The following is a 72,089-nucleotide window of genomic DNA, read 5'->3' as shown; positions in this document are numbered from 1 at the left end:
GTTGTATGTAGATAGTCTTATAGCCTTTTCCTTTAATGCACAAATCAATGGTTAGTCTCATGAGCTAGGAATAATAACCATGGTACTGTGCAGCGCCCCAGAGTCCTGGTCGTTGCAGTACTGATGCTCCGCCGCTAAGGGGGGCTATGGTACGTCTGATGGCACTGAAGGAGTTCACCTGACCAGGTATCACAGACACCAATACACTTCACAGTCTGGCCTCCAGGGGGAGCTAAGGGTGCTATGTATTAGGCCACTCCTCACAATCTGGTAAAACTGGGGGTTGGATAGGAAGTTAGTGAGAAAGCTGACTGGGTTGGAACCAGGCAACATCCTGTGGCAGAGGGTGTTGCAGGGGAAGATTCAGGGGGGTCCCTGTCAGGGGTGGGATCCTGACAGAGGCCTAGCGAACTGAGAGAACGTTATGGGACCGCGCCTGCACCTGATCGCGGCGGTACCCTAAGAAAGGACAAGAAGCGAGGTTTATTGTGCTGAGTGAGAAACGAGAGCAACGCAACAAGGAGAAACACCAGTAGGAGTCGTGCTGTAAGACGAGGCAACATCCTACTGAGGCGCGCAGCCGGTGGCCGGAACGCCGAGGAAGTATAGAGCTCCAGGCCTAACTTCAAACCTACGGCAGGACAGTCAGTTATAGGCGGGCTGTCTCACCCAAATCACCTAAGAAGACATAGGGGGCAACAACAGGAGAGGGGCGACACTAGCGTCCAGGAAGAGCTCCGAGCCTACCCGTCATACGGGTGCGTCCTAGCCATATCATCTGGGGGACGAAGAAGAACATCATAATCGAGTTGTGAGGGAACTTCAGAAACAGACACAATAGTTGTGGGGACTATCCCGTAAGCACAGCAGGGGAGGACCACAACACACAAGCGCTAGAAGGTAGGCACAGATTTCCACCTGCAAAGGGAACTCTGGAAGTGCCATCGGACTGGCCGGACTCCCACAGCCCGGTTAACCGTATTCTGGACCGAGGATCCTGAAGCCTTCAGTAAAGAGGTAAAGAGACTGCAACCTGGTGTCCTCGTTATTTACTGCGACCTGCACCACACCACTACAGCATCACCACCCACACCTTTCATTGGGCGCCCCTCAGCAGGGTCACGGACCGGGTCTAGCCACCGTGACAACCCCAGAGCAGAGAGTCAGAGGCCCGGTACCGGGTACCCCTCGGCCCTGCGGCAGTGGGGGCGCTACAACTGCATCACCAAAATGATAAAAAATTTGAACATCATACAATAAGGCGCCCTGATCATTTCAACTACCATTCACTGTGGCTATGTGTCTTTTGTCTTTCCCTTGGCACTTTTTTTGAATATGGTGTATTTTCTCCCTGTATGGTTACCCACCCTTCTACCTCCAAGGGATCAGGTACAGTTTCTAGGATCCTTGTATCCTAACACACACTGCATGCTGCCTCCTTATGGTGTTTCCAATATCCTTCATTTGATCCATACATGGGGTAACATACTAAGTAGATTGATCCACAACCTCTGCGCCTTATTGTATGATCTGCACATTTTGTATCATTTTGGTGATGCAGTACCATGGTTATTATTCCTAGCTCATGAGACATATCATTGATTTGGGTGGGTATTAGCATATGGGAGCTGGCTATATGTCATATTTCCATGCCAGATTATTTCAGCTACTATTGGCTTTATTCCACTTTTCCTAGACCCTCAGTATCGGTCACAAATGTATTTTGACTACAAATTGAACTGACTTTGTCAGCATTGTCAATCTTAGGGTCTTTCCGTTTATTCTATTGGCACCGGTAGCCAATATAATTTACTGTACTTACATAGAGTATTACCATCTACATATGATTGTTTTATTATTGTACATTCAGGGGTGCTGCTATTTTGCACTTTTTGTGATTTTAAACTATTTTCGATTTCCTTGTTCTGTCCATTTGTGTCAATTGTGCATACTTTCATTCATTCTCAAGGTGTTTATATTTTATATGTATCGGCCTTTTTTTCCCTCTCTTTGATATTGCCTTCCTATACTCGTTATGTTCATGATTTATGTTGTTAGATTGTGCACCCAACTCATACAGATGGTGGTAGAAGTGGTGATGAGTAGTGTTGAGCATTCCGATACCGCAAGTATCGGGTATCGGCCGATACTTGCGGTATCGGAATTCCGATACCGGGATTCCGATACTTGCCGCGTATCGGATACCGGAATCGGAAGTTCCAAGATTCAAAATGCACAAATTCAGCCAATGAGAATGATTCCAAGTGTGGGCACATCCTGTTTAGCATGGAGGGCATGAAACTACTGGCAAGGCTGTGATTGGCTGCTGAAATGATGTCATGATGCAGTTTAAAAGTCGCTGGCGCCATTTTGCGATCACTCTGCTGTGAATTCAGTTAGTGACAGGACGCTGTTTGCTGACTGAGGGACAGTTTAGAGATAGCGATTTGCTTCTTTGTGCTTTCCAAAGGCTAATTTAGCAACCGCTGTGTTCACCTACTATTCACCTTGCTTTTGCCTTGTAGCGCTGTTTTCACAGTGATCTGCAAGGTCTGTGTGTGTGTGTGTGTGTGTGAGTGCAGCCCACTCTCTAGTCTGAGTGCAGCCACATAGGCCATCCATAGCTGGTTGTATTCAGTTCAGGGAGGGTGGTTCATTGCCTCATACTGTTCTTTTTTTTTTCAAGTAGTGTAGTCTGCTGCTAATTTATTCAAAAAAATCCTATTAGTGTCTTTCCACCCGTCTCCAGCTAATTTGTGGAAAAACACTACATAGGATAACGTAGAGGAGGGTTTTTGGGCCTTGCAGCGCCGTTTACGGCTGTCTGCACGGTCTCCGTGTGACTGCAGCTCGCCCTGTAGTCTGTGAGCAGCCATAGCCTGGTTGTCTCCAGCTCAGGGTTGTTCACTGCGTCATACCGCCAAATCAATTTTCATTTTGTTTTAAGTAGTGCAGGCTGCTGCACATTTTTTCCAAAAATTCCTATTAGTGTCTTTCCACCCGTCTCCAGCTAATTTGTGGAAAAACACTACATAGGATAACGTAGAGGAGGGTTTTTGGGCCTTGCAGCGCCGTTTACGGCTGTCTGCACGGTCTCCGTGTGACTGCAGCTCGCCCTGTAGTCTGTGAGCAGCCATAGCCTGGTTGTCTCCAGCTCAGGGTTGTTCACTGCGTCATACCGCCAAATCAATTTTCATTTTGTTTTAAGTAGTGCAGGCTGCTGCACATTTTTTCAAAAAAATCCTATTAGTGTCTTTCCACCCGTCTCCAGCTAACTTGTGGAAAAACACTACATAGGATAACGTAGAGGAGGGTTTTTGGGCCTTGCAGCGCCGTTTACGTCTGTCTGCACGGTCTCCGTGTGACTGCAGCTCTATCCGTTGTCAGTTCAGCCCCCAAAAAATAAATAAATAATAAAGTTCACCAAACACACCAGTTACACCACTTTACATTTGTGTAGGCCACATTAGCTCATATTAAAGTCTAGTCCACACTTTAGAAAATTAGTGTTTCTTATACCTGTTAGGAGGAGTTGCTCAGGAATAAGCACACAAAGCCGTTAGTACTTTTCTGCTTATCTTTATCAGTCAACCAAGATGAAGAAGGCAGTGAGTAAGGCACGTGGGCGTGGGCGCGGAGCAGGGAGGGGACGTGGGGATTCTGTGCCTGCTGCGGGCACCGGTGACTCATCAGCACCCACTTTCACCAGGCAACAGTCATTCATGCGCAGCTTTGTGTCAGAGCGCCGTACACCGCTGCTGCGTGAAGAACAAATTGAAGCCGTTGTTGGATGGATGGCAGCTAATGCATCAACTTCAATTAGTGCCACATCCTCTCAGACACAGAGCACTGGAGAGCAGCCATCTGTCTCTTCACCACCTGCCAAATTGCCCAGGCAGACAGAGAGCCCAGGACAGGAGCCGTCTCTACTTCTGTTCTCTGAATCTCTTGGCTTGGAAACAGGGGGCCAGCCAAGCAGCATTGGAGAAATGGAAGAAGAGGCAGGGTGCAGTGATGCCCAACAGCTTTTTCTCTCTTCCTCTGAAGAGGCGGGTGGGCCAGTGGCTCCGGTCACCACATCGCAGGCCGCATCAGCTGATGATGACACTCAGGTGCCACTTACTGGTGCGTGCTCTGCTGCTGAGACTACCCAGGAGGAGCAGTTGGGGGCAGAGGGTAGTGTAGATGATGAGGTCCTTGACCCATCTTGGCGTGAGGGACAGGAAGGTGGTGGGAGCAGCTCTGAGGAAGAGATTCCCCGTACGGCCCAAAGAGGGAGAGGGAGGGGGAAGACTGCGGATCCTGCAGCCTCCGCTTTGGCACCCGTTAGGAGCATGTCTCTTCCAAAAGCCAAAAAGGGCGCTCCCAAGACTTGCAGTGCCTGGTCCTTTTTTGACACAGTTGCAGATGACATTTGCTATGTCAGATGCAAGGTGTGTCATCAAAAAGTCAAAAGAGGTCGAAATGTCAGCAGCCTCAATACCTCCAACATGTGGAAACATGTGCGGACCAGGCATGCGGCGTTGTTAGAAAAACACACTGAAGAGCTAGGCCAACCAACAGCGGCAGCTACCACCTCTTCAGCTCGTGTTGCCTCTTCCTCCAGCTCACACGCAGCTGGTTCGGCTTCCTCCCAGGATCGCCGTGGAAGAACCTCTGGCCCTGTTGTCCAGAGACCCGCTGTAATTCCACCCGCAGCACCACTTTCCCAGTCATCCACACACTCCCAGCCCAGTCTACAGCCATCGGTAGTACAGGCATGGGAGAAAAGGCGGCCTTTCTCGTCAAACCACCCACAAGCACAGGCTCTGACTGCAGGCATTGCCAAACTTCTGTCACTGGAAATGCTGTCATTCAGGCTGGTGGAGACTGACAGCTTCCGTGACTTGATGTCATTGGCAGTCCCACAGTACAATGTGCCCAGCCGCTTTTACTTCAGCAGGCAAGCCGTCCCTGCCCTGCACAAGCATGTGGAGGGACACATAAAACACGCGCTACTGAATGCCGTCAGTAGCAAGGTCCACCTCACCACCGATGCGTGGACCAGTCAACATGGACAGGGGCGATACCTTTCCCTCACTGCCCATTGGGTTAATGTCGTTGATCCGGGTACAGACCGTGCGAGTGGCGCAGGACGTGTCCTGCCCACTCCAAGGATTGCAGGAATCCATTCTGTACGCATTGACTCCTCCTCTTACACCAGTTCCTCAGAATCATCGCTGCAGGAGCCGTCACAGTCCACCTCCACATGGACCCGTGATGAACGTGTACCTGTTACGACCGACATGAGCACAGCCGTGGCCAAACGTCAACAGGCCGTCTTGAAATTAATTTTTTTGGGGAATCGTAGCCACACAGCGCAGGAGCTCTGGAATGCCATCAAGCAGGAGAGCGATGTGTGGTTTGTGCCAGCGAATCTCCAGCCAGGCATGGTAGTGTGTGATAATGGCCGAAATCTGATGGCAGCTCTGGGCCTCGGCAACCTCACTCACATCCCATGTCTGGCACATGTGCTCAATTTGGTCGTGCAGAGCTTTTTGAGGGACTATCCGGATCTTGATGCACTGCTGCACAAGGTCCGCCTAGAGTGTGCTCACTTGCGGCGTTCCAGCACGGCAAAAGCGCGCATTGCGGCTCTGCAGCGCCGACACCGCCTGCCGGAACATCGCATCATATGTGACCTACCTACCAGGTGGAATTCCACGTTACATATGTTGGAGCGGTTGTGTGAGCAGCAGCAAGCTGTAATGGATTACCAGCTGCTTCAGGCGCAAAGAAGTCGCACTCAGCGCCGTACAGACTTCACAACCACAGAGTGGGCCACTATGAATGACGTCTGCCAGGTTTTGCGTCCCTTTGATTATTCCACGCGGATGGCGAGTGCAGATGATGCACTAGTCAGCATGACTGTCCCCCTTATCTGCCTGCTTGAAAAATCACTGCAAGCACTAAGGGATGATGTTGTGGAAGAGGTGGAGGATGAGGATTCACCATTTCCATCATCTTCTGGACAGTCAGCGCCACGTGGTTCCTCACAAACGCGTAGGCAGGGGACAGTTTGTGAGGAGGATGAGGAGGAGTCAATGGAGGAGGAAGACATCCGTCCAGAGGAGGGAGTTACCGAATTGTCCAGTACTCAGTGTGTACAGCGAGGGTGGGGTGATGACGAGCGGGCAGATATCACGCCTCCAGCAGGGGACAGCGTTTCTTGGGCAGTTGGCAGTCTGCAGCACATGGTGGATTACATGCTGCAGTGCCTGAGAAACGACCGCCGCATCGCCCACATTCTCAACATGTCTGATTATTGGGTGTTCACCCTCCTCGATCCTCGCTACCGGGACAACGTAGAAAGCCTCATCACACCGTTGAACCGGGAGCGAAAAATGCGGGAGTACCAAGACACACTGGTCAATTCCATCATCTTCTCCATTCCAACTGAGAGAAGTGCTGCTAGTGCATTCCAAAGCAGCTCAGTGCGTCCAGGCAGTGGTGGAGGCTCTGCACAAAGAGGGAGCAGAAGCAGTGCCTCTGCCCAAGGCAAGACCAGTATGGCCCAACTGTGGCACAGTTTTCTGTGCCCCCCACAAAAGTCTACACCATCACAGACGGCTCCAGTCAGCAGGAGGCAACGGTTCCGTCAGATGGTGACAGACTACATGTCTTGCCCTCTTGCTGTACTCCCAGACGGCTCTTCCCCTTTCAAGTTTTGGGTCTCAAAGCTGGATACATGGCCAGAGCTAAGCCAGTATGCATTGGAGGTGCTGTCTTGCCCTGCGGCCAGTGTATTATCGGAACGTGTCTTTAGTGCTGCAGGTGGTGTACTAACTGACCGTCGCATGCGACTATCCTCCGATAACGTTGACCGGCTTACTTTCCTGAAAATGAACAAGGCCTGGATCTCGCAGGAATTTGCCACTCCTCCTCCTGATTAAATAATTAGGTCACTGTATACGTTATCCAGGTCTCCTGTTGTGTTCATCTTTCTACCACCTGAACTTAAATTCCTGGGCTCCAACACCGCCAGTTGAGGCTCAGAAGTGCCGTCTGCACAGTCAAAACATACGACCCAGTGTTATTGGGTTTCAGTAACGTCAGCTGATCCCCAGCTGTGTAGCCGGCAATGTGTCATGCGACCGCCACGCTGACACAACAACTGAAATGTAAGGGAATCTGTCCCCCCCCCCCCAAGGTGTTTGTTACTGAAAGAGCCTCCTTGTGCAGCAGTAATGCTGCACAAGGAAAAGGCAGCTATTTTGGTTTAGCTCCTTGCACACGCAGAACTTAACACTTATAAAATGTGTCCACTGATACCGTAAAACCGTCCCGGAGGTGGGACTTTCCTTCGTAATATGACGCAGCACAGCCGTCATTCCTCCCCCCCCGGCGCCGCGCCCCGGCTCCTCAGCGTTGTTTGATTCCGTCCCGGAGCCTGCGCTGTTATGTTATCCCGTGGCCAGGCACACTTAGCGCTGCCCGTCTTCTGGCATCATTTGGTGTCAGGATGGCTGCGCCTGTGCGGCCGCGCTGGCCGAGGGCCCGCCTCGCAGTGTCTTCTGATTTAATCCCACTGGGGGCCTGGGATCCATGGACATGCGCAGTGCATATCTGAACCTCCACCTCTCACTCATCTCCCTACGGCTTCTTCAGACTGTTCGGTGTCAGCTGGTCCCTAATAGCATGCCACGGCCGTGACACCGCACAGTCTTAAGAAGCCGTAGGGAGGGGAGTGAGAGGCGAGGATATGCACTGCGCATGGCCATGGATCCCAGGCCCCCAGTGGGATAAAATCAGAAGACACTGCGAGGCGGGCTCTCGGCCAGCGCGGCCGCACAGGCGCAGCCAGCCTGACACCAAATGATGTCAGAAGATGGGCAGCGCTAAGTGTGCCTGGCCAAGGGATAACATAACAGCGCAGGCTCCGGGACGGAATCAAACTACGCTGAGGAGCCGGGGCGCGGCGCCCGGGGGGGAGGAATGACGGCTGTGCTGCGTCATATTACGAAGGAAAGTCCCACCTCCGGGACGGTTTCACGGTTTCAGGGGACACATTTTATAACTGTTTAGTTCTGTGTTTGCAAGGAGCATGATGAAAAGAGCCACCTTTTCCTTTTGCATCTTTTGTGCTGCACAAGCTGGCTCTTTCAGCTACAAACGCCTTGGGGGGGGGTTAAAGGTTCCCTTTCGACTTTCTCAGGCTTCGGCCTACATTGTGTTCCTCTGCTTTTCCACCTGTCCCTGGGCTCCAACACCGCTAGTTGCCGTCCAGAAGTGCTGTCCGCACAGTCCCAACAGTCGCTCCTCTGTTATTGGGGTTCAGTAACGTCAGCTGTTCCCCTGCTGTGTGTGTGGCAATCCCTCCTACCTCCTCCACCTCCTCCTCCTCCTCACCTGTCCCTGGGCTCCAACACCGCTAGTTGTTGCCTGGTAGTGCTGTACGCACAATCAACAGTCCCTCCTCTGTTATTGGGGTTCAGTAACGTCAGCTGTTCCCCTGCTGTGTGTGTGGCAATCCCTCCTATCTCCTCCACCTCCTCCTCCACCTGTCCCTGGGCTCCAACACCGCTAGTTGTTGCCTGGTAGTGCTGTACGCACAGTCCCAACAGTCCCTCCTCTGTTATTGGGGTTCAGTAACGTCAGCTGCTCCCCTGCTGTGTGTGTGGCAATCCCTCCTACCTCCTCCACCTCCTCCTCCTCCACCTGTCCCTGGGCTCCAACACCGCTAGTTGTTGCCTGGTAGTGCTGTACGCACAGTCAACAGTCCCTCCTCTGTTATTGGGGTTCAGTAATGTCAGCTGTTCCCCTGCTGTGTGTGTGGCAATCCCTCCTACCTCCTCCACCTCCTCCTCCTCCACCTGTCCCTGGGCTCCAACACCGCTAGTTGTTGCCTGGTAGTGCTGTACGCACAGTCAACAGTCCCTCCTCTGTTATTGGGGTTCAGTAATGTCAGCTGTTCCCCTGCTGTGTGTGTGGCAATCCCTCCTACCTCCTCCACCTCCTCCTCCTCCACCTGTCCCTGGGCTCCAACACCGCTAGTTGTTGCCTGGTAGTGCTGTACGCAGTCAACAGTCCCTCCTCTGTTATTGGGGTTCAGTAATTTCAGCTGTTCCCCTGCTGTGTGTGTGGCAATCCCTCCTACCTCCTCCACCTCCTCCTCCTCCACCTGTCCCTGGGCTCCAACACCGCTAGTTGTTGCCTGGTAGTGCTGTACGCACAGTCCCAACAGTCCCTCCTCTGTTATTGGGGTTCAGTAATGTCAGCTGTTCCCCTGCTGTGTGTGTGGCAATCCCTCCTACCTCCTCCACCTCCTCCTCCTCCACCTGTCCCTGGGCTCCAACACCGCTAGTTGTTACCTGGTAGTGCTGTACGCACAGTCAACAGTCCCTCCTCTGTTATTGGGGTTCAGTAATGTCAGCTGTTCCCCTGCTGTGTGTGTGGCAATCCCTCCTACCTCCTCCACCTCCTCCTCCTCCACCTGTCCCTGGGCTCCAACACCGCTAGTTGTTGCCTGGTAGTGCTGTACGCACAGTCAACAGTCCCTCCTCTGTTATTGGGGTTCAGTAATGTCAGCTGTTCCCCTGCTGTGTGTGTGGCAATCCCTCCTACCTCCTCCACCTCCTCCTCCTCCACCTGTCCCTGGGCTCCAACACCGCTAGTTGTTGCCTGGTAGTGCTGTACGCACAGTCAACAGTCCCTCCTCTGTTATTGGGGTTCAGTAATGTCAGCTGTTCCCCTGCTGTGTGTGTGGCAATCCCTCCTACCTCCTCCACCTCCTCCTCCTCCACCTGTCCCTGGGCTCCAACACCGCTAGTTGTTGCCTGGTAGTGCTGTACGCACAGTCCCAACAGTCCCTCCTCTGTTATTGGGGTTCAGTAACGTCAGCTGTTCCCCTGCTGTGTGTGTGGCAATCCCTCCTACCTCCTCCACCTCCTCCTCCTCCACCTGTCCCTGGGCTCCAACACCGCTAGTTGTTGCCTGGTAGTGCTGTACGCACAGTCAACAGTCCCTCCTCTGTTATTGGGGTTCAGTAATGTCAGCTGTTCCCCTGCTGTGTGTGTGGCAATCCCTCCTACCTCCTCCACCTCCTCCTCCTCCACCTGTCCCTGGGCTCCAACACCGCTAGTTGTTGCCTGGTAGTGCTGTACGCACAGTCAACAGTCCCTCCTCTGTTATTGGGGTTCAGTAATTTCAGCTGTTCCCCTGCTGTGTGTGTGGCAATCCCTCCTACCTCCTCCACCTCCTCCTCCTCCACCTGTCCCTGGGCTCCAACACCGCTAGTTGTTGCCTGGTAGTGCTGTACGCACAGTCAACAGTCCCTCCTCTGTTATTGGGGTTCAGTAATGTCAGCTGTTCCCCTGCTGTGTGTGTGGCAATCCCTCCTACCTCCTCCACCTCCTCCTCCTCCACCTGTCCCTGGGCTCCAACACCGCTAGTTGTTGCCTGGTAGTGCTGTACGCACAGTCCCAACAGTCCCTCCTCTGTTATTGGGGTTCAGTAACGTCAGCTGTTCCCCTGCTGTGTGTGTGGCAATCCCTCCTACCTCCTCCACCTCCTCCTCCTCCACCTGTCCCTGGGCTCCAACACCGCTAGTTGTTGCCTGGTAGTGCTGTACGCACAGTCCCGACAGTCCCTCCTCTGTTATTGGGGTCCATTAACGTCAGCTGTTCCCCTGCTGTGTGTGTGGCAATCCCTCCTACCTCCTCCACCTCCTCCTCCTCCTCCACCTGTCCCTGGGCTCCAACACCGCTAGTTGTTGCCTGGTAGTGCTGTACGCACAGTCCCGACAGTCCCTCCTCTGTTATTGGGGTTCAGTAACGTCAGCTGTTCCCCTGCTGTGTGTGTGGCAATCCCTCCTACCTCCTCCACCTCCTCCTCCTCCTCCACCTGTCCCTGGGCTCCAACACCGCTAGTTGTTGCCTGGTAGTGCTGTACGCACAGTCCCGACAGTCCCTCCTCTGTTATTGGGGTTCAGTAACGTCAGCTGTTCCCCTGCTGTGTGTGTGGCAATCCCTCCTACCTCCTCCACCTCCTCCTCCTCCTCCACCTGTCCCTGGGCTCCAACACCGCTAGTTTGTTGCCTGGTAGTGCTGTACGCACAGTCCCGACAGTCCCTCCTCTGTTATTGGGGTTCAGTAACGTCAGCTGTTCCCCTGCTGTGTGTGTGGCAATCCCTCCTACCTCCTCCACCTCCTCCTCCTCCTCACCTGTCCCTGGGCTCCAACACCGCTAGTTGTTGCCTGGTAGTGCTGTACGCACAGTCCCGACAGTCCCTCCTCTGTTATTGGGGTTCAGTAACGTCAGCTGTTCCCCTGCTGTGTGTGTGGCAATCCCTCCTACCTCCTCCACCTCCTCCTCCTCCTCCACCTGTCCCTGGGCTCCAACACCGCTAGTTGTTGCCTGGTAGTGCTGTACGCACAGTCCCGACAGTCCCTCCTCTGTTATTGGGGTTCAGTAACGTCAGCTGTTCCCCTGCTGTGTGTGTGGCAATCCCTCCTACCTCCTCCACCTCCTCCTCCACCTGTCCCTGGGCTCCAACACCGCTAGTTGTTGCCTGGTAGTGCTGTACGCACAGTCCCGACAGTCCCTCCTCTGTTATTGGGGTTCAGTAATGTCAGCTGTTCCCCTGCTGTGTGTGTGGCAATCCCTCCTACCTCCTCCACCTCCTCCTCCTCCTCCACCTGTCCCTGGGCTCCAACACCGCTAGTTGTTGCCTGGTAGTGCTGTACGCACAGTCCCGACAGTCCCTCCTCTGTTATTGGGGTTCAGTAACGTCATCTATTCCCCTGCTGTGTGTGTGGCAATCCCTCCTACCTCCTCCACCTCCTCCTCCTCCTCCACCTGTCCCTGGGCTCCAACACCGCTAGTTGTTGCCTGGTAGTGCTGTACGCACAGTCCCGACAGTCCCTCCTCTGTTATTGGGGTTCAGTAACGTCAGCTGTTCCCCTGCTGTGTGTGTGGCAATCCCTCCTACCTCCTCCACCTCCTCCTCCTCCTCCACCTGTCCCTGGGCTCCAACACCGCTAGTTGTTGCCTGGTAGTGCTGTACGCACAGTCCCTCCTCTGTTATTGGGGTTCAGTAACGTCAGCTGTTCCCCTGCTGTGTGTGTGGCAATCCCTCCTACCTCCTCCACCTCCTCCTCCTCCTCCACCTGTCCCTGGGCTCCAACACCGCTAGTTGTTGCCTGGTAGTGCTGTACGCACAGTCCCGACAGTCCCTCCTCTGTTATTGGGGTTCAGTAACGTCAGCTGTTCCCCTGCTGTGTGTGTGGCAATCCCTCCTACCTCCTCCACCTCCTCCTCCTCCTCCACCTGTCCCTGGGCTCCAACACCGCTAGTTGTTGCCTGGTAGTGCTGTACGCACAGTCCCGACAGTCCCTCCTCTGTTATTGGGGTTCAGTAACGTCAGCTGTTCCCCTGCTGTGTGTGTGGCAATCCCTCCTACCTCCTCCACCTCCTCCTCCTCCTCCACCTGTCCCTGGGCTCCAACACCGCTAGTTGCCGTCCAGAAGTGCTGTCCGCACAGAGCCAAACACCTCGCCAATGTGTTAGTGGGGTTCAGCACCGCCAGCTGTTCCCCTGCTGTGCAGCCGGCAACGTGTACTGCGACCGCCACGCAGGCACAACAAGTTAAATTTAAGGGAACCTGCCCCCCCCCCAGGCGTTTGTTACTGAAGGAGCAACCTTGTGCAGCAGTAATGATGCAAAGGGAAAAAGTGCCTCTTTTCGTGGTGCTCCTTGCACATGCTGATCCTAACACTTATGAAAAGTGTCCCCTCCTACCGTGATACCGTACGGTTGGTGGAACTTTCCTTTGTGATGTGACGCAGCACAGCCATCATTCTTACCCCCTTGGAGCCGTGCGCCGCCTCCTCAGCGTTGTTTGAATCAGTCCCGGAGCCTGCGCTGTTAGGTTAGCCCTTGGCCATGCACACATTTTGCGCTGCCCGTCTTCTGACATCATTTGGTGTCAGGCTGGCTGCGCCTGTGCGGCCGCGCTGGCCGAGAGCCTGCCTCGTACTGTCTTCTGATTTCATCCCACTGGGGGCCTGAGATCCATGGACATGCGCAGTGCATATCTGAACCTCCACCTCTCACTCATCTCCCTACGGCTTCTTCAGACTGTTCGGTGTCAGCTGGTCCCTAATAGCATGCCACGGCCGTGACACCGCACAGTCAGAAGAAGCCGTAGGGAGATGAGTGAGAGGTGGAGGTTCAGATATGCACTGCGCATGTCCATGGATCTCAGGCCCCCAGTGGGATTAAATCAGAAGACAGTACGAGGCGGGCTCTCGGCCAGCGCGGCCGCACAGGCGCAGCCAGCCTGACACCAAATGATGTCAGAAGATGGGCAGCGCAAAATGTGTGCATGGCCAAGGGCTAACCTAACAGCGGAGGCTCCGGGACTGATTCAAACAACGCTGAGGTGGCGGCGCACGGCGCCAAGGGGGTAAGAATGACGGCTGTGGTGCGTCACATCACAAAGGAAAGTTCCACCTACCGGACGGTATCACGGTAGGAGGGGACACTTTTTATAAGTGTTAGGTTCAGCATGTGCAAGGACCATAATTAAAAGAGCTAAGTTTACCTTTTCCAGCATTAGTGCTGTACACGATGGCTCTTTCAGCTACAAACGCCTGGGGGGGGTTAAAGTTTCCCTTTAAACTTGCTCCAGTGCAGGCTTCGGCCTACACTCTGCTCCCTCTCCTCCTCCTGCTGACCCTGGGCTCTAACACCGCCTGTTGGGGCCCAGATGTGCTAGCTGCACAGAGCCAAACACCAGCCAATGTGTCAGTGGGGTTCAGCACCGCCAGCTGTTCCCCTGCTGTGCAGCCGGCAACGTGTCCTGCAACTGCCACGCAGGCACAACAGACCCAAAGCTGCCACCAGTGCAGGCTTCGGCCTACACTCTGCTCCATCTCCTCCTCCTGCTGACCCTGGGCTCTAACACCGCCAGTTGGGGCCCAGATGTGCTAGCTGCACAGAGAAAAACACCAGCCAATGTGTCAGTGGGGTTCAGCACCGCCAGCTGTTCCCCTGCTGTGCAGCCGGCATCGTGTCCTGCAAAAGCCACGCAGACACAAGAACTGAAATTGAAGGGAACCTGTCCCCCCTCCCCCAGGCGTTTGTACATTTTTAAGGCCACCTTGTACAGCGGTAATGCTGCATGTGTGCAAGGTGGCTCATAAACGTATTCTCCTCGCACATGTGGAACTGAAAACACGTCTAAAATGTGTCCTCTGTGTGACCATTTAACCGTCCCGGTGGTGTGACTTTCCTTTGTAATGACACGCTGCAACCCCCTTGGTAGCGCTGCCCGTCTTCTGGCATCATTGTTTGGCTGCCTGCGCCTCTGCGGCCGCCCTGACCCACACAACGCCCCTCGGTGTCTTATTTCTTGGGACTGTGAGGGTGTGATTGATGGGCATGAGCGGTGCATCACTTCGCCTGTCCCTCATCTCCTTCCGCCTTCTTCAGATTGTGCGGCTTCATGGCCGCGGCATGCGATAAGGGATCAGCTGACGCCGCACAGTCTGAAGCGGGTGTAAGGACCCGAGTGCGAGAGGCGAACATATGTGCTGCGCCAGGCCATGAATCCCAGCCCCGCAGTGTTTTAACAATGTTAAGACACTGCGGGGCTGGGATTCATGGTCATCGCGAACCGCACCGGCCGACATTAAATGAGGTCAGAAGATGGGCAGCGCTAACAGCGCTAGGCCGGGGGATAACACGACAGCGCAGACTCCTGTACAGCAAATAACAACGCTCAGGAGGCTGCACCCAGCACCAAGGTGGGATTCTTGACATCTGTGCTGCGTCTCATTACAAAGGGAACTCGCGCCTCCAACACAGTTTGACTGTATAAAGGGCTAAATGTTATACGTGTTTCATTCAGCGTGTGCAAGGAGCAAAATTAAAAGAGCAACCTTTGACTTGTGCAGCACTACTGCTGCATAAGCTGTGGCTCTTCTACTTTGTAACCCCTGAGGGGGGGTTAAAGGTTACCTTTGAAATTGGTTCAAGTAGGCTTCGGCCTACACTCTGCTCCCCCTGCAGAGCCCGGGCTCCAACACCGCCAGTTGGGGCCCGGTACTGCTAGCTGCACAGAGCCAAACACCAGCCAATGTGTCAGTGGGGTTCAGCACCGCCAGCTGTTCCCCTGCTGTGCAGCCGGCAACGTGTCCTGCAACTGCCACGCAGGCACAACAGACCCAAAGCTGCCGCCAGTGCAGGCTTCGGCCTACACTCTGCTCCATCTCCTCCTCCTGCTGACCCCGGGCTCTAACACCGCCAGTTGGGGCCCGGTACTGCTAGCTGCACAGAGAAAAACACCAGCCAATGTGTCAGTGGGGTTCAGCACCGCCAGCTGTTCCCCTGCTGTGCAGCCGGCATCGTGTCCTGCAAAAGCCACGCAGACACAAGAACTGAAATTGAAGGGAACCTGTCCCCCCTCCCCCAGGCATTTGTACGTTTTTAAGGTCACCTTGTACAGCGGTAATGCTGCATGTGTGCAAGGTGGCTCATAAACGTATTCTCCTCGCACATGTGGAACTGAAAACACGTCTAAAATGTGTCCTCTGTGTGACCATTTAACCGTCCCGGTGGTGTGACTTTCCTTTGTAATGACACGCTGCAACCCCCTTGGTAGCGCTGCCCGTCTTCTGGCATCATTGTTTGGCTGCCTGCGCCTCTGCGGCCGCCCTGACCCACACAACGCCCCTCGGTGTCTTATTTCTTGGGACTGCGAGGGTGTGATTGATGGGCATGAGCGGTGCATCACTTCGCCTGTCCCTCATCTCCTTCCGCCTTCTTCAGACTGTGCGGCTTCATGGCCGCGGCATGCGATAAGGGATCAGCTGACGCCGCACAGTCTGAAGCGGGTGTAAGGACCCGAGTGCGAGAGGCGAACATATGTGCTGCGCCAGGCCATGAATCCCAGCCCCGCAGTGTTTTAACAATGTTAAGACACTGCGGGGCTGGGATTCATGGTCATCGCGAACCGCACCGGCCGACATTAAATGAGGTCAGAAGATGGGCAGCGCTAACAGCGCTAGGCCGGGGGATAACACGACAGCGCAGACTCCTGTACAGCAAATAACAACGCTCAGGAGGCTGCACCCAGCACCAAGGTGGGATTCTTGACATCTGTGCTGCGTCTCATTACAAAGGGAACTCGCGCCTCCAACACAGTTTGACTGTATAAAGGGCTAAATGTTATACGTGTTTCATTCAGCGTGTGCAAGGAGCAAAATTAAAAGAGCAACCTTTGACTTGTGCAGCACTACTGCTGCATAAGCTGTGGCTCTTCTACTTTGTAACCCCTGAGGGGGGGTTAAAGGTTACCTTTGAAATTGGTTCAAGTAGGCTTCGGCCTACACTCTGCTCCCCCTGCAGAGCCCGGGCTCCAACACCGCCAGTTGGGGCCCGGTACTGCTAGCTGCACAGAGCCAAACACCAGCCAATGTGTCAGTGGGGTTCAGCACCGCCAGCTGTTCCCCTGCTGTGCAGCCGGCAACGTGTCCTGCAACTGCCACGCAGGCACAACAGACCCAAAGCTGCCGCCAGTGCAGGCTTCGGCCTACACTCTGCTCCATCTCCTCCTCCTGCTGACCCCGGGCTCTAACACCGCCAGTTGGGGCCCGGTACTGCTAGCTGCACAGAGAAAAACACCAGCCAATGTGTCAGTGGGGTTCAGCACCGCCAGCTGTTCCCCTGCTGTGCAGCTGGCATCGTGTCCTGCAAAAGCCACGCAGACACAAGAACTGAAATTGAAGGGAACCTGTCCCCCCTCCCCCAGGCGTTTGTACGTTTTTAAGGCCACCTTGTACAGCGGTAATGCTGCATGTGTGCAAGGTGGCTCATAAACGTATTCTCCTCGCACATGTGGAACTGAAAACACGTCTAAAATGTGTCCTCTGTGTGACCATTTAACCGTCCCGGTGGTGTGACTTTCCTTTGTAATGACACGCTGCAACCCCCTTGGTAGCGCTGCCCGTCTTCTGGCATCATTGTTTGGCTGCCTGCGCCTCTGCGGCCGCCCTGACCCACACAACGCCCCTCGGTGTCTTATTTCTTGGGACTGCGAGGGTGTGATTGATGGGCATGAGCGGTGCATCACTTCGCCTGTCCCTCATCTCCTTCCGCCTTCTTCAGACTGTGCGGCTTCATGGCCGCGGCATGTGATAAGGGATCAGCTGACGCCGCACAGTCTGAAGCGGGTATAAGGACCCGAGTGCGAGAGGCGAACATATGTGCTGCGCCAGGCCATGAATCCCAGCCCCGCAGTGTTTTAACAATGTTAAGACACTGCGGGGCTGGGATTCATGGTCATCGCGAACCGCACCGGCCGACATTAAATGAGGTCAGAAGATGGGCAGCGCTAACAGCGCTAGGCCAGGGGATAACACGACAGCGCAGACTCCTGTACAGCAAATAACAACGCTCAGGAGGCTGCACCCAGCACCAAGGTGGGATTCTTGACATCTGTGCTGCGTCTCATTACAAAGGGAACTCGCGCCTCCAACACAGTTTGACTGTATAAAGGGCTAAATGTTATACGTGTTTCATTCAGCGTGTGCAAGGAGCAAAATTAAAAGAGCAACCTTTGACTTGTGCAGCACTACTGCTGCATAAGCTGTGGCTCTTCTACTTTGTAACCCCTGAGGGGGGGTTAAAGGTTACCTTTGAAATTGGTTCAAGTAGGCTTCGGCCTACACTCTGCTCCCCCTGCAGAGCCCGGGCTCCAACACCGCCAGTTGGGGCCCGGTACTGCTAGCTGCACAGAGCCAAACACCAGCCAATGTGTCAGTGGGGTTCAGCACCGCCAGCTGTTCCCCTGCTGTGCAGCCGGCAACGTGTCCTGCAACTGCCACGCAGGCACAACAGACCCAAAGCTGCCGCCAGTGCAGGCTTCGGCCTACACTCTGCTCCATCTCCTCCTCCTGCTGACCCCGGGCTCTAACACCGCCAGTTGGGGCCCGGTACTGCTAGCTGCACAGAGAAAAACACCAGCCAATGTGTCAGTGGGGTTCAGCACCGCCAGCTGTTCCCCTGCTGTGCAGCTGGCATCGTGTCCTGCAAAAGCCACGCAGACACAAGAACTGAAATTGAAGGGAACCTGTCCCCCCTCCCCCAGGCGTTTGTACGTTTTTAAGGCCACCTTGTACAGCGGTAATGCTGCATGTGTGCAAGGTGGCTCATAAACGTATTCTCCTCGCACATGTGGAACTGAAAACACGTCTAAAATGTGTCCTCTGTGTGACCATTTAACCGTCCCGGTGGTGTGACTTTCCTTTGTAATGACACGCTGCAACCCCCTTGGTAGCGCTGCCCGTCTTCTGGCATCATTGTTTGGCTGCCTGCGCCTCTGCGGCCGCCCTGACCCACACAACGCCCCTCGGTGTCTTATTTCTTGGGACTGTGAGGGTGTGATTGATGGGCATGAGCGGTGCATCACTTCGCCTGTCCCTCATCTCCTTCCGCCTTCTTCAGATTGTGCGGCTTCATGGCCGCGGCATGCGATAAGGGATCAGCTGACGCCGCACAGTCTGAAGCGGGTGTAAGGACCCGAGTGCGAGAGGCGAACATATGTGCTGCGCCAGGCCATGAATCCCAGCCCCGCAGTGTTTTAACAATGTTAAGACACTGCGGGGCTGGGATTCATGGTCATCGCGAACCGCACCGGCCGACATTAAATGAGGTCAGAAGATGGGCAGCGCTAACAGCGCTAGGCCGGGGGATAACACGACAGCGCAGACTCCTGTACAGCAAATAACAACGCTCAGGAGGCTGCACCCAGCACCAAGGTGGGATTCTTGACATCTGTGCTGCGTCTCATTACAAAGGGAACTCGCGCCTCCAACACAGTTTGACTGTATAAAGGGCTAAATGTTATACGTGTTTCATTCAGCGTGTGCAAGGAGCAAAATTAAAAGAGCAACCTTTGACTTGTGCAGCACTACTGCTGCATAAGCTGTGGCTCTTCTACTTTGTAACCCCTGAGGGGGGGTTAAAGGTTACCTTTGAAATTGGTTCAAGTAGGCTTCGGCCTACACTCTGCTCCCCCTGCAGAGCCCGGGCTCCAACACCGCCAGTTGGGGCCCGGTACTGCTAGCTGCACAGAGCCAAACACCAGCCAATGTGTCAGTGGGGTTCAGCACCGCCAGCTGTTCCCCTGCTGTGCAGCCGGCAACGTGTCCTGCAACTGCCACGCAGGCACAACAGACCCAAAGCTGCCGCCAGTGCAGGCTTCGGCCTACACTCTGCTCCATCTCCTCCTCCTGCTGACCCCGGGCTCTAACACCGCCAGTTGGGGCCCGGTACTGCTAGCTGCACAGAGAAAAACACCAGCCAATGTGTCAGTGGGGTTCAGCACCGCCAGCTGTTCCCCTGCTGTGCAGCCGGCATCGTGTCCTGCAAAAGCCACGCAGACACAAGAACTGAAATTGAAGGGAACCTGTCCCCCCTCCCCCAGGCATTTGTACGTTTTTAAGGTCACCTTGTACAGCGGTAATGCTGCATGTGTGCAAGGTGGCTCATAAACGTATTCTCCTCGCACATGTGGAACTGAAAACACGTCTAAAATGTGTCCTCTGTGTGACCATTTAACCGTCCCGGTGGTGTGACTTTCCTTTGTAATGACACGCTGCAACCCCCTTGGTAGCGCTGCCCGTCTTCTGGCATCATTGTTTGGCTGCCTGCGCCTCTGCGGCCGCCCTGACCCACACAACGCCCCTCGGTGTCTTATTTCTTGGGACTGCGAGGGTGTGATTGATGGGCATGAGCGGTGCATCACTTCGCCTGTCCCTCATCTCCTTCCGCCTTCTTCAGACTGTGCGGCTTCATGGCCGCGGCATGCGATAAGGGATCAGCTGACGCCGCACAGTCTGAAGCGGGTGTAAGGACCCGAGTGCGAGAGGCGAACATATGTGCTGCGCCAGGCCATGAATCCCAGCCCCGCAGTGTTTTAACAATGTTAAGACACTGCGGGGCTGGGATTCATGGTCATCGCGAACCGCACCGGCCGACATTAAATGAGGTCAGAAGATGGGCAGCGCTAACAGCGCTAGGCCGGGGGATAACACGACAGCGCAGACTCCTGTACAGCAAATAACAACGCTCAGGAGGCTGCACCCAGCACCAAGGTGGGATTCTTGACATCTGTGCTGCGTCTCATTACAAAGGGAACTCGCGCCTCCAACACAGTTTGACTGTATAAAGGGCTAAATGTTATACGTGTTTCATTCAGCGTGTGCAAGGAGCAAAATTAAAAGAGCAACCTTTGACTTGTGCAGCACTACTGCTGCATAAGCTGTGGCTCTTCTACTTTGTAACCCCTGAGGGGGGGTTAAAGGTTACCTTTGAAATTGGTTCAAGTAGGCTTCGGCCTACACTCTGCTCCCCCTGCAGAGCCCGGGCTCCAACACCGCCAGTTGGGGCCCGGTACTGCTAGCTGCACAGAGCCAAACACCAGCCAATGTGTCAGTGGGGTTCAGCACCGCCAGCTGTTCCCCTGCTGTGCAGCCGGCAACGTGTCCTGCAACTGCCACGCAGGCACAACAGACCCAAAGCTGCCGCCAGTGCAGGCTTCGGCCTACACTCTGCTCCATCTCCTCCTCCTGCTGACCCCGGGCTCTAACACCGCCAGTTGGGGCCCGGTACTGCTAGCTGCACAGAGAAAAACACCAGCCAATGTGTCAGTGGGGTTCAGCACCGCCAGCTGTTCCCCTGCTGTGCAGCTGGCATCGTGTCCTGCAAAAGCCACGCAGACACAAGAACTGAAATTGAAGGGAACCTGTCCCCCCTCCCCCAGGCGTTTGTACGTTTTTAAGGCCACCTTGTACAGCGGTAATGCTGCATGTGTGCAAGGTGGCTCATAAACGTATTCTCCTCGCACATGTGGAACTGAAAACACGTCTAAAATGTGTCCTCTGTGTGACCATTTAACCGTCCCGGTGGTGTGACTTTCCTTTGTAATGACACGCTGCAACCCCCTTGGTAGCGCTGCCCGTCTTCTGGCATCATTGTTTGGCTGCCTGCGCCTCTGCGGCCGCCCTGACCCACACAACGCCCCTCGGTGTCTTATTTCTTGGGACTGCGAGGGTGTGATTGATGGGCATGAGCGGTGCATCACTTCGCCTGTCCCTCATCTCCTTCCGCCTTCTTCAGACTGTGCGGCTTCATGGCCGCGGCATGTGATAAGGGATCAGCTGACGCCGCACAGTCTGAAGCGGGTATAAGGACCCGAGTGCGAGAGGCGAACATATGTGCTGCGCCAGGCCATGAATCCCAGCCCCGCAGTGTTTTAACAATGTTAAGACACTGCGGGGCTGGGATTCATGGTCATCGCGAACCGCACCGGCCGACATTAAATGAGGTCAGAAGATGGGCAGCGCTAACAGCGCTAGGCCGGGGGATAACACGACAGCGCAGACTCCTGTACAGCAAATAACAACGCTCAGGAGGCTGCACCCAGCACCAAGGTGGGATTCTTGACATCTGTGCTGCGTCTCATTACAAAGGGAACTCGCGCCTCCAACACAGTTTGACTGTATAAAGGGCTAAATGTTATACGTGTTTCATTCAGCGTGTGCAAGGAGCAAAATTAAAAGAGCAACCTTTGACTTGTGCAGCACTACTGCTGCATAAGCTGTGGCTCTTCTACTTTGTAACCCCTGAGGGGGGGTTAAAGGTTACCTTTGAAATTGGTTCAAGTAGGCTTCGGCCTACACTCTGCTCCCCCTGCAGAGCCCGGGCTCCAACACCGCCAGTTGGGGCCCGGTACTGCTAGCTGCACAGAGCCAAACACCAGCCAATGTGTCAGTGGGGTTCAGCACCGCCAGCTGTTCCCCTGCTGTGCAGCCGGCAACGTGTCCTGCAACTGCCACGCAGGCACAACAGACCCAAAGCTGCCGCCAGTGCAGGCTTCGGCCTACACTCTGCTCCATCTCCTCCTCCTGCTGACCCCGGGCTCTAACACCGCCAGTTGGGGCCCGGTACTGCTAGCTGCACAGAGAAAAACACCAGCCAATGTGTCAGTGGGGTTCAGCACCGCCAGCTGTTCCCCTGCTGTGCAGCTGGCATCGTGTCCTGCAAAAGCCACGCAGACACAAGAACTGAAATTGAAGGGAACCTGTCCCCCCTCCCCCAGGCGTTTGTACGTTTTTAAGGCCACCTTGTACAGCGGTAATGCTGCATGTGTGCAAGGTGGCTCATAAACGTATTCTCCTCGCACATGTGGAACTGAAAACACGTCTAAAATGTGTCCTCTGTGTGACCATTTAACCGTCCCGGTGGTGTGACTTTCCTTTGTAATGACACGCTGCAACCCCCTTGGTAGCGCTGCCCGTCTTCTGGCATCATTGTTTGGCTGCCTGCGCCTCTGCGGCCGCCCTGACCCACACAACGCCCCTCGGTGTCTTATTTCTTGGGACTGCGAGGGTGTGATTGATGGGCATGAGCGGTGCATCACTTCGCCTGTCCCTCATCTCCTTCCGCCTTCTTCAGACTGTGCGGCTTCATGGCCGCGGCATGCGATAAGGGATCAGCTGACGCCGCACAGTCTGAAGCGGGTGTAAGGACCCGAGTGCGAGAGGCGAACATATGTGCTGCGCCAGGCCATGAATCCCAGCCCCGCAGTGTTTTAACAATGTTAAGACACTGCGGGGCTGGGATTCATGGTCATCGCGAACCGCACCGGCCGACATTAAATGAGGTCAGAAGATGGGCAGCGCTAACAGCGCTAGGCCGGGGGATAACACGACAGCGCAGACTCCTGTACAGCAAATAACAACGCTCAGGAGGCTGCACCCAGCACCAAGGTGGGATTCTTGACATCTGTGCTGCGTCTCATTACAAAGGGAACTCGCGCCTCCAACACAGTTTGACTGTATAAAGGGCTAAATGTTATACGTGTTTCATTCAGCGTGTGCAAGGAGCAAAATTAAAAGAGCAACCTTTGACTTGTGCAGCACTACTGCTGCATAAGCTGTGGCTCTTCTACTTTGTAACCCCTGAGGGGGGGTTAAAGGTTACCTTTGAAATTGGTTCAAGTAGGCTTCGGCCTACACTCTGCTCCCCCTGCAGAGCCCGGGCTCCAACACCGCCAGTTGGGGCCCGGTACTGCTAGCTGCACAGAGCCAAACACCAGCCAATGTGTCAGTGGGGTTCAGCACCGCCAGCTGTTCCCCTGCTGTGCAGCCGGCAACGTGTCCTGCAACTGCCACGCAGGCACAACAGACCCAAAGCTGCCGCCAGTGCAGGCTTCGGCCTACACTCTGCTCCATCTCCTCCTCCTGCTGACCCCGGGCTCTAACACCGCCAGTTGGGGCCCGGTACTGCTAGCTGCACAGAGAAAAACACCAGCCAATGTGTCAGTGGGGTTCAGCACCGCCAGCTGTTCCCCTGCTGTGCAGCTGGCATCGTGTCCTGCAAAAGCCACGCAGACACAAGAACTGAAATTGAAGGGAACCTGTCCCCCCTCCCCCAGGCGTTTGTACGTTTTTAAGGCCACCTTGTACAGCGGTAATGCTGCATGTGTGCAAGGTGGCTCATAAACGTATTCTCCTCGCACATGTGGAACTGAAAACACGTCTAAAATGTGTCCTCTGTGTGACCATTTAACCGTCCCGGTGGTGTGACTTTCCTTTGTAATGACATGCTGCAACCCCCTTGGTAGCGCTGCCCGTCTTCTGGCATCATTGTTTGGCTGCCTGCGCCTCTGCGGCCGCCCTGACCCACACAACGCCCCTCGGTGTCTTATTTCTTGGGACTGCGAGGGTGTGATTGATGGGCATGAGCGGTGCATCACTTCGCCTGTCCCTCATCTCCTTCCGCCTTCTTCAGACTGTGCGGCTTCATGGCCGCGGCATGTGATAAGGGATCAGCTGACGCCGCACAGTCTGAAGCGGGTATAAGGACCCGAGTGCGAGAGGCGAACATATGTGCTGCGCCAGGCCATGAATCCCAGCCCCGCAGTGTTTTAACAATGTTAAGACACTGCGGGGCTGGGATTCATGGTCATCGCGAACCGCACCGGCCGACATTAAATGAGGTCAGAAGATGGGCAGCGCTAACAGCGCTAGGCCGGGGGATAACACGACAGCGCAGACTCCTGTACAGCAAATAACAACGCTCAGGAGGCTGCACCCAGCACCAAGGTGGGATTCTTGACATCTGTGCTGCGTCTCATTACAAAGGGAACTCGCGCCTCCAACACAGTTTGACTGTATAAAGGGCTAAATGTTATACGTGTTTCATTCAGCGTGTGCAAGGAGCAAAATTAAAAGAGCAACCTTTGACTTGTGCAGCACTACTGCTGCATAAGCTGTGGCTCTTCTACTTTGTAACCCCTGAGGGGGGGTTAAAGGTTACCTTTGAAATTGGTTCAAGTAGGCTTCGGCCTACACTCTGCTCCCCCTGCAGAGCCCGGGCTCCAACACCGCCAGTTGGGGCCCGGTACTGCTAGCTGCACAGAGCCAAACACCAGCCAATGTGTCAGTGGGGTTCAGCACCGCCAGCTGTTCCCCTGCTGTGCAGCCGGCAACGTGTCCTGCAACTGCCACGCAGGCACAACAGACCCAAAGCTGCCGCCAGTGCAGGCTTCGGCCTACACTCTGCTCCATCTCCTCCTCCTGCTGACCCCGGGCTCTAACACCGCCAGTTGGGGCCCGGTACTGCTAGCTGCACAGAGAAAAACACCAGCCAATGTGTCAGTGGGGTTCAGCACCGCCAGCTGTTCCCCTGCTGTGCAGCTGGCATCGTGTCCTGCAAAAGCCACGCAGACACAAGAACTGAAATTGAAGGGAACCTGTCCCCCCTCCCCCAGGCGTTTGTACGTTTTTAAGGCCACCTTGTACAGCGGTAATGCTGCATGTGTGCAAGGTGGCTCATAAACGTATTCTCCTCGCACATGTGGAACTGAAAACACGTCTAAAATGTGTCCTCTGTGTGACCATTTAACCGTCCCGGTGGTGTGACTTTCCTTTGTAATGACACGCTGCAACCCCCTTGGTAGCGCTGCCCGTCTTCTGGCATCATTGTTTGGCTGCCTGCGCCTCTGCGGCCGCCCTGACCCACACAACGCCCCTCGGTGTCTTATTTCTTGGGACTGCGAGGGTGTGATTGATGGGCATGAGCGGTGCATCACTTCGCCTGTCCCTCATCTCCTTCCGCCTTCTTCAGACTGTGCGGCTTCATGGCCGCGGCATGCGATAAGGGATCAGCTGACGCCGCACAGTCTGAAGCGGGTGTAAGGACCCGAGTGCGAGAGGCGAACATATGTGCTGCGCCAGGCCATGAATCCCAGCCCCGCAGTGTTTTAACAATGTTAAGACACTGCGGGGCTGGGATTCATGGTCATCGCGAACCGCACCGGCCGACATTAAATGAGGTCAGAAGATGGGCAGCGCTAACAGCGCTAGGCCGGGGGATAACACGACAGCGCAGACTCCTGTACAGCAAATAACAACGCTCAGGAGGCTGCACCCAGCACCAAGGTGGGATTCTTGACATCTGTGCTGCGTCTCATTACAAAGGGAACTCGCGCCTCCAACACAGTTTGACTGTATAAAGGGCTAAATGTTATACGTGTTTCATTCAGCGTGTGCAAGGAGCAAAATTAAAAGAGCAACCTTTGACTTGTGCAGCACTACTGCTGCATAAGCTGTGGCTCTTCTACTTTGTAACCCCTGAGGGGGGGTTAAAGGTTACCTTTGAAATTGGTTCAAGTAGGCTTCGGCCTACACTCTGCTCCCCCTGCAGAGCCCGGGCTCCAACACCGCCAGTTGGGGCCCGGTACTGCTAGCTGCACAGAGCCAAACACCAGCCAATGTGTCAGTGGGGTTCAGCACCGCCAGCTGTTCCCCTGCTGTGCAGCCGGCAACGTGTCCTGCAACTGCCACGCAGGCACAACAGACCCAAAGCTGCCGCCAGTGCAGGCTTCGGCCTACACTCTGCTCCATCTCCTCCTCCTGCTGACCCCGGGCTCTAACACCGCCAGTTGGGGCCCGGTACTGCTAGCTGCACAGAGAAAAACACCAGCCAATGTGTCAGTGGGGTTCAGCACCGCCAGCTGTTCCCCTGCTGTGCAGCCGGCATCGTGTCCTGCAAAAGCCACGCAGACACTTGCTCTTGTACCTTCTGCTCCCCATCCTGGTTCCAGTACCGTCAGCTGGTTCTGGGCAGAGCCTTTGGCTTAGGTGCCTCCCTCTGGGTGTCCGAGTTCCACCAACGTCAGGTGGTCCTTGGTAGTGCTTTCAGGCACGGGTACCTCCTGCTTAGTAACCGGGTTCCAGTAACGTCAGCTGGTCCTCGGTAGTTCCATTGGCTCTTGGACCTTCGGCTACCCATCCGGGTTCCAGCACCGTCAGCTGGTTCTCGGCAGTGTCTTTTGCTCTTGTACCTTCTGCTCCCCATCCTGGTTCCAGTACCGTCAGCTGGTTCCGGGCAGAGCCTTTGGCTTAGGTGCCTCCCTCTGGGTATCCGAGTTCCACCAACGTCAGGTGGTCCTTGGTAGTGCTTTCAGGCACGGGTACCTCCTGCTTAGTAACCGGGTTCCAGTAACGTCAGCTGGTCCTCGGTAGTTCCATTGGCTCTTGGACCTTCGGGTAGCCATCCGAGTTCCAGTTCCATCAGCTGGTTCTCGGCATTTTCTCAGCCTTCTTGTACCTTCTGCTACATTTCCAAGTTCAAGAGACTAAACACGATGACCCGGAAGACCACCCCTAAGATGACGACGACACCAGAGACGACAACCACCGTGATGACGACGACCCTGGAGACGATGACCCTGAAGACCACCCCGATGACGACGACCCCGGAGACGACGACCCTGGAGACGACGACGACCTGGAAGACCGAGAAGCAGAAGAACAAGAGGCTGCAGAACAAAGAGCAGAAGAACATTAAGCATAACACTAAATATCAGAGCAAAAAATATTATCTAAATTATAAGCAGAAGAAGACTAAGCAGTGTATGGGGGGGAGTCCGTTCCTCCTCGTGGTGCCCCTGGATAAAGCCTGATGCTGCAGGCCAAACTGAACGCGGACAAATGTAACTCTTTTGTGACTGGCAGAACGGAAGGTGTAATCTTCAAACTTTTATAGATAACAACTACGGGAATGCCTGTCACAAATAAGAATATGATGAAGAAGTAGAATATGATGAAGATAATAGTAAAATAAAAAGAATATGAACAATGTAACCAAAAAAATAATAGGTAGAAGATGAAGAAGAAGATGAATAAGGTGAAGAAGTTGATGTCAAAGAAGCTGATGATGAGGATAATGAAGAAGAAAGTGTGGGAGAAGTAAAAAAGAAGGTGAAGGGCGTGGAAGTAGTGAAACATCAATATCTGACAAAATAAAAAAAAAAATAACATAGTCAAAATCTTTCTACCGCCGAACGTCATAAAAAAAAACAAAATCCTGCTATTCTATTACATTGGGCTAAACCTCTGTGCCTTTAATGTCTCCGCCACGTCCCCCAATACATCCTACATTATTCTTAGTTGTTTTCCTTCATGTAGAATGAACCTACAAGTTTATAAAGGGTTTATTTTAATTCCGATATTTTCGTCCCATTGACTTGCATTGGGATCGGGTATCGGATTAGATCCGATATTTTGACGGTATCGGCCGATACTTTCCGATACCGATACTTTCCGATATCGGAAAGTATCGCTCAACACTAGTGATGAGGAATAACTGAAGTCACACAACATCTATCAGACTTTTATGAATGTGTAAACAGATTATAGGGTGAGATGTTACTTGGCTTTCTATGTATTGACTCTAGATTTCAGCATTTCCGTCAATGTGACAGTGAAAGATCGAATAAATAACTGAAAGCATTCATATGACACACAGTAGTGTTTTTTATTTAATGTCCTTAATGTCACATGTCTGAAAGTGAAATTCCTGCAAACAATTGCAAAACCAAAGTTGTGTAAAAAGCTTCTGAACACCTGACGAAAAGATCAGTCGGGGTCAATAAAGATTAAAGAGGTAGTAAGTAAAGAGATACTGACTACTGTATTCCCATTAGAAGAAGTGATTGCATATGTGATTAAACGGGTCATCACTTTTAGGATGGTGAAGGTCCAACTCTGGATGAAAGGGTCATAGAATTATGCCGTGTCTACGTTACCTGCACAACTGGTGGCTCGAAGTACCAATGTGCAGGTTGAATCTTTGAAGGGGGGCACTAAATTAAAGGTGTTGTCAAGGGCTAACAAACTGATATACTTTTCCATAGGACACCAACACAATCAGCTTGAGGGGCGACAAGATGTAAATAATGTGCATAGCCAGAGCTGGTAATGTACCAAGTTGCACTGTTCTGGCTCCATACATTGTTTACATTTAGCCATCAATGGAGCAGACAACACTTGGGGTGCTGGGAGTTGGACGCCACCAATCTAATATTGATGACCTATCCTATGGACAAGTGATCAATATGTTAGCATTTTTACAGTCATCTACAATCTAATTTATAGCATTTACATATTATTAATAATCTAGTAATGTGTAAAAGGATGGATGAAATGTTTGAAAATTTTCCCAGACTTTTAAATTAAGTAGTTTTTCATCTCTTAAAGTGATGGCACATCACTGGCATATGCTGTTGTTACTTTCCGAATAATGGGTGCTCAGCAGTTTGACATACAGTTAGGCTCAGAAATATTTGGACAGTGACACAAGTTTTGTCATTTAAAACCATTTATATAACTGTATCTTGAATAGGTTTTGATAATTAATATGGGGTTAAAATGCAGACTCTTAGCTTTAATTTGAGGGTACTCACATCATAATTGGGGTAAGGGTTTAGGAATTACAACTCTATAATATGTAGCCGCCTCTTTTTCAAGGCACCAAAAGTACTTGGACAATTATCTCAAAAACTCTGGGCTTATCCCTCATTAATGCATTATTAATTAAGCAGGTAAAGGTTCTACAGCTGATTCCAGGAGTGGGATTTGCATTTGAAAGCTGTTGCTACAAGCTCTGCCGTATAGCCTAGTACAGAATGAGCAGAGACATCCTTATTAAAGGGCAATCTTGGGACCTGGATAAAGTAGAAACATAACCGTACACAAATAAGGCTTTGTTTGCATCCATTTTGTCAATCGTTGGTCTCTGTCAGTCATCTTCAGTCTGCGGTCATAAATCACTCATAGTCTGATGCATTGCGTATGCAGGTAACACAGGAACGAAGTATGTGCCTTCAATATGGCTGTCCCAGATTGGAGATTTGCAAAGCAAAATAAGCCAGGCAAATGTTGCCATGCTCGCAACTGTTCAAGTGTCCATTAGACTTCCACAACAAGATTGTCTTGGGACAATGAGTTACCATGGCCTCCTGAAAGCCTTTATCACAACACCTTAGTGCTCCTTTAAAAAAATTGCAATATAAAGAAGTCAAAACATTATTTGTTCTGCAAAATAGTGCCAATACAAACAGCAGGTGGCCACACACAGAAAAAACAACCCCATACAGACAAATAAAATTATGGGTCTTGGAAAATGACAGCACAAACCAAATTTTAATTTTACAAATCTCAGAATTTTTTGTACTCCCCTAAAATAATTTTCAAAACTATATAAGTTTGGTATCACCATAATAATACAAACCAGAAGAATCATGTTGCAGGGTCATTTTTAATACTCAGTAAACACTGTAAAGACGTAAAAATAGTGTCTTTTCTCTGACTTTCAATTATCACTCAAAACAAGCACAGTGCTCAACTGTCTCGGAAGTCCCCATCAAAATGAATGGAGCAAAAGGCACATGTCCAATCAGAAATGGGTACAATTTTCAGGATTCCAGAGCCCGAATCTAAGGATTGCTGGAGTCTATTATTAATAATAATAATAATTTTATTTATATAGTGCCAACATATTCTGCAGCGCTTTACAATATATATATATTATTCTTAGGGGATAACTTTTTTGTTTATTTTAAATAACCATTTGACTCATCAGTTATGTTTTGACACTTATATCCAAAATATTGATACAAAGTAAAAAGTAAATCAATCAGAGATAGGGAGATATGCTTAATTTATCACAGAGAGTGCATGTACTGTAATAAGTTTGGAGCACCTTTTGCCTAGCTATTCTAGCTTTATGCTTTCTAACTTTATTAAATAATCGCTAAATATCATTTCTATAGATTTTTTTAAAGAAATTAAAATTATTCAAATCAGTTATTAAAATTAAAATAAATTTATACATTTAGTAAAATTACAATACAATATATAAAATAAGTAGTTTGATTGACAAACCAGCATGTGCAGGGAGAACATGTTCCCTGTTCTCTCTGCACTTGCTGGTTTGTCAATTATGCTGCAGGGGGCAGGATGCCAAGTACTGGAACAGGAGTACATGACTTTTACTGTAAATACCTAAAACACATATTTAGAATAAAGATATTGCTACAAACATTAGGAGGCTGATACAGCACTCCTAAGTCCTAACACTTTATGGCGGTAAATCCTATAGTTTTTTTCCTTTTAATTAGAGCTTCCGTCTTGAAGGTTTTCTAAAGTGTGATCATTTTGACATTAGAACTATGATGTCAAACATGATATTTGCCATAGGGTAGCCAGCATAGCATCCTGTTTACTCAATTCTTGGAATGTGGTCTCTCTGCATGTTGCACCAAAGTTAAAAAGAAAAAAAACCAATAGTGACAATGTTTCACAGACATGCAGTGAACTTTCAGTTATGGTTTTATTCAATATTATTCAGAGTCAAAGCCAATTTGACTGGCATTTTTTTTTTTAGCTTTTTGGTTTCCCTGATAATAGGGATGGAAACCTACTTCATTTTTTTAACTTTACATTTTATTTGTTTTCCTATCTAGGTCATAAGATAAAAAAAAACACTTTTTCCTAAAGAAAACAATTTTTCTGGGCATAATGTTTTCATAAAAATATATCAATGTATTAATATAATATATTTTCATTAATGTATTTGGGGGGAAGCTCAGTTACTTGAGTAATGATTGGATACTTAGGCATGATACTTTATTTTTTGTTATTTTGTTATTTTTTTGTCACCAACCATTTATTCCATTATAAAAGGTAGACTTAGACCCTGTTTGCATTTGCATTTTAGAGTTTCCAGCATGTCTGCTACAGTATTCTTGTATCAAAAATGCCAGAGTTCCAATGAAACCTGAATGACATCATTCTATACCATTACCAATACTATTCCCTTACACCATCAAAAAGTCCACATGAAATTAGAGTTCAGTCCACAACTGCGTTACACATACTTCCCGTACAGTATGTCTAATAATCTGTATCACTTTGCACCTTTTCATTAACCATGTTATGTATATCAAATCATTTTAGACCTTTAGCACATTCTATACTATTTTTACTTACTGTTTTTGTAACATTTTTGTAAAAAATAATACGATCACTTTAAAAATTCTAGGCCTATATGGAACTCACAGGCTTAATAGATACTTTAATGATATACAAATTAAGTAAAAATGGAAGCAAAATTTTCTTAACATCTCGACTTATTCAATATTAAGTATGAGTGGCACATGTAGAAATACATGTACTTATATGCTATCAGTGAGGTTATTAATGGTTGTCTGAGGAAAGTGCTGCAATGCACTTGGGCATGCAAATCATCAAGATCCGCTGCTGGCAGCTCACTTTGCAATTGTAGACCAATGACTTCCAGATGTGATTGATTGGGCAAAAGGCTGGAAACACTTCAGGCCATGGTAAAACTTTTAAGCCAATCAGGCTACTCACAGTAGCTCCAACAACATGTGGCCTGGTGAATTGTTGAAAAACGGCTCATTGAACAGTTTCACATTCTCTTGTGAAGACATTTTCATGACATCGCACATGTGAAATCCAGAACAATCTATGTCTATTTAATCCAAAGGAAAAGCAGGATAAATTACTGAAGTAGAGGAACACCTATATTTGGACATCTGGCTCGTAGCCCAATATCATGTAATGCCTTCTGATGGTTTGTGCAGACATTGTTTGACACCTTAGCCTTGCTATGTGACATTTAATTTTCACTTCCAGTCAGAGCCGGGACAAAGTATTTTGGAGCCCTAGGCAGATGCAGCAAATGGAACCCCTCCCCCAAAGCAAAGGAATAGGTCAGAGACTAAGGTAACAGGACACCTAATGCACCCCCCATGGGTACGGTAACAAGCTCCAACGACCACATCCGCTAGAATAGTTATCTTTTTCAATTTCAAAAGTAGCATATAGAATCGTTAATGACATATTTTAAATGTCAGAACCAGGAACAGTCATGGAAACTGATATAGCTTAACTATAATAGTCGATTGGTTTCAATTAAGGTGTTCAGCATTTGGCAGAGACCCCTTTATCAGAGGCTTAGCTAGAGTTTTGGTTCAAGGGGGAGTGTAAACTTGTAAGTTACAACTATGGTGGTGCACCCCAATAGTGGATGTAGGATAACCTCAGCAGATCACCGTGTTGTTACTAAGAAAAATTTCTATACAAAGACCAGCACTGATATTACGACTATATGGTGACCACATAGTTGTAGATACCAGTCCTGCAGAGGATGTAAAAGATTACAGTACAGGTATGGAGGGTAACTTACAGCTGATGTTCTTTCTGGTGGAGTCATTCACTTTTCCCATCTTTTCCAACTGGCCCAGAACCTCATGACCATTTCTTCCAGCTAGGACTCGGCTGCAGAGATTACAACATAGACATGTATAACTTCTTACATTTCCAGCACCATTCCCATCTATCCCCAACCTGCACAAACTCCTTGTCCTGGAAATACCCCAATACTGAACCACTGTTGTACTGTATGTATCCCTATTAGTGCACCAGCTCTGTGGTACTGTGTGCCCTCTAGATGGTAAAACAACCCTCTAGAATATATTAATGCCCTGTGCAAGTGCCCTAGAAAACAGTGCCCACATTCTGCCCCATAGAAAGTAATAATGCCCTCTGTGTGCCCCTTTGACAGTCATAATAACCCGAGTTCCCTTATAACAATAAATGCCCACTTAATATTTAATAATGTCCCGAGTCTCCCCCAGTATGATGCTCTCTTGTACACAGTATAATGATCAGCACACTGTATAGTTGCACCCACACAGTATACTGACCCATTAATAGCCCCAAACTGTTTGATGGCCCCAACACTGCATAATGGCCCCCACATAAGTTCCCACACTATGATAGCCCCCACACTTTATGATGGCTCCCTAAAATAGCCTCCATATAGTATAATGCACTCCCCATTGTCCTTCATATAGTATAATGCACTCCCCATAGGCCATTATACAGTATAATGCACTCCCAATAGAAAAAATACAATACTCGCCTCTCCTTCTCGTTCCTCCACTGCTCCAATCTCCGTGACGAGCGTTGTGGGCACCTGCACATCTCTGCACAGCAGGTGCCATGGAGTAACGTCATTGCACCAGCTGTTCTGAGACATCTGACGCAGAGGAGGGAAGGATGGGAGAGGGAGCATCAGCTGTTCTTCCCTCTCCCATCATTGTTTTCAACTGTATCAGCATCCAGATGAACTTGCGATGACAGACGGGGAGGCTCCCCAGATCACATGCCCCATATCAGCAGCGAGGCAGTTCACAGAGATCGTGTTGCTGCACATTCCCATACAGTTCCAAGTAGCATAACTCCAGGTTGGGCCCAGGGCAACCACACCCTCTGCCCCCACAGTAGCTACGCTACTGCTCATTATAAATAAATGGATATGTATAATGGTTTTTACATCCATTATGCGGCAAATACCACTTGCAACAAAACTGATGGTTGGTGGTTCTTGTGATGTATTCATGGAGTGATGATGGCTTTAGTAATGTATTCATCAACAGAATTATCATCAGTATATAAATATGAAACCAAAATCATCATCAGTACATACATAGAACACGAAAGCCATCAATAGTATATGAATACAGCACCAGAACCATCATTGGTAAATAAGTACATCAACAGAACCACCATTAGTACAGGAATACATCACCAGAACAACGATAAGCACTTAAATACAAAAAACAGGCTTAGTACAGCAATCAATTGCAATGTCACGTCAGCCACATACACATTTGTATGGCATAAACCTACTATCAAGGGGTTCCTGCTCCTGTATCAGCAGCACTTATGGCAATTATATTGATGTCTGACAGATGGAAATATAATTAAGTGTGGGGAAGGAGCAGAGAGAGGGGTGAACAGTGTCAATAACTCACTGACAATGCTCACTGTAGCTGTGTCCCGGCCTTTACTGTGCTGAATGCCTGTGGCCAGAGGAAAGGACTAGGTAGCCACGGGCGCTTAGCAATGTCAGGATTTTGTTAAAAAAAAATGCTGCGCCCCCTCACCCCCTTTGGAAAGCAACGCCCTAGGTGAGTGTCTACCCATTGTTCCGTCCCCACATACAGTAATGAATGGGTCACATTGTGTGTTTCTTTGAATTTAATGAGACCACGTCGGTAGTGCCATGAAGAAGCCATCATGAAGGAATGTTCTGGGGTGGTACAGTGTATAGTAGTCAGGCCACTCTTGTCTTCATTCCAAATAAACTCACAGCTCGGCAATACATTAATTTGGTTGTGAAACCAGTGGTACGGCCACGTCTCTAAAGTGTCCCAGGTGGGGTTATTTCCACATTCATACACCAGAACACATATTGCTTGTGCTACTGTGAGCAACCTGTGTAGTCTAATTGTTCTGTCATGGCCTGCAGTGTCTCTGGACTTGTCTCTTATCAAGCTCATCTGGAACATCACTGGTCGACAATTGCAAAGGAAGCTGCCAGCAACAGATTGTGATGACTTGCTTGCCCAAGTGCAATCAGTGTCGCAGAACATGCCTCAGACAACCATTAAAATTTTTATTAAAGTATGCACTAGTAACACTAGGTTATGGAGAGAGTTTTAATATGACTGAATTTTGGTCTGGGATTTAGAAGCAATCAAAAGAGTCTGGATGGGAAAGGTCAACGTCGTTTCCATAATCCAGAGCGGGGCTTACAGGCCTAATAACAGCAGCTGGGTTAGCTCAGCAGAGTGGAGCCGGGATGGAGCTGAAGAGAGTTGTGTTTGTTTGGTGAATGTGTTTAAAATTGCTTGAGCTGCTGGCTGGAATACATTGTGTCTGAACAAAGGCCTGTTTATGTTATTGATTTGTACTAAAGAAAAGCTGTTTTCATTTGGTAGCTGAAACGTTTATGAAGGACAATACGTTTTATTCTTTTTTTTTATCTAAAAACCCTGTGCGAGAGCGTTAACGCAAATATATATACCGTACATGTATATATATATATATATATATATATATATATATATATATATATATATATATGTATATATATATATATACTGTATATATATTCATATACAAACATACATACACATATGTATATAATGTATATACACGTTTCAAATAGAGGTTGAAACGGAGGTTCATGCCTCCTTGGGAAGGTTGGGGGGATATAGCTGTTAGAATTTTTCACACATGAAGTTTATCGGGGGACAGGGGTAATCTATTCATTTAATAGATATAGACTCCTTGCAATTAATGTGCCAATTGTCCACAAAAATAAACAAAGGTATATGATACTTTATTACTTGTTGTGGAACAAATTCACCCATTTAAGTGAATAGGTCCATGAAAAAAAATGGATAGCACTTGTATGATATCTGTGCATCATCTGAGTGCTCTCTGATTTTCATTTTGTAGTTAAACAGACTGTGCCAAGTTTGGCAGTTATCCTCTATCCTTGCAATAGGGATTAACTTCCCGATTGCTGGGAATTAGACTCCTGAAACCCCCCACCAAACTCCAGAACCCCCTAGTGTGAATGGAGCAGTGGTCAATCATGAGCAACTCTTATCCATTCATTCTCAGTCTTCACTGCCGGACATAGGAGAGCAGAGAGTTCAACTGGTCTTCAGCTCTCGCATTAGGAATTAATGGAGCAGAGGTGCGCAAGATCGGCCACTGCTCCACTCACAGAGGGATATGGGTTAGTTATAATATATAATCCTGTGATTTCAGATATGGGTTAGTTATAGTGTTTAATCCTGTGTTTTCAGATATGGGTTAGTTATAGTGTTTAATCCTGTGTTTTCAGATGTGAATTAGTTACAGTGTTTAATCCTGTGTCTTCAGATATAGGTTAGTTATAATATATAATCCTGTGTTTTCAGATATGGGTTAGTTATAATATATAATCCTGTGATTTCAGATATGGGTTAGTTATAGTGTTTAATCCTGTGTTTTCAGATATGGGTTAGTTATAGTGTTTAATCCTGTGTTTTCAGATATGGGTTAGTTATAATATATAATCCTGTGATTTCAGATATGAATTAGTTACAGTGTTTAATCCTGTGTTTTCAGATATGGATTAGTTATAGCGTTTAATCCTATGTTTTCAGATATGAATTAGTTATAGTGTTTAATCCTGTGTTTTCAGATATGGGTTAGTTATAGTGTTTAATCCTGTGTTTTCAGATATGGGTTAGTTATAGTATTTAATCCTGTGATTTCAGATATGAATTAGTTACAGTGTTTAATCCTGTGTTTTCAGATATGGGTTAGTTATAGTGTTTAATCCTGTGTTTTCAGATATGGGTTAGTTATAGTGTTTAATCCTGTGTTTTCAGATGTGAATTAGTTACAGTGTTTAATCCTGTGTTTTCAGATATGGATTAGTTATAGCGTTTAATCCTGTGTTTTCAGATATGAGTTAGTTATAGTGTTTAATCCTGTGTTTTCAGATATGGATTAGTTATAGCGTTTAATCCTGTGTTTTCAGATATGGGTTAGTTATAGCGTTTAATCCTGTGTTTTCAGATATGGGTTAGTTATAGTGTTTAATCCTGTGTTTTCAGATATGAGTTAGTTATAGTGTTTAATCCTGTGTTTTCAGATATGGATTAGTTATAGCGTTTAATCCTGTGTTTTCAGATATGGGTTAGTTATAGTGTTTAATCCTGTGTTTTCAGATATGGATTAGTTATAGTGTTTAATCCTGTGTTTTCAGATATGAGTTAGTTATAGTGTTTAATCCTGTGTTTTCAGATATGAGTTAGTTATAGTGTTTAATCCTGTGTTTTCAGATATGAGTTAGTTATAATGCATAATCACTTGGTTTCATACATGGGTTAGTTATAATATATAATCCTGTCATTTCAGATGAGTTAGTGATAATGTATAATCTTTTGGTTTCATACATGGGGTAGTTATAGTGTTTAATCCTGTGATTTCAGACATGAGTCATTTATAATGTATAATCTTGTGATTTCAGACATGGGTTAGTTATATATAATCATGTGATTTCTGAGGTGGGATAGTTAAAATGGACCAATCTGCTTTTTGATAAGTACATCATCAGGTGAATACGGAATTGCAGCAGCTGATGCTTTTCCAAAGAAACATTGCATAATTTTTGTTCCTGGGTGGAGATGTTACACCTCTTGATCTCTTAGTAATGCAGAGTAGAAATGTACAAAAGGGAGAATGTGTGCAATCAGAAGTACACAAGAGAGTAACCAGGCACAATGAGTGGACGGGCTAAAAGATCAGTGGGACTTGTCGGAGCTCCTTTCTCCAAGGGCCAGGTGAGCAGATTCCCACAATGAATGCTTATGTGTTCATGTTAGAATTTAGGAATAGAAGCTAAACTGATTATATTAGTAATTTACTAAACTTATCTTGTCCCTAGTGGTAAATTCTCTGTTCAATTAATTGATTTTTTTTTAAGCTGCACTGTTATAAAACAAAACAAATTATTACGGTTATTTTATTTTTTAATGATTCCACCTGGATTTCCCATGGAATCTTGTTATTACTTTTTAATGACATGACATTCTAAGATAATTTTTTGAGGATATGTTTGGAAGCTGAATCTCATTTAAGCCTGGCTAGATAGGGGCTACATAAATTACATGTATTATTTTCAGGTCATCAAACTGAGTTCATTTGTCAGCACATCGTATATCAAAGCAATGTCAATGGTGACAAAAGTAGCACAGTCAGGTATCAAAAAGGTAACATATCACACACCATGCTTAAATTCCTACATAAGATTACTATGCTAATTTGTCAAGTGTGAGATTGCTGTGATATACGATGTGTGACTAGTTCAGTGACCAGTATCATTATGCGTACTTTACTTATCCGGCTTACTTTTACCTCTGTATGGTATACATATACAGTACGCTATGATATATGGTGTGTGACTTATTTAATGACTATGATGTATATGTGAACTATGCTCACTTTACTTGTTCTTCTTAGTGCTAAGTTAATCTCTACTTTTGTTATGGTATATATCACATCTTTTATACTGTATATCACAACATTATATATGTTTGGTATAGATGATATATTAACATTTGTCATTATATCGCCCTTAACTCTTGCAGTCATTTATTTCCTAACACTACACACTATATTCATTTTGGTCATGTAGTCTCTGTACCCATTGGCTAATTATCATCTGTGCATGATGTAACTTTTGGGGGAGAATACCTTTTTCGTTTTGATATCACCAATTATATCTTTTTCTCTTTCTTGATATTTTATGTTTTTTTTCATACAATAACAGTTATTATAATACGTCTGCTCATATTGATAGGTTTAGTGAGAATTTATAAGAAACAGCTACAATCTGCTACTTTAAGTCAAAATAGATAAAAAATCCATACATAGACAAAAAGATCTCCAAAAAGTAATTTGCTGAACAACCATGTTAATGATCCTATCTTATAGTGTGGCGTACATTTACATGCCATTTACAGGAATAGTGAAGCACCCAATTGAAAAGTGTCCGCAAACCTCATTAAATAAGAATAAACCTGTTTACATGGCTTCTGGCTTTTCTTACTAGCTGGATGAGACCCTATTGAAAATGCGAACAGATCTTGCATTCATAGACTGAGATCCCTTCATGTGCCATTAAAAAAGCGTTTTCACAACAGAAAAAAATGAAAGATATTTGCTTATAACTGATGATCCGGTTTTTGCTCCGAATATATAGATTATAGATAGAAGCAATATTCAGGCTGACTACAGACTGCAACTGATGCAATCAAGATCAAGTCTAAAACATTACCATCACTCACTTCTACATTAGAGGCCACTGTACGGGGAGATGACTGCATCGTTCAAGCAGCCAGAGGACCGCTGCGGCTTGTGATGGGCTGCAGTGGTCAGGTGACTTGTAACATTACGGGCTGTTCACGTCACCCGACCACTGTACCCCATGACGATCTGCCATGGTCCTGTGGCTGGTTGAACAGTGAGGTGATCACTTAAGCACAAACTACAGAACCACATACAAATAATTTGGTAGTTGTTTTTTTTTATAGATGTATGCATAATATAAATTCTCAGTCAGGGATTGTGTCTGTCCTGCAGGAATGTCAAGCTCAATGTCTTTTGATAGCTGACAGCCGCGGGCGGACATATCAATAATGAAACCTGTGCAATCACACAAGTCCCAAAGAGATAAGGGGCCATTACCTCCTCCAGAGCAAATGGAATTGTGTATTAGGATGAGCTATAGGACTGCAAAGGGCCCATATTTTGTTCTGGCAGAGGGACCCTCTCTGTCTGTTTCTGCCCCAGCTCTGTATAAATAAAGTATTTGGAGACAAGTGTTAGTGAGAATCTTTATATATGGAAAACAATAGTGTAAAAAAGCACTAAGCAACCACCACAATATGTTTCCTATAAGATTAACCCCTTCACGACCTTGGCATTTTCTGTGTTTTTGATTCCCAGAACCATAACTTTTGTTATTTTCCCGTCAATATAGCCGTGAGAGGGCTTTTTTGTGGGATGAGTTGGGAATTTGAACAACACCATTGATTTTACCATATAGTGTATCAGAAAATGGTAAAAAAAAAATCTAAGTATGGTAAAATTGCAAAACAAAGTGCAATTCCACAATCGTTATTTTTTTTTTTAGTTTTTTTACAATGTTCACTACATGCTAAAACTGACCTGCTACAGGTCAGTACAAGTTTGTAGATACCAAACATGTATAGGTTCTTTTTTATTTAAGGAGACTTGAAGCTATGATCATCCCATCGCTTATGCTACACATAGGGCTCATTTCCACATGCGAGAAACACGTCCGTGTCTCGCATGTGGAAACCAAGCTCTGGTGCCGGCACTCCGGAGCGGAGCGTGCGGCCGCATAGGAACACATGGAGCTGCACGCTCCGCTCCCAAGTGCCAGCGCCACAGCTTGGTTTCCACATGCGAGACACGGACGTGTTTCTCGCATGTGGAAATGAGCCCATAGCAGGGATTCAGCCCTTCTTTGGGTAGCAGAATTGATCATCTACTATGAATGCTGGTCACGGGGTGACTCTCATAGCAGATCTGCAATGACTGCCACAGGGGTCTCCTGCAGACCGCGGGTTGTCATGCCAACCTATCAGTGTCCTGGAATCATTTGACAGGGGTGCCGATGGGCGGAGCTAGTAACACACTTTTGGTTTGCATGAGTTAAATGCCGCTGTCAGAGATTGACAGTGGCAATTAACATGTTAACAGCTTAGGGTGGATCGCGATTCCACCCACAGCTGTTAGGGGCACATGAGAGCTGATCAGATTTTGAGGTCTAGCCGCAGATTTTCAATGATGTTCAGATCAGGGACTATGAGTGCATTATAAAACACTCAGCTTGTGCCTTTTGAGGTTGTCTATTGTGGATTTTGAGGTGTGCTGAGAATCATTATCAATTTGTAAAAGCCATCCTCTTTTCAACTTCAGCTTTTTTTAGCAGATGGTGTTATGTTTGCATCAAGAGTTTGTTGAAATTTCATTGAATCCATTCTTCCCTCTACCTGTGAAATGTTCCCCATGCTATTGGCTGCAACAAAACCCAAAAGCATGATTGATCCACCCCATGCTTAAAGGGAATCTGTCACCCCAAAAATGGCCTATAACCTAAGGCCAGCGGCATCAGGGGCTTATCTACAACATTCCGTAATGCTGTAGATAAGCCCCCGATGTAACCTGAAAGGTAAGAAAAACAGGTTATATTATACTCACCCAGGGGCGGTCCCGCTCCGGTCCGGTCCGATGGATGTCACAGGTCCGGGTCCGGCACCTCCTATCTTCATACAATCACGTCCTCTTCTTGTCTTCTTGCCACAGCTCCGACGCAGGCGAACTTTCTCTGCCCTGTTGAGGGCAGAGCAAAGTACTGCAGTGTGCAGGTGCCGGGTCTCACTGACCTTTCCTGGCGCCTGCGCTCTGCAGTACATTGCTCTGCCCTCAACAGGACAGACAAAGTGCACCTGCGCCGGAGCCGCAGCAAGAAGACAAGAAGAGGACGTCATCATATGAAGATGGGATGAGCCGGACCGCGATGCCCATCGGACCGGATCACAGTGGGACCGCCCCTGGGTGAGTATAATCTAACCTGTTTTTCTTATCTTTCAGGATACATCGGGGGCTTATCTACAGCATTACGGAATGCTGTAGATAAGCCCCTGATGCCGCTGGCCTTAGTTTATAGGCCATTTTTGGGGTGACAGATTCCCTTTAATGGTTGACAAGATGTTCTTTTCCTGAAATTCTGTGCCCTTTTATTGCCACACATACCTTTGATTATTGTGGCCAAAGAGTTCTATTTTAACCTCATTGGTTCCCAGGACTTGTTTCCAAATTGCATCAGTCTTGCTTAGATGTTCTTTTGCATACTTCTGATGCTGAATTTTATTGTGAGGACGCAGGAGAGGTTTTCTTATGACTTTTCCAGGAAGGCCATGTTTGTGCAGGTGTCTCTGAACATTAGAACAATGTACCACAACTCCAACGTCTGTTAACTCTTTCTTTTCTCTGCTTTTTGCTGTCAAGTGGGGGTTCAGATTTGCCTCTCTAGCAATCTTATGAGCATCTCTCACTGAAATGTCACTTGGCTTTACAGACCTCCAATGTTCCCATTAATGGCCATTTCTTAATTACATTTTGAACTGAGGAAAGAGTAACTTGAAAATTCTTTCTGTCTGCTTATAGCCTTCTCCTGCTTTGTAGGCCTGTACCATTTTCATTAGAAGAACCTATGGCTGCTTTTTTTTTTTTTTTTTACACAAGGTTAGAGAAGGCTGGGTTTTTATAAAGCTAGGAAATTTACATCACCTGGCCTTTCCTAAGTGTGTAAGGGAACAAGCCATAACCTTAACAGGCTAATTAAGGTCTGAACCCTTGGTCAAAGTTATCTGAGCACACAAATATCCAGGGGTGCCCAAACTTTTGCATAGGCCTATTTTCCTTTTTGTAATTTTTAAAATGTAAAATATGACAATATTTTTTGTTGCATAAAATACAAAGGAAATGTGACATCTTTAACTTTAGATGACTTTTAAAGATCATTTCATCTTCAACTTGCTTAACTGTTCATAATAACAGTAATTTTGACCAGGGGTGCCAAAACGTTTACATGCCACTGTATAGATTTATGGAGCACATGACCATTACAATAATGCATGTAATCTTCTAAAATATCTTCGTCTTCTTTTTTCTTTTATCTTAGCCAAGAGGAGGAGTGGAAGAAGGCCCAATATATATAAGAAGAGCTGGCTTAATTGAAAAACTGAGAGAACTTGGTAAGACTTTGTAAGGCTCGATTCACACTACATATGTGCATAATGTCAGGCGCATACAATCAGGAGGCATGTGCCTGGTAGTGGGAATAGTCAGAAGTATCCATCCACCATAGGGACCCATTTTAAAGACACATACAGTGCCGTAGTCCTCTATCGGAAAGTGCTATCTGCTACATTTTCCTATACCGTTAAATTAATAAAAGAAAACACTTTTGTCCTCCATCTGGTGAATGGATGCCTATAGGAATGTTACACTCTACGTCAGGAAAAGCTCCAGTCGTATACCGTAGGTTTTGTATATGAGTGCGAATGCAGTGTCCCCTGACACTGGATGAGTTTTGGTGGTGCGCTCCTATTGTCAAGTGTGGGCGCACACAATATGGCTACACAGACATTATCTGGATGCTTGGCTTGTGCCTATCTATGGCCACTGATCGCTATACTTCTGGGTGCAGCGAGCGGTGCCAACAGACTGCCAGGAGTCTTACATGCCTAGTGTGATTTTGATAGGGGCAATATTGGGGGTGACAAAGTCACTTTAATCAATTTGGCATTTTATGTGTGCATAAAATACATTGCATATAACTCGAAGTAGGAGTATAAGTAAAGCGAAGTAGAAATTGTGTGTTTTGTTGGATTTAGTCCTTATAAACTTCTATGGGAAGCCTGAATAAAAAAAATGTAAAATCACAATTGCGTTTTAAAGTGCATAGCCATTTTACACACACAAAATAAATTAAAACCCTTGTGTCAAATCTGCACAAAAAACAAATTACAAAAGGTGAAAAATGCATAGAAAAGTAACAAAAAACAAACAGGCCAGATTGCTATTTTGTATTTTGGTGGGAACATCTGCAGAAAACAAACAAAAAAAGAGGTGGGAAAAGGGGCAATATTTCCGCACAAAATATGGTCTAAACATTTGAGGCTTTTTGTAAAACAGGCATGTTTAATGCAGCAGAACACTATTTTCTGTAAAACAATGGGCAGAATTACAAACATCGGTAGTAGATTCTGAGATACAGATGCCTTTAATTTCATTAATAACGGACATATTTAGCAAAACGTCACAAGGCACATGACAAATATCTCGATTCATACTTTGTTACTATGGTGTTGCAACAAATGGTCTACTTTTGTTAGGTTCATTGGGCTGTGGTCATGGGTTCTAACAATCTGTCCAGTGCTGTTTCAAAGGCAATATATCTCCTATATTATTTTACGAATCCACTGAAATCTTCTGTGCGGTGGTTATAAGGGGAGTCAAAGGATTGACTCTGACTCAGGCGTTTTCTAAAAAGTTCATCACTCAAGGACAGGAGGGACTGACCTGTGACCATCACTGATTGTCATGGTGTAGTCCTGTGTTATGTAAATATAGGTGATACTTTCATTGTAATCCTGAGTGTGATGGCAATTAGATGACTGCTGAAAAGTCATCTCTACAGAAGAGGCTGCCAACCGTCCAGACATTCCTAGACAGCGCATAAAAATAGAGCACTTTTCTTTCCCATTGATAAAAAAATGTGATGTGTCCGTTATATTTTAAGCTGGAGAGTTCACAGTGAAGGCAGTTGATGTTTTCATATAGGAATTCTGGGCTGTAGACACGTATCACTAATAACCATAATGTCTGGTAAGGGTCATGTAATGTGTCCATAAAACATTTTGCTGTCCGAGATTTTTTTGAGAAGCTGCCCAGAAAAAATAAGAAATCAAGTTGGCAAAATTGTCAAGAAGTATCAGCCCAATATTAGACTTCGTGAGCAAAAAATGGCAAGATGTTAGGATGTTTTTCTTTTAATATTGTGGCTTGGACAAAAAAATGCCCACAAAGATTCTTAAAGGGGTTTCCACTACTATTTGGGCCCCTTCTCATGGGTCCTAACTTTTCGTAGCAATCGCTTTTCTAAGATGCTTTAATTACCAGTGCTGCTCCATGAGTGCATCTTGGTGTGGATCACGTACCCTTTTGTTGCCTCTGCAGGCACTGCTTCTTCTCTGTTCCTTCTGAACACCAGGATCAGGCAGAATTAGAGGAGCACATCACTGATGGCGGTGGAGCTGCTTTTCAATAATTGGCAGGGTTTCCAAGCACATACTCACAGTCTTCACTCTCTGCACGGATCCTTGTTTTGGAGTGCCACCAACTTCATCTGACAAGCACTGCGATATGCTTGACATTAAAATGCATATTGCAGTGTTTGTCTATGAAGGGGCCAGCACTTTGACCCTGCCATTGCTTTGGCGTGTAAATTCTGAGGAGAGTGAAGACTGATCTGAGTTTCCAGATGCATGGTGCACACTGACTCTCCCAAAGCTTTGTACCACCGGCCACTCCAATTGCCAAGCTCTGCAATTATGCTTTCAACTAACAAGCAGCACCTAGCAGCGCTTGTCAGAAAAAAAAAAGTAGTCAGTGACTTGTGGGTTTTTGTGCAAGTCACAATATTTGAAGGAAAAAGTTAAATATAACTCCAATTCCAATTTTTCAGTGTAAAATGACACAGTCTTGAAAGGGCAATAACTACAGTCATTTAATTTGTAAAATATCAGTTCCTTATTCTGATTGACTGCAGATATACGGCCAGTATGTTTATATGGTTAAACAAGCTTACCTCGTAGTGCGATACATGTAGATTTACACTCCCGTGATCCACATCAGTGACCTTATTTCTTGCTAAATGCATGACAGCAGCTTTCAACATTGGAAACCCTCAGCGCTGTTTGGGCACTGAGGCCTTTGTGCTTGTAGGTGTTTAAGCTGATGTATTATAACTCATTTTAAAGAGTATTCAGATAGATATAAAAAATTCTATTATGGCTACATTTAAAAGCGGATTCTAGTCAGAACGAGAACTTTGTTTATACACTTCTAATATGTTTGATTAAAAGTTAAGGCCAAGACCGCAAGATATCCCTTAAGAATGATATAGAGGTTGACATGCTTATCAGTGGGGTGTCACATCACTGGCACCCCCAGGAAACACAAAAACAGGGCTCTGGAGCCACAAGAATAGGGCTCTGTAGAGCTTTATGTTGAATAAAGTAGAGTTGTACATAATTGACTTTCATACTATTCATTGTCTATGGGACTGCCCAGAGAAAGCAAAAAACAGTAATCGGCTAATTCCAGCATTTCCATCGACAATGAATTGTATAAAAGTCAATCATGTCCACCTTATTCAAGGCTGGGCTATACAGAGCACAGTTCCCAGGTTCCACAGATCTATTCTCTGGATTACTGAGAGTAGTAAAATGAACACGTTTTTCCCTATAGAGCATATAGGGGATAACTAGTTATTTTTGGAGTAGGAGTTGTTTTTCAACATGACAAAGATAATCCACGTATTAATAGTGCTACTGTGAGCAGCTTGCGTGTTCAAAACGTGCCACAATGGCCTGCAGCGCCTCCAGGCCAAAATGTTCTTACTCTGACTGACTGCACGTATATATGACTAGTAAGTTTATATTGTGAAATAAACTTCCTGTCTATGTAATATTTACCTCGTAATATGTGATACATGTAGATTTACAGTATTGTGATTCACATGAGTGACGTTATTTCTGGTTAAACACATGACAGCAGCCTTCAATATTGTGCAAGCTCCTCGTAACCTTCAGCACTGTTTGGGCAATGAGGTCTTTGTGCTTGTAAGTTTAAGCTGACTTATTATAATACACATTAATGCACTGGCAGACATGGACAGAACAGGGCCCCTGTGGTAAAACAGTATTTGGGCCCTTTGTGTTCCAATAACTCATCAGAATGCAAAATTCCACCTGCTTTGGTGCTGGACGTGGGTCAGCAATTGCCATGGGAGCTGCCAGCAGCAGATCTTGATGATTCATGTTCAATACCGTGTCATTTCTCATTATTACGCATAAGTTACATTTATGGACATCTATGATTTGATGTATTGGTCATTTCTCATTATTACACATAACTTACATTTATGGACATCTACAGTGCCTAAAAGTAGTATTCAACCCCCTGCAGGTTTATTTAGCAGGTTTAATAAGATGCAAATAAGTTAGAGCCTTCAAACTTCAAACAAGAGCAGGATTTATTAACAGATGCATAAATCTTACAAACCAAAAAGTTTTGTTGCTCAGTTAAATTTTTATAAATCTTAAACATAAAAGTGTGGGTCAATTATTATTCAACCCCTAGGTTTAATATTTTGTGGAATAACCTTTGTTTGCAATTACAGCTAATAATCGTCTTTTATAAGACCTGATCAGGCCGGCACAGGTCTCTGGAGTTATCTTGGCCCACTCCTCCATGCAGATCTTCTCCAAGTTATCTAGGTTCTTTGGGTGTCTCATGTGGACTTTAATCTTGAGCTCCTTCCACAAGTTTTCAATTGGGTTAAGGTCAGGAGACTGACTAGGCCACTGCAACACCTTGATTTTTTGCCTCTTGAACCAGGCCTTGGTTTTCTTGGCTGTGTGCTTTGGGTCATTGTCTTGTTGGAAGATGAAATGACGACCCATCTTAAGATCCTTGATGGAGGAGCGGAGGTTCTTGGCCAAAATCTCCAGGTAGGCCGTGCTATCCATCTTCCCATGGATGCGGACCAGATGGCCAGGCCCCTTGGCTGAGAAACAGCCCCACAGCATGATGCTGCCACCACCATGCTTGACTGTAGGGATGGTATTCTTGGGGTCGTATGCAGTGCCATCCAGTCTCCAAACGTCACGTGTGTGGTTGGCACCAAAGATCTCGATCTTGGTCTCATCAGACCAGAGAACCTTGAACCAGTCAGTCTCAGAGTCCTCCAAGTGATCATGAGCAAACTGTAGACGAGCCTTGACATGACGCTTTGAAAGTAAAGGTACCTTACGGGCTCGTCTGGAACGGAGACCATTGCGGTGGAGTACGTTACTTATGGTATTGACTGAAACCAATGTCCCCACTGCCATGAGATCTTCCCGGAGCTCCTTCCTTGTTGTCCTTGGGTTAGCCTTGACTCTTCGGACAAGCCTGGCCTCGGCACGGGAGGAAACTTTCAAAGGCTGTCCAGGCCGTGGAAGGCTAACAGTAGTTCCATAAGCCTTCCACTTCCGGATGATGCTCCCAACAGTGGAGACAGGTAGGCCCAACTCCTTGGAAAGGGTTTTGTACCCCTTGCCAGCCTTGTGACCCTCCACGATCTTGTCTCTGATGGCCTTGGAATGCTCCTTTGTCTTTCCCATGTTGACCATGTTTGAGTGCTGTTCACAAGTTTGGGGAGGGTCTTAAATAGTCAGAAAAGGCTGGAAAAAGAGATAATTAATCCAAACATGTGAAGCTCATTGTTCTTTGTGCCTGAACTACTTCTTAATACTTTAGGGGAACCAAACAGAATTCTGGTGGGTTGAGGGGTTAAATAATAAATGACCCTCTGATAAAACTTTTCACAATTTAAAAAAAAAATAAACAAAGAAATAACATTCTTTTTTGCTGCAGTGCATTTCACACTTCCAGGCTGATCTACAGTCCAAATGTCACAATGCCAAGTTAATTCCAAATGTGTAAACCTGCTAAATCTGCAGGGGGTTGAATACTGCTTGTAGGCACTGTATGATTTGATCTATTGTTACCAACATCTGGTGAGAATAGCACCTTTAGAAATAGATTCCCTTGGAAAATTGGTGACATGTTTAATACTCATTTCATCAGCTATATAGTGTTATGCAAAATTGCAATACACAGCTATTTCCTTACTATTTTATAATGTTAAGAATTTTGGTGATCTGCATATTCCTGCATTCCCAATGATGATCCATAGTAATATATGAAAAACCCGAACTGTTGGTCAAGTTACTGAGATGGCTGCTAATGCAGATGTGGATTTTTTTGGTGCTTACCTCATGTTGGATTACATGCAGATTTACACTATAGTTATTCTTAAAGGTAATGTCATTACTCTTTAGACACGACCGTTGCCTTTAGCATTGCCCAAGTGAATTCAAAACCTACAGTGGTGGGAAACAGTTTTTTTGTCAGGGATGGATTACAATGAACACAAATTGGACTATCACCATGGGACCAAGTCTCTGAAGGGTAGGGGGCCATGTCCAGACTGACAATATTATAATCTATATTATGTTAACAGCATGCATCACCAATCAGGAAACCTTCCTGCAGCTCCACTGCCTGCAAAAATATATAACAGCATAGAGTGGCATGTAAAAGTTTAGGCACCCCTGGTCAAAATTACTGTTATTGTGAGCAGTTAAGCAAGTTGAAGAAGAAATGATCTCTATATGACCTAAAGCTAAATATTAGACATTTGCTTTGAATTTTAAGCAAAAAAATATACATTTTCATCTGTTACATTTTAAAAATTGTAAAGGAAAATGAGGTGATGCAAAAGTTTGGGCTCCCTGCATGGTTAGCACCTAGTAGCACCCCCTTTGGAAAGTATCATAACTTGTAAACACTTTTTATAGTCAGACAAGTGTTTTTTCAATTCTTGTTTGAAGGATTTTCATCCATTCTTCCTGGGAAAATGTTTCCAGTTCTATGACATTTCTGTGTCGTCTTGCATGCACTGCTAATTTAACCCCTTCATGGGGCTCTTTTTGCACCAATTACTGCATCAATGCGGCGTAGCATGGAGGCGATCAGCTGCGGCACTGCTGAGCGTTATGGCTGTTTTGATAGCAGCCTTCTGCTCATCTGCATTGTTGGGTTTGGTGTCTCATCTTCCTCTTGACTATACCCCATAGATTTTCTATGGGGTTAAGGTCAGATGAGTTTTCTGGCCAATCAAGCACAGTGATACTGTTTTTAAACCAGGTATTGGTACTTTTGGCAGTGTGGACAGGTGCCAAGTCCTGCTGGAGAATGAAATTTCCATCTCCGTAAAGCTTGTCAGCAGAGGGAAGCATGAAATGCTCTAAAGTTTCCTGGTAGATAGCTGCGCTGACTTTGGTCTTGATAAAACACAGTGGACCTACACCAGCAGATGACATGGCTCCCCAAACCATCACTGATTGTGGGAACTTCACATTAGACCTCAAGCAGCTTGGATTGTGTGCCTCTCCTCTCTTCCTCCAGACTCTGGGACCTTGATTTACAAATGAAATGCACAATTTACTTTCATCTAAAAACAAAATTTTAGACCACTGAGCAACAGTCCAGTTCTTTTTCTCCTTGGCCCAGGTAAGATGCTTCTGGCGTTGTCTATTGGTCATGAGTGGCTTGGCACAGGGATTGTGACACTTGTAGCCCATGTCCTGGATACGTCTGTGTGTGGTGGCTCTTGAAGCAATAACTCCAGCAGCAGTCCACTCCTTGTGAATCGCCCCCAAATTTTGATTGGCCTTTTCTTAACAATCCTTTCAAGGCTACAGTTCTCCCAGTTGCTTGTGCACCTTTTTCTGCCTCACTTTTCCTTCCACTCAACTTTCCATTAATATGCTTGGATACAGCACTCTGTGAACAGCCAGCTTCTTTAGCAATGACCTTTTGTGGCTTATCCTCCTTGTGGAGTGTGTCAATGACTGCCTTCTGGCATCTGTCAAGTCAGCAGTCTTCCCTATGATTGTGGAGCCTACTGAAACAGACTAAGGGACCTTTTTAAAAGCTTAGGAAGCCTTAGCAGGTGTTTTTTGTTAATTTTTCTAATTTACTGAGATAATGATTTGGGGGTTTTCATTGGCTGTAAGCCATAATCATCAACATTAACAGAAAAAAAACACTTGAAGTAGGTCACTCTCTTTGTAATGACTCTATATAATATATGAGTTTCACTTTTTGTATTGAAGAACTGAAATAAATTAACTTTTTGATGATATTCTAATTTAGTGCGAAGCACTTGCATATATTGTTTTCCATAGTTGCATATAACATTGCCCCTTCTTGCCTTGTGTGCTCTTTCGTTATGCCTAACCGTGTCCATTGTTACATAGTACCCCTTCTTTATTATTAATAGAACCATCTATTAGAGTCCTCCATTATTTTGCTGCTCTCTCCATCCCCTATCATGGGGTGCATCAAAGTTTGTATTTTGAGTATTTTGCTAATTATTTATTTTTTGTTGACATCCTGAATGCAACATTGATGTTTATGTAAGATGTGATGGACGAGGCAACAGTCCATGCAAACATTTCTATTTTGTTGGATTAATGGTTAATAATTATTTTAAGAAGTGGCTCTTCATTAGTAAGTTGCTGTGATAACTGCTATAACAGGTTACTGTTGCTTAAAAGATAATTATCCTAAAAAATACAAAACAATATTAAAATGTTTAAAATAGTAAAGCTTTCATTTTTTTAAACAAAATATTTTTATTTTATTTAGTGGAATAAAATTCAAAAAAAGGTTTTAATATTTTCAACTTTTAAGCAGCTGACAGTTAACATGAAAACAAATAGTACTACTAGTTCACATTACAGTTGCAACATCTGCTCTGTTTTGTGTAATGTCACTCGTCTGGGTGTTTGCAAAAGGACAGGAGAGGATAAACTTTAGGACTGGTGACTGCAATATGATTTTGATGTGTAGACCGTGTCACTGAGAACCTCTGACAAAAATTGCAGACATTTACCAAAAAAAAAAAAAAAATATATATATATATATATATATATATATATATATATATATAGTTTGCGTCACCATTTTCCGACACCTGTAACATTTTTATTTTTCCGTTGATAGAGATGTTTAATGGCTTGTTTTTTTGTTTTGTTTAGTGAGCTGAGGTTTTATTGATACTGATTTACTAATATACTGTATATGATGTTTTTATCGTTTGTTATAGCATTTTTTAAGGAGTTCTGGGGACCGAAAAGCCACATTCTGACATTTCAGTTATTTTTCAGTTCATGGCATTAATCTTAGGGGATTATTACGATTACATTTTGAGAGACCAGATTTTTATGGATTCAGTGACAAACTATGTTTGTCTTGTAATTTTTTAAATTTATTTTTACATACAGGTAATACCAGGTAATATACCATTGGGCGCAGGTAATACTAGGTAACAAAACAAAGGCCACAGGTACCGTAATACTAAGTAATATAGCACAGGTAACAGCGCTCAGATTATACCAGGTACACCACACATGACACAAATAATACCAGAGAGAGCACAGGTTATACCAGATACACAACACAGGACACAAATAATACCAGATAGAGCACAGGATACACCAGGTACACAACACAGGACACAAGTAATACCAGGTATCATAGCACAGGGCACAGGTTATACCAGGTACACAACACAGGACACAAATAATACCAGATAGAGCACAGGTTATACCAGGTACACAACACAGGACACAAGTAATACCAGAGAGAGCACAGGTTATACCAGGTACACAACACAGGACACAAGTAATACCAGATAGAGCACAGGTTATACCAGGTACACAACACAGGACACAAATAATACCAGAAAGAGCACAGGTTATACCAGGTACACAACACAGGACACAAGTAATAGCAGATAGAGCACAGGTTATACCAGGTACACAACACAGGACACAAGTAATACCAGGTATCATAGCACAGGGCACAGGTTATACCGGGTACACAACACAGGACACAAATAATACCAGATAGAGCACAGGTTATACCAGGTACACAACACAGGACACAAGTAATACCAGGTATCATAGCACAGGGCACAGGTTATACCAGGTACACAACACAGGACACAAATAATACCAGATAGAGCACAGGTTATACCAGGTACACAACACAGGACACAAGTAATACCAGGTATCATAGCACAGGGCACAGGTTATAACAGGTACAGAACACAGAACATAGGTAACACCACCTGGTAGTATATTACAGGTAATGCAACACAGAACACAGGTATTACCAGATAACATAGCACAGGGCACACATTATACCAGGTATACAACAACGTACACAAGTAATACCAGATAACATAGCACAGGACACAGGATATACCAGGTACACAACACATGACATAGGAAATACCACCTGGTAGTATAGCACAGGCAATACCACACAAGTCACAGGTATTACCAGATGACATAGCATAGGGTATACCAGGTACACAACACAGGACACAAGCAATACCAGGTATCATAGAACAGGGTGCAGCATATACCAGGTACACAACACAGGACACAAGTAATACCACCGGGTAGTATAGCACAGGACACAGGTATTACCAGATAACATAGCACAGGTACACAACAAAGGACACATGTAATACAGAGTATAGCATAGGGCACAGGTTATACCAGGTACATAACACAGGTAATAGCAGGTATCATATCACAGGTACATAACACAGGACACAGATAATGCCAGGTATCATAGCAGAGGTTATGCCAGGTACAGAACACTGGATATAGGTAATACCAGGTATCATAGCACAGGTAATACAGCACGGGACACAGATGTTACCAGATTGAAATAGCACAGGGCACAGGTAATACCAGTGAAAATAGCACAGGACACAAATAATACAGGTAACATAGCACACATCGCAGATAATACATGTCTGTAGGTTGGAGAAATTCTTTATGGCACTATATAGTAGACATCCCAAATTTTACAGTATGTTTAATGTGAAGAGTGCAGCAGCTGGTTATAATTTGACTGCTGTGCTCTGAACACTGAGTAGCTGGGACTATGACAGTAGATGGGCACCAGGACTGAGACAGTGACTTCTTCCAGCAGTGAGAACAGATCAGGCCGCTTGACATAGGCTGCCAGAACGGTTTGCACTGCTGCTCCATCCATAGCTATGAACTTTGTATGACAGGGAGCATGAATCGTGCACAGCTAATGTGGACACAGCACAGGAGATAAGGTTAGAGACTGACATTACTCCATTACGGCCTGTTTCGTGCTATGATACATTGCACACAAGCAAATACAAAAGCTGGAATTATCAGAATCACTTCAAACAAATGATTGTACAATCCATTCATTCCATTGATGTCAGTGGCACGTGCCTTTTTACACAACGAAATGCACGACAACAAGCAATTATTGTTTTGTCCTAGTAAAAGATATTCTAAAAAAGAAAAAAAAACTAGTATATAATCGTTTGTCGTTGTCTTGTAAGGGCCTAGCAGGAACGTGGGATGCAGTGACAAGCAGGAGTCAGAGCAAGAGTTAACAGCTTCTTTATGTTTAACTAAACAGCAGTAATTCTCCACACAGGGAGTATGGGGGAAACAATATGTGGGTAACACTAAAACGTTAACAACAACAGGGTAATAGCAGAGGGTCAAGTAACAAGATAACTTATCAGTCTCTGGTTCCTGGACGGTGGAGGCTGGTAAATCCTATGATGGCGCCGTAGGTGACGCGAGAAGTCTCTAAGCTGGTCCTGGAGGCAAGTAAAGCACTGTCTCTGTGAGGCGGCGAAGTATCCAGGTCTTCCTGCGTGTGATCTCCTGATCTTGGTACGGGATTTTGTCCGTGCGCAAGTACGTAGCACCGCAGGTGAAATAAACTGTCCTGGGTTGCAGGCCACAGTCTCACTCCTGCATTCTGCTTGCACCGCAGGATCGGTACTGCGCGGTGCATCCGCAGTTGTCAGCGATACAGTCTGGCAAGCGGTACTGGCGTCAGAGGGAAGCGTGGGAAAGTTCCCTACAGATGCAATGTCTATCTGAGCAGGGACCATAGTCAGTTCACACGGCCCTGTCAATAAGCGTTGAACAGCGAAGTGGGAGCCAAAGTTCTCTTGTCACACACGTCGGATACCCACCAAAAGCCCCGTCTTCCCGTGCTCAGTCCCTTTTATCTCTGACCCACCCCCATCAGTCAGGTGCAAAGGTCTGCTCCAGTCAGAAACTCTTTCCCCCAGCAACAATGGTGGCAGCCCCGACAGTTCCAGCCCGGACACGCAAGAGGGACCACTAGCCTGGTCCATCTTCCTACAGTCTCACTGGACATGTTTGTACTCAGGAACGATCAGTAGATTATCACCCTGTGTAAAAGACCCATAACTATCAGGAAGATACTTAAAGGGGTTGTCCAGTACTTTTGTATCGATGGCCTATCCTCGGGATAGAGCAATATCAGATCTGTTGGGGCGCATTATATGGCATGCCCATGATAAGCTGTTACCGGTGCCAATGGTGAATTTGATCCGTTATGTAGTGAAACATCACAGCTCTAACAACTGTATAATGGCCACAGTGGGGTACTGTAGATCCACGCACATTCGTTCAAATATGGGTATATGTACAGTACCCGGTCGCAACCACTACACAATTGACGGTACTGTGAAGCTCTGCAACTAGTCACATCTGGCAACCAGTCGGCATGGGGGAACAGCTAATCAAAAGGGGTGCCAGATGTCACACCACCAACAATCTGATATTGATGACTCATACTCAAAATAAGCCATCAATATAAAAATACTGGACAACCTCTTTAAATAAAACTAGTGAAAAAAATATGTGAATGTACTGATAAAATGACTTGGTTGTGCAAAGCTGTGAAACAAAGCTGTCTCCAACCATTTTTACATACATCACATGCAGTGAAAGTAAATTGGTTTCAGACAGTTCATTCCGTATTAACGTCAAGAACGTCCTCCATATTTGTATATAAATCTGACTAGCAAATGCAGATATGTTTCCATAAATTCAACTAATTTTGGAAAACCCCTTAAATGTCTCCCATACTCTCTCCAATAAAGCATTAATCTGTAGTTTCCTTGTTTTCTTGCAGAATATGATGTGAAGGATTTTGGTGATCTGCATTTTCCTGAGTTACCCAATGATGAACCATTTCAAAACGTGAAAAACCCGAGAACTGTTGGCCAAGCTACTGAGAAGGTTGCTAATACAGTTGCTGACGTCAAGAAGACAGGCAGAGTGTGCCTGACCCTCGGTGGTGACCACAGGTCTGACTTTGTTGGATTTTTAATATATTCACTTAAATGATTTGACTTGGAAAACACTATTATTCATCTTAAGGCAACTGCAAATTTAGTACAAAGTTGTGAAAAAAAAAATGAAAAAGTTCTGATGCCCAGCAGTCTGAAATACACAGACAAGAGCGGCTATTATGACAATATGCCACAATAAATCAGAGGGTAGTAATGTGCCTCACAGCCCCTTCTACAAGCACTACATCTTACAACTACACCAAGATTCTAAAATGGACCGCTTATTGTTGTCCTTAATGACTAACCCAGTAAGAGTGATGATTTAGAATATAAATCTGATTTCCCTTAGTCCCGTCAGCAGCACAACCGATGGGGACATTCTCTGCCCTGAAAGCTGATTGGACAGGTGGAAATTTTAATGGCCACCTGACAAAACAAAAGGTGTTCCAATCTCCGCTGCCCTTTGCATATTTAAAATTTTTATGAAAATATTATCTGGAGGGAGCCATGTGCTGCCAACGGGACTAAGGGAAAACAGATGTATGTTCTAAATAATCACTTCCATTACATTTCTTACAGCAGCCCAACATATATGGATATAGCAAGTAAATCCCCGGGGAGGGACTTACTGCACAGATCTCAAAAATTGACAAAGGCAATTGTTTCTGTAAATTTTTAAACAAAGTCTTACATCGAGGAAAGAAAAATAGCAGGAGGGGCCAAGAAACCAGTAGCTTAGTGCAATAATTGAGGATGGGACTCTAGGCCTCAAGACTCTTACTAAATTTCTAAAATGTAAGTCTAGAACTGCTGTTTTTCACAGAAATTAATCTCTCTCCTATATATCACACATACAGTATATACACTATAAATGCATATACGGTATATATTTATATAACATCTCTCAAATGTTGTCTTTACACATATGGCTTATTACAAGTTTCACAACTTTATTTGTATGCGTACATACTATATATATATATATATATATATATATATATATATATATATATATATATAAAAATATGCAGTTTATACAAAGGAAACAGAATTATATGGTGTTCGGGTGTCAATTTCCACCTGTCCTATCACCTCGTAGGGCGGATGATATTTGTTGTGCTGCTGTAAGGGACATAAGAGAAATGTAAGATAAGCAGTTCCTCTGGCACATTCATAAGCAATCTATCACATGATGTTTCAACAGCAGAACTTTAGTCACACATGGACTAGATGTCCCAAATGAGAAGATTGTGACATTCTGATTGTTTACCCATATCTTTTGTTTGTGCTGATGCAGCTTGGCAGTTGGGACCATCGCAGGTCATGCTAAGGTTCACCCTGATCTGTGTGTAGTTTGGGTGGATGCCCATGCCGACATCAACACTCCATCAACATCACCCAGTGGCAACCTTCATGGACAGCCTGTCTCTTTCCTAATAAAAGAACTGCAAAAAAAGGTGAACAATGACTTTGGTGCGACCATTACGTCCTAGTTTTCAAGTAATTGTACTGATAGAGGTTTACCTAGCTTAGTTTTAACACCCCCATCCTTCTGAAAACAAATTATATATTCATTATCATCACTTAGGGTTGTTGTACCCAACAACTGGTGCAGCCTCTACCGTTACAGAATTCAGACTTCTATGCTAACAATACAAATGGTATAACAATGTACTGTAATAAATCTGACTAGAGATGATCTAATTGGCCAAGTCAGTGGACTCAAGCTACTGGAAAGGTTCTTGCTACTGCCGTATACCTGTCTAAATCTCTAGCACCTGTTCTAATTTGTAGGCCCAGTGGGACATCGTTCTGGGCCTGCAAATCACGAGATACATCGGGAAGTCCAGCAGGTTTGATGCAGTTTGCATGGATCCCGTTCGGTGGCCACCGACTATTGTTGTTGCTGGACCAGGGTCCAGCGTATTGACTTGCTCATCTCTAGATTAAATTCTAGTTTCTCCAATATTTTGTGCTCATTTAAAAATATTGAGATTTAAAATGAGACCCATAGATCATTTTTGTTCGCTTGTCAGTATCCTGTGCAGAAGGATGCCATTATTTTACCATTCTGTGCCAGACATATGATATTGTTGGACTACTGAATGCTGAATGTAAACTTTTTACTGTGCAAAAAGCCGTTTAGCAGAATAAATTTTAGGTTTTATTAATTGGCTTAAATTCTTACAAAATATTTGTCGCGTAGGTCCCAGACATCCCGGGATTTTCTTGGGTGAGACCATGTTTGTCTGCTAAAGACATAGTCTACATAGGATTGAGAGATGTGGACCCTGGAGAGCAGTAAGTTCATCAGAACATTCAGATTCTTTAAATACTTTATTTAGTAATATTTGACAGCTAATATACATAGAATCCAGTTACATACCTGTTCAAAATCCAGAATTATTGTTAGACAAAATTCTTTCTGTTTGAAAAAATTGCTCACTGCCCCATTGAATAACATTGATGTGAGTGCGGTCCGTTTTTTCAACGGATAGCACTCGGACTGAAAATATGGTGGTGTAAACTAGCCATAAGACCAGCATGCAACATGCCAGTATTAATGAATTGGGACGGATAGGTCAGGATGTTTTTGTAAAATAGATAGGCGGTTGATGATATCATGGCAGCAATTGCTTATACACAAATCACGCAATGCAGTAATAGTTTCATATGATTACTTATCTTCTTATGGTGAATTACTAGCCTTTCATTTTCCATTTCTGAGACATGATATTTTACAATGCAAGCTTTGACAATAGTGTTTATTCACCCTGGGTGCGCAAATGTTTTCATGGCAACCCCACTGCTAATAACATTTACATTTAGAATTCAAGGAGAGAAATAAAACAAGAAGTATATCAGAAAATGTCAATCATTACAGTGTGAAGTATCCTGAGCTACAGTATTGTCAATACAGCACCCATTCACATTTTCCATTTGTGTTTTGTGGCGTAGGTTACCACTTTTTACATACTTAGCAATGGGTCAAATGAAGTCTTGCTGTACAAAACACTCCCTCTCCAGGATGCACAGACTTGCCAGAACACGTTACTAGACAAAAAAAAATAAAGGAGGAAATGGCAACAAATAATATACATAGAGGGTACCATAGCAAAAAAAAATACTACTAACAAATCGAATTGCCTTAAGTTAGTGACCGAATACAGAATTTATTTTTTTATTTCATATTTCGCATTTCCTTCGCCCCTTTAGCAGTAAATGGCAAAATAGCCGAATATTAACCATTAATATCCAGAAAAGAAAAATAAACCATAGCAACTCAAAGTGTGACATGCGATAACGTACTTGTGTTTTATCATAGTTTGATTCTGAAGACATTGGGTATAAAGGCCTATTCCATGTCTGATGTGGATAGACTGACAATTAACAAAGTGATGGATGAAACGATTGAATACTTAGTGGGAAAGTAAGTATGCAAATAATGACTAGGTGGAAAAATGTATAATTTCAATAGTTTGGTCAAGCAATTAAACCAAGTCAAGGTCAGTGTTAAAGAAATAAGATAACCTCCAATGAACTGGTCCAGCTTGAATCGGGTTAACATAGGGATACTTCCTATTCCAGACAAAAAAAAATAACTTTGAGTATTTGGGGTTTAACCCATTCTTGACCTTGGCATTTTCAATTTTTGTATTTTCGTTTTTCGCTCCCCCCTTTTTTATTTTTCCAACAATATGTCGTGTGAAGGCTTGTTTTTTGGAACAACACAATTGATTTTACTATATAGTGTACTGGAAATTAGGAAAAAAAATTCCAAGTGTGTTAAATTTGCAAAAAAGTGCAATTCCCCCCCAAAAAATGTTACCATGTTGTCTGCTGTAAATGGTAAAACTGAGCTGCCATGATGATTATCCTGGTCATTACCAGCTCATAGACACCAAACATGTCTAGGTTCTTTGTTAAGTGGTGAAAAGTAGTCAGGGGACGGTAATTTAGACAGAAGGCAGACATCTAGTAGACTTCAGCACCTTTTTAATGTTGGCTATTGCATTGACCAGCAGATAAAAACTACTGTGACTATTTCTCAAGTGAATGCTGGAATCTCTTTTGCAACTATATACAAGAAGCATTGTATATTATACAAAAGATGCACAACCAGATATAACGTAAAAGGGCAAAATTGGAATAAGAACATTTAGTCGATGCTAGTTACCTTTGTGCTACTTTCCTTGGCAATGTAATTTATGAACCAGACAGTCCCTGATACATCGTAGATATGTCTCTGCCTTTTTGCGATGAGACATTTTACATGACCTAAAGATGAAATGTTATTTAGTATAATGTTATTTTATATCTGGGTGTGCATAGTAAACCAAGGGCAAACTATGCATTAAATCTCTCTTGAATGTGTATTACAATTGTTATGATTACATATTTTACCTTTTCGCCATTATAAAACATTAACAATTCTTTTTTCCATCTGTTAAGGAAGAAAAGACCAATCCATTTAAGTTTTGATATAGATGGTCTGGACCCCAGCGTGGCACCCGCTACTGGAACACCTGTCCATGGCGGACTGACTTACAGGGAGGGCATGTACATTACAGAACAAGTTTATAACACAGGTAAACTAATCGCTCTGCTCTCATTGGTTGCAACTGGCAGAATAGATATATTTTTTTATTTTGCAAAGATTTGATAGATAAAGTCAAAAACATCAGATTATTGTTCTCCAGCCTGTGACTCCTCAGCTGCTACAGGACTACAGCTCCCACCAGCATCCGCTGACTGCTGTGGGGTTTGCAAATCCATGGGGCCAATTCGCCTCTCTCATTTATAATCCCTGCAGAGATGGGGCACTTGGAAAGAGTTGGCCCAGCAAGGGCCATATTTTCCACTAGGTACTGGTGGTCTGGTGTTTAGGGTAGCAGACTGTTTAAAGGTTTTTACATTCTCCTTTTCATCATACGTCCCCAGAAAGTGGGAAGGGTAGTATACACTCAGCACGTCAGTACCAAGATGTATAGAGACCTTAAAATACCAGCCTCCTTCAGTTGAGCCCACTCCATATACAGTAAGTGCCGGCTGTTCCATATAGTAAGCTCCAGTCTTTGCTGTTTGCCCCTTCATGGGGATGACCTTTTTCTGTTGTTAGTGCAGTTTTCTACCCAAACTGAATTGACCTTCTGTCCAGACAATGGCTGCTGATGGAGGAGCATGCGACCAGTTTAGTCCATCAGCCTCCTCAATTTGCAAGATACTACCCATGGGAAAATGTTTTTCCTATTGGAGGATGCTGATGGACAGGTCTGGTCACATGCTCCTCCACCAGCAGCCATTTATGGACAGAAGTGTTGGTCAGTTTGTGAGGAAAACTTATGTCTGCATCTGAGAACAGTCAGTGATTACTTACCCCAAAGTCTCCACAACCGAATTTGATAACCTCATACATGTTGAATTTGGGTCAGGAATACCGCAGCCAGTCTGTGCATTGCCAGTTTTACATGGTTGTGTAATACTGTCATTAGCCTGAATCATCAATAGTGATACAAGCACAAATAATGCCGAGGGAAGCATAAGATTTAAATACAGACCTGTGCCCAAGTCTGGTTGGAATCAATTAGAAATGAACGAAGATCGTTGGTTCCCTCCTTATTTGGCAAGCTATAGTGCTTTCCGAAGACGCTGCATCGGGAACCTGGGTACCTGGAGCGCTCCCGATAATCAGGTGTTCGGTGCCGCAGCTGCATGTGTCATGACTTTGTGACAGTCCCAATGCATGCATGAAGAGCCTGCTTGTTGTGACTGTCACACAGCCGCGACACATGCAGCTGTGGCTCAGAACAGCTGATTATCGGGAGCACTCCAGGTATCCGGGATCCTGATGCAGCTTCTTTGGTAAGAGCTATAGCTTGCCGAATAAGGAGGGAGCCGACGAGGTTCGCTCACCTCTAGTATCAATTTCTTTGCTACTGTGTTATGAGAACCTGTATAAGACTCCAATCTGTCTTATATACTGTAAGTTCCCACCATCCAGTACCAGAGACAGTGATACTAATCAGGGCTAGGCACCCTTTTATCCATGTGCCCCATGGTGACTGCAATGTTACCTCTATGGCAAGCAATCCGTAGCCACATTAAACTGCATTTATATGTAAATTATAATTTCACTCATGGGTTAAAAAGGTTTAATCCACATCAATCATATTCCCTTCCACTCGGTCTTAAAATAAACCAGAATGGATATGTAAGGGTACCGTCACACAGTGCCATTTTCATCACTACGACGGCACGATTCGTGACGTTGCAGCGTCGTATAAGTATCGCTGCAGCGTCGTATACTGCGGTCACACGTTGCAATACACGGCGCTGGAGCGATAATTTCATGACGTATTTGCGATGTAGAAGCCATTGGTTACTGTGCGCACATCGTATACAACCTGTGTCACACAATGCAATCATGCCGCCACAGCGGGACATTAGACGACGAAAGAAAGTTTCAAACGATCTGCTACGACGTACGATTCTCAGCGGGGATCCGGATCGCAGTAGCGTGTCATACACAGCGATATCGTAAATGCATCGCTGGAACGTCACGAATCGTGCCGTCGTAGCGATCAAAATTGCACTGTGTGACGGTACCCTAATGTCAGCATTGGAAACAGTGGCATGGGAGGCCATTTGCATGATATCTGGAAAGCTTTTGGTGTAGGGCTCCATACATCCATACTGTGCCTCTGATTTTACTATGTGTTGGATAGAGCTAATTACTGCAAAGGTTTTTTCTAAAAAAGAAAATAGAGTTTTGTGAAACTAACTTAACATGAAACTAAATTATGAAAATGTATTTAATTCAGGTTTATTGTCTGCCGTGGATATGATGGAAGTCAACCCATCTCGTGGGGAAACAGAAGGCGATACTCAGCTGACTGTGAACACCGCACTCAATATGATATTATCCTGCTTTGGAAAAGCACGGGAAGGATTTCATGCATCAACGCTTTACCTTCCAGATATCAGCTAGACCTTTAACCATCCGCTACTTTCACATCATACTCTAATCACTTTCTGCTTACAAATCAATACGAAGCATCCAATATGAAACACAGATTGCATACTGATAGACTTTAGCTGAAACGCTGATGTGAAACCATAGCGCGGCATATTTCAACATCATGGCAATTATTATATTCATTTTTGAAAATTGACTTCATAAACTGGAAGAATACGCATGTTCACCTTTCAGCACTATTTTACTTGGCTTATATGTGGAGATTTCACATACTTAAGGATTTGAGTAAATGCATCACTATACTTTTGCATCTCTCCTGAGTTACCTTGCTTCTACAACAGGGATATAGAGAATGAAGTCAGAGCAGTACCGCAATAAGACATCTTAATGTCCTTAGTAGTTAAAGTGAATTATACCCTCCCCAACCTTAATACGGAAGCAACCGAGAGTGATAATGATTGGGTTATTAGTATTAGAGGGATTAATAGGAACATTTCAGAGAGCCAAGTATTGGTTGTCCATCCTTTTGCACACATCCTCATGCTCCAGCGCTGTGCTCCATATCTAGGCTTGGAGAACTGAAAGTTAGGCTACGTCCTTGTCAATTTTTACATGCATAAGAGATGGACTATTTTTTTCTCATGTGTTATCCATATTGCATCTGTGTTTTTTTTTTATCCATTTTTAAAAACTGAAGGAGGTACACTGTAGGTAAGCTGGACTTTTGTCTACCCATTGACTTGACAATGGATCATTGAAAAACAGATGGAACGCTGAAGTCCAAAGTTTGTCTTCCATGTTTACCCGTTTTATACAGATCTTTGTATGGCAGAGTCTGATGTGCAAAATGGATGAGAATAGGAAATACTCTGAGTCCCAGGGATCAGTTTTTAAAACAGATACATGTATGAAGCAATGAAACTCTATGGTTCTGTTTGCTGTCCAAGAAAACAATTGACTACATGCAGATGTGTCACATGGGTGTGTGATTGTAGCCTAAGTGCCAGGAATGCGATTACTTATAGGTTACTTTCACACAATATTTTGTAAGACCATTAGACAAAGAAAAGACTAGAATGGAAAATGGGAGCACACAAGAAATCCTTTATTGTAATCATCACAGACAACATTAAAAATGCCAAAGTTCTAAGCTTGAGCGACCCCATCTTCCAGATATAAACGACATACAATATAAACAATATAAAGGGTGAGACCAAAAGAAATCAAAGACAAATCATATAATTAACCAACGTAGTAAATAATTCCCACAACAAGAGCTAAAAAGAAGGTATCCAACATGGTAGGATAAGGACCAAGCCAACTGCTGCAACCGGACGTATATAACAAACATAGGCAGAAAGTCAGTCTAAGTTAGCCATGGTAACCCCTTAACATATAAAAAAAACCTCAGGGGCATATATAACACATAGCCTTGTTTATAATAAAGATTATACAACGACATTGATATTCCAAATGGCCAAGATAATAAAAAGCCACGTATAAAAAAAGAGATGGACCCTAAAATGTAAAGCTTAGGTTATCCATTGGGGTGGGACGCCTGGATCCCATGTGCATTTCCCTGTGTGGTTAGAATTCTTTTAGAGTATAGTGATTCTCTTTTCTTGATATTTGTCATACTATGCAGTCCCACAATTCTTTATGCTTTTCTGAGAACACTATTTTGCATCAGAATTTGAAAAACAATTTGTAGGTCCAAAACACAGAAGGTGTGCAAGCCTTTATAGTTTTTTTCTCTGTATTTTTCCACAAATATTCATGCATAATTAGGAGCAGAATACTGCTGCGTGAAAGAGTCCTTACATAAAGACAGGTTTGCACAACAATACAATGTATTCACACACCCTGCTCCTCTACTTTGGATTGGGGGCATCAGGGACATTCCAAAAAGAAGTCTTCTAAACAATGCACTGTTTTACCATGTGAATACCAATTTACATACACCATACCTTCAAACCCTGCTAATGCATTTGCATCACAAGCAGTGCTAATGACTCCTTCATCAAAGTTGATAATTAACACAACTCCTTAGACTTTGAAATAAATTAATACACCTGAACCCATTAAACCTAAAGACTCCAGAGAACGAAATAAATAGAAATCGCAAACCACAAGCCAAACATACACATCCCCAACCAAAAATTACAGACATGAGACCAAACCCTGAGACCTAAAGTAAAACAGATCCCAAAAAGAAAACCCTTAAATACATTCAGACTTAGACAAGACAATCATACAGATCCTAGACTAAACCCTTAAATTAATAGATACCCTTTACACACAGCAACTTGCATAGGTACTCTCTCCTTTTCCTTCAGCTCTGTCCTCTTGAATTCAGGTCCCGCACAACCATCGTCTTGTGGCCATATGGTGATAAAATATAATTGTCCATACCTTGGACCAGCCGAAAATTTGAGGTGTATGGGGGTACATTAAGGATACTTGCACTTCTTAGGATTCTGTATTACAATGCTGTAGAACTTAGAGACTGTACAAAGTAATGTAACCATGGGTAAGGCTTTATTCATACATGAGTATTTCTATGCCAAAACCAGGAGTGGCTCCTTAACCCCAAACAGGTGTCAATCTTTCAATTATAGTTTCTCTCCAAGTTCCACACTTGCTTTTGGCATACAAATACTGATGCAAAATGCGGACCAAATACGGACGTGTGAAGAAGTCCTAAAGGGCAAAATCCATGAGAAACTATGAATGCATTTGGGATTGTGATGTGGATTTTTAGACTAGTTTCAAACTGGGAGGGTACTTGGTTTTTATATACAGTACCTAAAGTAAAGAAGTCACTTAACAGAAAGCAATAAAACAAAAAGAACTACAGCATGCTCTGCACATCCAGTGGGTCAGCAAGGAGTGCCGTAATATTTCATGTCTGAGGTGTGAAGAATGGGGAATGCTGCTCTTAACTAGAACACATGCATAACATTAATGCAACCCACAGCCAAAATGATATCTGTAAACCAAATGTTGTATAAAGGTGAATTTTTACCGGAATTTGCTTTGTAAGTGGCTTAAAACCTAACCATTTTCTGTCTATGTCTGTTTAAATGTTTCTTATTTGTATGTGTTTGTTAATATAGATCAGATTAAAATATTTACTTTTAAAAAATTTTCTCATGTTATGCTGCCTTATTTTCATCAGCAACTTAACACGTCTAGTGCCCTCAAAAGACTGAAGTAAAATGGGTATAAATCTGCACTGCTGGCAAATAAGGATTGTGAGGAGTGGAAAATCCAGGAATGCAGTTTCTTAGGGTACCGTCACACTCAGCAACTTTCCAACGATCACGACCAGCGATACGACCTGGCTGTGATCATTGGAAAGTCCTTGTGTGGTCGCTGGAGAGCTGTCACACAGACCGCTCTCCAGCGACCAATGATGCCGAAGTCCCAGGGTAACCAGGGTAAACATCGGGTTACTAAGCGCAGGGCCACGCTTAGTAACCCGATGTTTACCCTGGTTATGATTGTAAATGTAAAAAAAAAAACACATACTTACATTACGGTGCCTGTCACGTCCCCGGGCGTCCGCTTCCCTGCACTCCTCCTGCATCCTGTGTAAGCGCTGCCGTAAAGCAGAGCGGTGACGTCACCGCTGTGCTCTGATGTACGGCCGGCGCTGACACAGGATGCAGGAGGAGTGCAGGGAAGCGGACGCCCGGGGACGTGACAGGCACCGGAATGTAAGTATGTGGGGTTTTTTTTACATTTACAATGGTAACCAGGGTAAACATCGGGTTACTAAGCGCGGCCCTGCACTTAGTAACCCGATATTTACCCTGGTTACAAGTGAAGACATCGCTGCATTGGCGTCACACACGCCGATGCAGCGATGTCAGCGGGTGATCCAGCGACGAAATAAAGTTTCAAACGATCTGCTACAACGTACGATTCTCAGCAGGGTCCCTGATCGCAGTAGCGTGTCAGACACAGCGAGATCGTAACTATATCGCTGGAACGTCACGGATCGTGCCGTCGTAGCGACCAAAGTGCCACTGTGAGACGGTACCCTTAGTCAAAGGGTTTTAAAGTGACACTTCTTCATCAGTACAAACCATGGTGGTGTTTGAATCTATATGCAAATGAGGCTAGAAAATGGTCAGACTCCAACTGATCAACAAGTTATCACCTGTACTGTGAATAGTAATGAACAGTTTTGGCCAGACAATGCCTTTAACTCCTCAATGATCATTAGACTGTTAAACACAAAATAAAATGGTCCATATCTCTAGGCTTCTTTAAAGACCCTTATTCCAAAGAGCCATAAAACATTTTATAAGAATAAGGCCGGCGTCACACTAGAGTTTTACGGACGTATGAGAGGCGCAAAAACTATGCATTGCACACGGACCAATGATTCTCTATGGGGCAGCTCCTATCTACCGTATATTTATCTGCTGTATTTTGCGGGTGTAGAAAATCGCAGCATGCTGCGTTTGTCAGCGTAAAAATCCACCAATGAAAGTCTATGGGGGCGGGAAAAATACGGATTACACACGGACCAGCAGTGTGACTTGCGAGAAATATGCACCGGTGTTCTATAAAAAAGCTGGTAATTCAGTGCGGGGTACAGTAAAATCACACTGACAGAATAGAATAGAATAGGTAGAATAAATGTGTACACATAGTATAAGTATATATGTGTATATATATATATACAGTATATTTATATTTAATACAGCGCTAGATAGCATAAAAGCCGGTAATTCAATTACCGGCTTTTGCTATCTCCTTATCAAACCCGACAGGATATGAGACATGGTTTACATACAGTAAACCATTTCATATCTCTTTTTTTTGCATATTCCTCACTACTAATGTTAGTAGAGTCTGTGTGCAAAATTTTGTGGCTCTAGCTGTTAAAATAAAGGGTTAATTCACAGAAAAAAATGGCATGGGCTCCCGAGCAATTTTCTCCACCAGAGTGGTAAAGCCAGTGACTGAGGGCAGATATTAATAGCCTAGAGAGGGACCATGGTTATTGGACCCCCCTGGCTAAAAACATCTGCCCCTAGCCACCCCAGAAAAGGCACATCTGGAAGATGCGCCTATTCTGGCACTTAGCCTCTCTCTTCCCACTCCCCTGTAGCGGTGGGATATGGGGTAATAAAGGGTTAATGCCACCTTGCTATTGTAAGGTGACATTAAGCCTGGTTAATAATGGAGAGGTGTAAATAAGACACCTGTCCATTATTAATCCAATAGTAGTAAATGGTTAATAAAACACACACACACATTAGGAAAAATGTATTTTATTGAAATAAAGACACAGTGTGTTGTAATAGTTTATTATACTCTTAATCCAAATGATGACCCTCATTCTGTAAAAGAGAAAAAAGAAAAAAGCAACAATATCCCATACCTTTCCGGCACTCAGTCACGTCCCACGCTGTAAATCCAAGTCTTATTGACACCTCTCCATTATTAACCAGGCTTAATGTCACCTTACATTAGCAAGGTGACATTAACCCTTTATTACCCCATATTCCACCCCTACTTGGGAGTGGGAAGAGAGCGGCTAAGTGCCAGAATATGCACATCTTACAGATGTGCCTCTTCTGGGGTGGCTGGGGCAGATGTTTTTAGCCAGGGGAGGCCAATAACCATGGTCCCTCTCTAAGCTATTAATATCTGCCCTCAGTCACTGGCTTTCCCACTCTGGCAGAGAAAATTGCACGGGAGCCCACGCCATTTTTTTCCGTGAATTAACCCTTTATTTTAACAGCTAGAGCCCCCAAATTTTGCACACATACTCTACTAACATTAGTAGTGAGGAATATGCAAGTCTTATAATGATTTATGGGCTACACAGGAGTCTGTATAAGAAATATCACACGATTCAGTATAGGGTGCAATCTAGTGGAGATGTTTAGTCGTTCATAAGCTGGGTCTGATCTGTCCGAGCACAATGGACAAAACATTGCTGATTGTCATATATAACAAAAATGACTGCAGATAGGGATAGATAAAATTGATGAAGAAAAATAAATGCCTTGATAACATTCTGCAGAACACAGAAATAGTTTTCTTTACAATTTGTAAGTTGACTTCTGTTTTATCATTTTAAAGACATCTGAAAAAGAATAAATCCGGGAGAAATGTTACAGGACAAGATTCCATTGACGCACGCATAAAGAATAGGGCTAATCCCACCGGTTCGTACAGCCTAACACATCTGACATTATTATCTATGTACATACAACTACCATATTTATTTTTCAAACTATAAGACGCACCAGACCATAAAATGCACCCCAAATTTTCAGAAGGAAAATAGGAAAAAAAATGTGTCAAATGGGGGTCCATTTTACAGTCTGAATTCAGCTTACCGGGGAGGGGTTTCGGCACTGGAGGAGTAGTCACAGAGGTTGTTTGGTGGTCCAGGCTGGTGCAGTGGCCTCCAGGAAATCCCATCCCAGGCAGGTGCGGTGGTGCTGCTGCTCTGTGGGGCTGCAGTGGCCTGTGGTTCTCTGTGGGGTGGTGGGGCTCTGTGGGGCAGCTGGGCGGCGGTGTTGGGGCTCTGTGCTGGGGTGACAGCGGCTCTCTGTGCTGCGTGGAGTGCTCCGCCGGCATTTCATCAAAGCCCGGAAGCTCTTTTGCTGTGACGCGGAGGCCTCCGGAAAGATGGCCGCTGGTGTCCTCTGGAAAGATGGCCACAGGGGGCAGCGCATGCTCAGATTCAGATCTCAGCAACGAGATCTCGGGAGACGTGATCTCGGGATGAGATCTCATTGCCGAGATATGAATCTGAGCATGTACCGCCCCTGGTGGCCATCTTTCCAGAGGTCACCGCATCAGAGCAATGGAGCTACGGGGGTTTCCGGGCTTTGACGAAATGCCAGCGGAGCCCCCAACGCAGCACAGAGCCCCGCTGCCACCACACCAGAAACTACAGCTGCACCAGCTGAATAGGGACCTCAGCCTGTCATGGTTCTCAATGGCGAGAGAACATAGCCCAGCATATATGAGAACTAGCTCTTGGAAGATGGAAACTATACTGACCATGAACTAAACCTGCCGCACAACTAGAAGTGGCCGGGTAGCATGCCTACGTTTTTTAACCCTAGATGCCCAGCGCCAGCCGGAGAACTACCTAATCCTAGCAGAGGAAAAGACAGTCCTGGCTCACCTCTAGAGAAATTTTCCCAAAAGGCAGACAGAGGCCCCCACATATATTGGCGGTGATTTTAGATGAAATGACAAACGTAGTATGAAAATAGGTTTAGCAAAATCGAGGTCCGCTTTCTAGATAGCAGGAAGACAGAAAGGACACTTTCATGGTCAGCAGAAAACCCTATCAAAACACCATCCAGAAATTCCTTTAAGACTCTAGCATTAACTCATAACACCAGAGTGGCAATTTCCGATCACAAGAGCTTTCCAGACACAGTAACGAAACAGCAGCTGTGAACAGGAACAAAATGCAAAAACACACAAGGACAAAAGTCCAACTTAGCTGGGAGTTGTCTAGTAGCAGGAACAAGCACAGAAGGCTTCTGATTACATTGATGACCGGCAAGAAACTGACAGAGGAGCAAGGTTATATAGCGACTCCCACATCCTGATAGGAGCAGGTGAACAGAGGGGATGATGCACACAAGTTCAATTCCACAAGTGGCCACCGGGGGAGCCCAGAATCCAATTTCACAACATCAGCCATTGGGACCGCCGCCAGGATTTGTAAGTATATTGCGACTATAAGACGCACCCCCATTTCCCCAAAACATTTTTTGGTAAAAAGGTGCGTCTTATGGTCCGAAAAATATGGTACTTCTTGGCAGCTTTTTTATTACATGGACACAATTCACATTGTAAAGCTGAATAATTACTCTAGTAACATTCTGATTCCTTCCTTTCAATATATGAAATCTGTTTAAAAGAAAAAGCAACCTTATAACCTAAAAATAATCTCTTAATGACAGTGAATTTACTGTTGTGAATTCCGTTCTTGGGCTCCATCCTGTGGCTATGAATGGTATTTTTGGGAGTTCTGCTCTTGGGCTCCCTCTGGTGGTTTCGAGTGGAACTTAGCAGCTGCCTTCACTAATCGGTTCCCTGGCCTTGTTATTTAACTGGGCTCTAGTCTGTAGTCGATGCCAGCTGTCAATGTTTTCCTGTTGGATTCAGTCCTCTCCTGGAAGTACTCTGTTGGCCAGTCCATTTCAGCTTAAGATAAGTTCTGCTAGTTCTTGGGTGTATCCTTGCTTTTGACCTTCTGTTCAGGTTTAAGTTATGTCTCTTTTGTCCAGCTTGTCATTATGAAATATTCAGGCTAGTTGGAAGCTCTGGGGTGCAGATTTGCCCCTCCACACCGTGAGTCGGTGTGGAGGTTATTTTTGTAAACTCTGCGTGGATTTTAGTTTTTATACTGACCGCACAGTATCCTTTTCTACCTCTGTCTATTTAGATAGTGTTGGCCTCCTTTGCTGAAATCTATTTTCATTTCTGAGTTTGTCATTTCCCTCTCCACTCACCGTTAATATTTGTGGGGGGCTATCTTTCCTTTTGGGGGTTTCTCTGAGGCGAGATAGTTTTCCGTTTCCATCTTCAGGGGTAGTTAGTTCTTAGGCTGTGTCGAGGCGTGTAGGCAGAGATAGGAACGTCCCACGGCTATTTCTAGTGTTGGTGTTAGGAGTAGGGATTGCGGTCAGTAAAGCTACCACCTCCTCAGAGCTTGTACATTTTACTCATCAGGTCATTTCTGTGCTGCTCCGTAATCACCAGGTCATAACTGTGATTGTTGTCGGTGGAGCTGCCACCTCCTCGGAGCTTGTCCATGATTGGTTTTGCCCACCAGGTCATCTCAGTGCTACTCCGTAACCACCAGGTCATAACAATTTACTGTAGACCTAGCGGAAACAATCTAGAAGAAACAGAATATTTTCCTTTTTAAATCCTGATTTCAATGTTCTGTGTTACAGGAGAACATGAGGATGAAATAATGATTGTAAATCAGGATGCTCCTCATGGACCCATGGTTGAAGAGAGAGATGTCCTCAAAAACTCCAACATCTCTATGCCTGGCCCCCATTATGTCATAACTACTATAGACCCATATGAAGAGATCATCTCCTCTGATAGTAAGTTCTCTGGATTTTATAATGTGTACTATAACATGTATTTAACAGGAAAAATACTACTTAATAAAAAAATCTCAAAAATAGCATGTCAGTGAATAACCCTATAAATAAATGTTACTCTGAGGGTTTGCTCCATCTATTTTCATAACTGAACCATTTAATGATTATAATGCCTGTATAATGTAAAGGGAACCTGTCACCACTTTTCTGTCCTACCAGTTAAAAATATAATTTTATTCAGTGTCAGCTATGCATATTCCCTAAGTACTTATGTAACCCCCTGACTCCCCATGTATCACCCATTAAAAACCTTTCATATTTCTCCTGCGATGTATGCTAATACATGCTAATATTTTGATAAACATCTTGGCCTGGACAAAGACCTAGAGAAATATAAAATCCTCGTGAAGTTTGTCTTTTAGGAACTTCTGGCCTATGGTTGCGAAAACCAAATGTAAGATCTTAGGGCTTTAAAATGTGTTCTATGATGTATGTTATGTATTAATATTAACAGGTAATTTTTTAAATAATTAGAAATTGGGCAC

The 72,089-nt window shown here is 45.5% G+C and overlaps 1 protein-coding gene across 1 annotated transcript; it reads left to right on the top strand.

Moving 5' to 3' along the window:
- The first annotated feature begins 37,375 nt into the window (after positions 1 to 37,375).
- ARG1 (arginase 1) lies at positions 37,376 to 65,567 on the top strand. Its single transcript, XM_077289354.1, has 8 exons — positions 37,376 to 37,615; positions 42,550 to 42,622; positions 55,293 to 55,467; positions 56,750 to 56,909; positions 57,659 to 57,753; positions 58,778 to 58,882; positions 59,905 to 60,041; positions 62,274 to 65,567. The coding sequence occupies exons 1-8, from the start codon at positions 37,556 to 37,558 to the stop codon at positions 62,438 to 62,440; spliced, it is 972 nt and encodes a 323-aa protein (XP_077145469.1). The 5' UTR covers positions 37,376 to 37,555; the 3' UTR covers positions 62,441 to 65,567.
- The last annotated feature ends 6,522 nt before the right edge of the window (positions 65,568 to 72,089 follow it).

This window comes from Ranitomeya variabilis, chromosome 2 (assembly GCF_051348905.1).
Source record: "Ranitomeya variabilis isolate aRanVar5 chromosome 2, aRanVar5.hap1, whole genome shotgun sequence".
NCBI lineage: Eukaryota > Metazoa > Chordata > Amphibia > Anura > Dendrobatidae > Ranitomeya > Ranitomeya variabilis.
The sequence above is the reverse complement of the archived record's forward strand: the minus strand, read 5'-3'. Positions and strand labels throughout refer to the sequence as shown.

Coding starts and splice junctions, on each gene's coding strand:
- ARG1 (XM_077289354.1), top strand. CDS start 37,556: ATGAGTGGACGGGCTAAAAGATCAGTGGGACTTGTCGGAGCTCCTTTC. Junction 42,623..55,292: donor TGAAAAACTGAGAGAACTTG/GTAAGACTTTGT, acceptor GTTTTCTTGCAG/AATATGATGTGAAGGATTTT. Junction 60,042..62,273: donor AGAACAAGTTTATAACACAG/GTAAACTAATCG, acceptor TATTTAATTCAG/GTTTATTGTCTGCCGTGGAT.